General features: G+C 46.0%; 2 protein-coding genes across 2 annotated transcripts; both read right to left on the minus strand.

Moving 5' to 3' along the window:
- Positions 1-8,505: 8,505 nt before the first annotated feature.
- LOC309411529 (ATP-binding cassette sub-family A member 10-like) lies at positions 8,506-29,944 on the minus strand. The gene is given in 41 exon segments (XM_082008190.1): positions 8,506-8,736; positions 9,312-9,367; positions 9,440-9,519; positions 9,800-9,940; positions 10,174-10,293; positions 10,736-10,830; positions 11,110-11,185; positions 11,781-11,959; positions 12,320-12,411; positions 12,867-12,948; positions 12,952-12,984; positions 13,333-13,453; positions 13,961-14,052; positions 14,498-14,566; positions 15,406-15,534; positions 16,163-16,273; positions 16,620-16,790; positions 17,071-17,184; positions 17,715-17,852; positions 18,220-18,347; positions 19,070-19,223; positions 19,227-19,236; positions 19,977-20,172; positions 20,344-20,374; positions 20,378-20,463; positions 21,084-21,223; positions 21,533-21,623; positions 21,759-21,891; positions 22,257-22,376; positions 22,763-22,938; positions 23,036-23,146; positions 23,548-23,606; positions 24,179-24,350; positions 24,849-24,996; positions 26,112-26,297; positions 26,671-26,809; positions 27,133-27,359; positions 28,172-28,272; positions 28,520-28,672; positions 29,085-29,295; positions 29,682-29,944. Coding segments are annotated over 41 exon segments (4,890 nt in total). The 5' UTR covers positions 29,802-29,944; the 3' UTR covers positions 8,506-8,637.
- Positions 29,945-34,644: 4,700 nt separating this feature from the next.
- On the minus strand, positions 34,645-57,854 carry LOC309411612 (ATP-binding cassette sub-family A member 9-like; the record flags this gene model as incomplete). Its single annotated transcript, XM_082008284.1, has 37 exons — positions 34,645-34,734; positions 34,860-34,915; positions 35,008-35,087; positions 35,258-35,398; positions 35,683-35,802; positions 36,414-36,508; positions 37,236-37,311; positions 37,800-37,978; positions 38,688-38,779; positions 39,042-39,156; positions 39,492-39,612; positions 40,818-40,909; positions 41,453-41,521; positions 42,412-42,525; positions 42,686-42,856; positions 43,245-43,358; positions 43,902-44,039; positions 44,451-44,578; positions 44,903-45,069; positions 45,365-45,524; positions 46,078-46,197; positions 46,666-46,805; positions 47,370-47,460; positions 48,007-48,145; positions 48,495-48,614; positions 48,939-49,114; positions 49,584-49,694; positions 50,678-50,736; positions 51,489-51,660; positions 52,315-52,447; positions 53,027-53,212; positions 53,719-53,857; positions 54,643-54,869; positions 55,553-55,653; positions 56,596-56,751; positions 56,959-57,169; positions 57,696-57,854. 37 exons carry the CDS (start codon positions 57,852-57,854, stop codon positions 34,645-34,647), a joined length of 4,758 nt encoding a protein of 1,585 aa, XP_081864410.1.
- Positions 57,855-64,964: the final 7,110 nt, after the last annotated feature.

Raw genomic sequence — 64,964 nt, forward strand, 5'->3', positions numbered from 1 at the left:
CCATCCGCAAATCCTCAGCGTGCATCCGGAGTCGCTGGACGGCAGCGCAGAGCTGCAGAACAAGGCTCTCGCTCGTAAGAGAGGCAGTGGTGCCACCTTCAGCACAGAGCGGCCGGGCCTGGGGGGCTGAGCCCCTCTCCCAGGGGCTGCGGCTCTCCCGGCCAGGCAGCATTCGCTTGGGAACCAGGGCTTGGATGGATGCCTTGAAAAAGAAACTGCACAGAAAATTGGAAATATTCTGATAGAAGATTCTGCTGTTGTTCTAAGTTTTCCCTAAGAAAGGAGAAACTCTGAGCAGCTTTTTTTTGGCGTGATACAGCATTACCTGATGGGTTTTCCTCAGATTCAGCCCAGTCCTTTACAACCCTCTTCACCTCCCACGTTTCTGCCTCTGGAGCCTGTGGTCCCATGCGGTGAGTGTTCCTTCCTTGCTGATGCTCGAAAACCACGGCTCTGGGACGAGGGTACCACTGGCATCCTGGTACTTGCTCTGGCTGGGAAATGAAGGTATAAACTGGTCTTGCACCGGAGTCCTAAATCTCTTCCAGGCTGTACGTGATTCAGTCTTCATTGCCCTCATTTCTCACGAACGCTGTCTCTCTAACGCAGCCATCATACAGCGACAACGCAGCGGGAGCCGCGCTCCTTTGGGGTTAGGGAAGTCTTTGAGTGAAAAAGCGATCCTGAAAGAGGCAGGCTGGACGCTCCCGCTGCCCGCAGTGCCGGGCCGGGCCGGGAGCATCCCCTGGCAGGTCACGGGAATGATCTTGGAAGTTCTTTTTTACGCGGCCCTTGCTCGGGCCCAAGTCCCTGTGATCCCAGCAGTTATTTTGCTCACACCCTTGCTCCAGGACTTCAGCTCACTCCCACCCACCCCTGTACGCACCTCCCTTGGCGCACAGCAGCACGGGGGGCTCAGTCCCAGCCACCCCCTCCCGTCCGACCTGCCTCAGCCTGCGAAGGGTCAGCGAAGGGTGACCGCGATGCGGGAGCGAGACTCACCGCGCACAGCCGGCGAGGGATGCCACGGGGCAGCCTGTGACCTGACGGAGATGCTCCGGGGCGGGGGCACAGCTGGCTTCAGCCCCCCCGTCTTGGCTGGTCCAGCACCTTAAGAGGTGGGAGCAGGATAACTGAGCGGCAAAAAAAATCCTGCGGACGCAAACCTGCCACTGCCTGGGGATGGCAGGGGCGTCCCGCCCTGTTTCGGGGGTGTTGAGGAGCAGCAGCCCCGGCCGTGCACCGCTGCGCTGTCACCGGGAGGTGGCACAGCACGAATGGAGATGCTCGGGGGCGGGGGGGGCCGGGCGGGTCCCGCGGAGCCGCCGCACCCCCCGAGGGGGAGCGAAGTGATTCATGAGGGCAGTTCCAGGAAAGAGAAGAAAAAGTCTCGCATCTTCTTTCTCGGAAATCCATTGTGCAAAATCCTTTCACATGGTGGTGGTGGGAGAAAAGGCACAAACCCCACATTTTATTTGCAGAGAAGGGAAAAAATGAGCACATTTCCCCGCCGTTGAAAACCCGCAGCTGTCAGGACATCCACTGTCTTGTGTCCCCACGGCCTTTCCACATGAGCGGGGCCTCCGCTGAGCCTGTTCCTCGCTCTGGTGCCCCTCGGTCAGTACCTTCCTTCAGGAAGCTTCCTTCTCGGCTTCTCTCGCGTTAGTCGCCAGCAGCTTGCAGAGGGTTCTCCCGCAAAAGCAGGCCCGGCGGCGGTGCGACGGCCGGCGGTCAGCGCGGCGGCCGGCGGTCAGCGCGGCGGCGAGGATGGCTGGCGGGCCCTGAGGGGCCTCGAGCTGCTGCTTCCCAGGCGGGACCAAACGCATTTTCCCCGTAGGACGCATCTTCCCTCATGGGAGCATTCTTCAGGCACCTCAGACACAGGTGATACAGCTGGAAACGGCAAACCAGCGTTTTCTGAACGTTAGCAATTTTCCCTTTCTAGCAAAGGCGGAACAGAGGCTGTAGAAGGAAGAGCTCAGCCATTACAGGCCAGAAGAAGAGAGTTGCTTCCCACAAACACTGACCTCCCGCGCTTCTGCCAGGAACATCGCATTTCAGGGAAATGATTGTCTAGATTTCACTTGAGCAGATGATTTTGCAATGCACCGCTATTGTTTGTAAACCATATGCCATACTCTACATACCATACATACTTAGCCCATGCCCAGTTTATAACCCAAAAAAAAAAAAAAAAAAAAGGTGATTTCTTCCCAGAACAGAGTTCCTCCTCTCCCAATTTTCCCTTCGTGGGTTTACATGTCAAAAGTTGACTGAAACAGTTAACAGTGACTTAATGGGGTCCCAAGAGAACAGGGACCAGCACCTCCTTTCGCCTCTTTTTGGGGTCCTTTGGGTGCAGGAGCACAAGGACAGGGCAAGCGGCTGCTGCCCAGCTCAGGGGTCCTTAAGCTGGAGGGGCTCTAGCAGCTCCCCACTGGTGGCAGCTTCTTGCATGAATTTTTCCAGGCATTTTCTAAAGCCAGCACGCCTTTTACCTTTCACAACGTCCTCATGGATGCCACTAACGTCACGTCATGCCCTCCGATCTCAGGCTGGAAGAGTCCGTGCAGGACGGCCCCCAGAGGGCACGTGGCGGGGGACATGGAGACGCTGTGCTCTGTTCCTCCCACCCAGAGAGTCCCCATCGGTTTGCCTCTGTAACTGCTACAGCCAGTCTTCCAGGAAAGCCCTAGGACAGTAGATAGATGTTCTGCAAATGCAAGAAATCAGATGCAGATGATGTTGTGCAATCATTTGCTCACCGGAGCCCAATTCTCGCTTTTCAGTCCCTTGTGAGAGGCAATTAAAAATCCTCATGTGAAAAGTGGTATGGCCCTGCTATATAATGTTGGCAGGAGTCTTCTCTCCTATCCTGAGAGGCAAAAAATCATAGCAGTTTCAAGGCAAGTTATTTTTCAAATTAAAGCAAAAAAAAAAATCTTGCTTCTTTTTGTTGTTTTTTTCTGAATTCCTACTTAGCATCCTGAAAACCCTTTAGAGGATTTGTATTTATAACATGAAATGAATTTCTTACAGTGAGGCCAAAGAAAACCAAAGTGCGTGGGTGGAGGAAGCTGTGTCCCATGCCAGCAGCCAGTGCCAGCAAGATGTCCTCAGCTGCCCCAGGTGAGGCGGAACACTTGCCTCAAATCCTCCTTGCATCCTACAGCACTTGCTTTAAAATCAAATAGTAAAGGTTTGCTGGGACTGGGAACATAGGGAATACTTCCAGTAGCCCAGTGGAAACCTTGCCTCTTAGTCCATCTGTGGACACAGTACTTAAATAGCTGAAGAAACCTAAACCAGACCGTTTACAACTCAATCCTGACTGTCCTAACCTCCCTCCATGGCAGTGCTCCAGCTGCTGAATTGCTGCTATCGATTACCTCCGCGGCGGCCTGCTGAGCATGATGTGTGGTTGTTGGAGGCTGGGACCCCACCGGGGTCTGGCGCAGGTGAGGGTGGGCAAAACCAGCTTCGTTCACATGCCTGGATGAGAAGGAAGATGTCTTAGGTCATCTTGGCAGGTTTTGCAGTTGGAGGAGCTGCTGGCTGGGCTGGCTCCTGGCCTCGGGATGTTGGGACACGCAAGCAAGACCACTGCAGAGAAGGAAGTTGCTCAAAGGAGAGTCAGGCTGGTGTGGCCACCTGCAAGAGAGCTGATGATTTATAGGCATTATAGGTTCCTATAGCTGCATCCATTTACCTGGGAGAGACAAGGTTGTTGATGGCAGTGACAATTCTTCCAGCAAACCCATGACATTTTACTGCCACAAGGACACAGAAGGACCTGTCCCAGTGTGCCCCAAATCCATGGGAAGGATTTGCCTTCGGCGTCTGGGCTCCCACTGACATCCATCGAACATCTCTGACCCACACCAAGACCTCTGTAGGACATTAACTAGTTGACTAGATGACTTCTGGGATTTTCAAATAGCCATTTTGAAAAGCATAAGACCCCGCAGGAGGGATGTATTCAGTGCTCGTGCTGGTGGCACCCACCGTGACCGCAGACACACAGGCATGTTTCTGGCTCAGCCGCTGCACAGCCCTTGTCCTTCCTTACCTGTCCATAAAACACCATCTGATGTCTGTGGCAGGATGAAGATGCACAGGGACAAACCGGACATCTCCGTTTTGCCTAGAACATAAGTTCATGAACTTCTGCTATCATTCAGGCATGATCTAATTGAAACATCATGACTTACACAATCATCTCCTTCTCTGTCCCCCTCTTCCACTCTTTTAAAAAACGTTTCCTGCTTTTTCCAGCTGGACAAGCTATCCTTGCTATGCCTGCTTTGAAGTAAATGTTTTGTTGGGTTTGGCTGCTGTCACAGCCGCACATAGTCTTCTGCCTGATATTTTATCCATCTGCTGCTAAAGGACTAGAGAATATTTTGAGCTGAGAGTCTCAAAAGGGTTTTGAGGTGCTGAGTAGAATTAGGGAGAAGCAACGCAGGAGAAAAATCTTCTTCTCAGCTTTCATGTGCATAGTAATTCCAGCCGAAATGCCTTAAAAATTAAATACTCTGAGAGATGCTTGCTACAACACCCCGGTACTCACATGCTGCAAACCGGAGAGCGTACGCTGGTTTGCGTTAGCTGAGGACCTGATACACCCTGTTCACCCCCTCTGTGGTTCACATGCCGAGATGCAATCCAACACCGATTTCCTCTTTTGTCTCAAGCGAATGGAAAAAGAGAATTGGACTCCCGCGCTGTCGAGGTTGCCAACATCTGCCTTGCCTCATTTCTTCTGCTTGAGGAACATCTGGCTCTGCTCTGGGACGGCCACGTGTGGCCGGTTGTGTTGCACGGGAACGGCTGCGCTCGCTGTGATAAAGCCTCTCACGGGTCCGCCGGCCGGAGCGCGGTGTCTGCCCGGCTGGAGATGCTCCCTGCCCTCGCAGCATCGCCGCAAGCCAGGCGTGGGAGACCGCCTGCTCACGGTGCCTTTTCTTCCGGGGCAGACACAGATAACTTCCTGTTCGGTGCTGGGTTTGTCTCCTATGTTTTTTTTCCAGGGCTGCTCTGAAGAAAGGAAATTTTTAGTTCAGTCGAGCTACGAGATCTGGAGGTACCTGCCTGGGAGAAAGCGTATGTGTCGGTGGCACTGCCGCTGCGAAGGGGGGATACAGGAGGGGCTGTGCAGGGCTGGCGTACGCTGCCTTCACCCCGCGGGGTGCCTGCGGGCAGGACACACGCTTTGTGGGCAACTGCAGGCAGCCCTGCTACGGGTTTCCTGCAGGACAGCAGCCCATTGCTTAACATCTCTTAGCTTTACCCTCCTCCTACTCTGCAGATGTGTCTCTCAGCTATTTTGGAGCTTGCATCACTGCTTTTTGAGAAGGTCCTTGCAGTTCTCAGAAATACCCCTTTTTGTTGTTATTGCTTACTTCCACTAAAGGGGAGTTTCTTAACTAGCACTTGATCTAGGCAACGTTCATAACTCTATCAATCACAGTTGTGAGGGGAGAGATTCCTGTCCAGGCATTTTTCAAATACCCCTTTGCTCCCCAAAGCAGGGGGAAATGCTGTCCCCAAGCTCCCAAACTTTAAGCACACACGACACCTTGCTCCCCAGCACTCAAAAACTACTTGCTGGCACTGTTTTGCTCACCTAACCTGAAAGGCACGGGCTGCTCTTTGCCGTCGCTCTGGGCTGCCCATTCCCAAACGGTGCTGGGGGACCGGCGCTGGAGGCGGCTGGCGGTGAATGGCCCTTCGCGTGCTTTGTCGCTTTGCTGCATAAAGAGGGCCTTATTAAAGCTAATAGATAAGAATCTCCCTGTTCATAAGACTAAATTGTTGCATGAGTTACCACGGGGAACATGCAGCATCCACAGCAGGGAGCTGCCTCACCCGCTCTGCGCCGGGACGATGGACGGACGCTGCAGCACGGCCAACACGCCCTGGTTCAGGTTTACCAGCAAAGACACCGTGTGTGGAGGGCTTGTGCCGTGCGGGAAAACAAGGAGAATAACCACAACGTTAGGCCAGTTTTGGAGCTGGTTTGCCTGCTGGAGCAGGGTGCTCCCCGCCGGGCTGCTGTCAGCCCCGGCGCTCCGGGAGCGGGTAGAGCAACTGCAGCCGCCGGCGGATGGTTCTGCCCCGCAGCCCTCCAGCTCCGGGCAGGGGGAAGGAGAGAGGCAGAGGCGACCTCCGAGGGGAATATTTAAGAAGCCGGTTCATTTCCAGGAAATCTCTTGCTTGTTCTTTCCCTCCCCCCACTCCAATGGAAAAGCTAAGTCCTCGTGAACTTTTTGAGAACTTTTGTTCATTCCCTCTTGCCAGCTAAGCTCTGCTCTGTGCTGGTGACAGAACCCCTTTCTCCAAGCACTGGCCATGGGCCAGGACCTGGAAGTCTCGACTGTGTGCTGGCAATGCCACGAGCCCAGTCCCCCTTCCCTCTGAGCTGATGCAAAGCCCCAGCTCCAACCCACTCACCTTTGGGGGACTTTCTGTGGGTATTCTTCCTTCTTCTCCTTATGCAGGAGATGATGGAGCCAGCTCTGCTTGCTTCATCCTCCCGTGCAACAGAAAGCCCCAAATATCACGGAGAATAATCTGTCAAACCTGTGGTAGCGGAGGGTGAGGTGGGTTGGTGGTAGTTACTTAGAAGAAACAACTGTGCAAGCGGTGTTGGAAGGAATAGCCAGGCAGGAGATGCTCTTCACCCCAGAGAAGGAAATGCAATCGCCCCAAGAAGGTTTCACAGCTCAGTCCTGCTCTCCCCTTTCTTGTCTTCCCGGTACCCCAGTGCACTCCTCTTCCCCTCTCCAGCTCTGAGAGATGCCCTCTCTGGGAAGGACTTGTTTGCTGGGGCTTTTATTACCGTTTGTATCTTTACATAGTTGAAAGACCAAAGGGACCTGGTCCCCTTGCGCTGTGTGGCAGAAAAGAGATTTCCTGGTTAACGAAGTGCGGGTCTGCGTGCAAGAGCAGAGATACGGAGGGCAGAGGAGAGGAAAGCCAGTGTATTTTACAAGTCCACTCAAACCAGCCGCCACCGTAGCAGAGGGGGTCCTCTCACCAGCAGCATCTCCAGAGGCACAAAACACGAAATGCTGATGATAAAAACCCAACAGGAATGGATCATATAAACCGTCACTATATCAGGAGGCTCGTGGCTTGAGTTCTCCACTGTCACCGATATCCCCAGGGCACTAAATAAAACTCTTCCCTTTCACAAAGTGCCCATTTCCCGGCCTTGAGTGTATGAACAGGTGACTGAAATGTTCGGTGATTTCACTTACCCGTTTCCCAGGGGTGGGGAACAGAAACCGAGCTGTTGTGCAACCAGGAGGGAAATAATCATGATCTCTCTAAAAATGTGTTCTTCAACTGCCAAAATATGTTTTGAAGCTGAGTGGGGAACGTACACAAGCAGTGATTGCAACACAGCCACCGCTGCAGATTATATAACAAGAATTGGACTTAATATTTTCTGTGAGAGTTTAAACCTTTGCAAATGAGCTGGCACAGGGATAATGTGTGCCTGAGTTGTCAGGAGGAAAATCATAGAATAGTTTGGGTTGGAAGGGACCTTTAAAGGCCATCTAGTCCAACCCCCTGCAGTGAGCAGGGACGTCTTCAACCAGAGCAGGTTGCTCAGAGCCCCGTCCAACCCGATCTGGGATGTTCCCAGGGATGGAGCATCCACCACCTCTCTGGGCAACCTGGGCCAGGGTTCCAGTACCCTCATTATGAAAATTTTTTTCCTTATATCTAGTCTAAATCTGCCCTCTTTTAGTTTAAAACCATTACCCCTTGTCCTATCACTACAGGCCCTACTAAAAAGTCTGTCCTCATCTTACAGGCCCTCTTTAAGTACTGAAAGGCCACAATAAGGTCTCCTCAGAGCCTCTGCTTCTCCAGGTTGAACAACCCAGGCTGGTTTCCAGAGGGAGGAGTGACAACCACTCACCCCAGCATGGAGGGAGGGCAGGGGTGAGCGCGCACGCCAAGTCAGGCTGCCAGAGATGGTAAACACGAGGGACTGCAACCGCCTGGCCAGCAGCCCTGGGCCCTCTGTAGCCACCTCCATCCCCAGAGGAAGGAGTTTGAGCGGCTCAGCTGTTCCTGATGGACCACAGCAATGATGACATATGAGGGTGTAACCACAGTTTCTATAGAGACATTTATTGGAAGGGTATAAAAATAGAGTGCAAATTTCAGTAAGATGTATTTAAACGTGTCGTAGGCAAATAGTCCCACACATTGGTGGGAGAGGAGCCCAGAAGGCTGGCAGCATGTCCATATTCCCTAATAGCACCCAGATCCACAGAGCAAAGCAGAGCCTTGATCCCCAGAGATGGGTTATAACCTTTCTTTCTGCAAACCTTTCCGTCCTTCTGCTGCACGCCGCTCTGCTTGACAAGAGCCCTCGCCAGTGCAGGCATTGTTTCGTCAACCAGCCATGGAAATGCAACTTGGGGTAGGGCTCGGTGTGGACACCTACAGAGTCCAGGTGACGTGTCTTCTGCACAGGAGAGGAGCCCTCAGCCCATGCTCGCTGGAGAGGCAGAGCCTGTTCCTCCTCTTCATGGTACACTGATAATAGTAGTAAATATGTGCAATATCACATTGGTTAGATTAATAGAGTAATGCGTAAATGAGAGTCTTAGATCTTTAACAGTCCTTCTGCTGAAGTTGTTTCCATTCGAAAGTCCCATCCAAAGTCAGATCAAAATTATCCTTTTCCTGCTCTCGGGAGAGTTCCAAAAACACCTGAAATGGGCAAGACAAAACTCTGATTATTTCTCTGACTTTCTCCAGACGCTGTGATGCTCCTTTACAGCTCTGCAAGCCCTATGAGGGACACGTGAAGTAGCTTTATGTGGGGAGCGCGTATGCAGTAGCTGAGACTCCTGTGCTCTCTGCTGAGAGGCACTGGCTGCCCATGGGTGTACCCCCTGGTAGGTTTTACCCACCAATGGACTGACGTAAGCATTCCTCATCTTTGCCACCAGCCTTGCACAAGCAGCAATAACCTGCTGCTTCAGGAGCAACCATAGAGACTGGGCATGGGAATCTGCCAAGGGCATCCATCCCTTGGACGTGCTGGGTGCCTGTCTTGAGTGAGTTGAATCAGGCAGCACCACTGTGCCTAGGCATGTTCCCACCATGCGAAATCCCAGCAGTGAAAACAACCAAACCATTTTTCACCACTTTCCCATTAGAGGACCCCTCGCCCACCACTCCCAGGCAGTTTTTTGGTGGAGCCACTGCACTGGCCCAGGTCTGGCTGCAGCTTTTGCTCCTGCTCGTGTGTTTACAGCGTGTCTAGCCTTGAAATCACATGCCTGAGCCAAAGTATTCAAAGAGAAACTGTATTCCTCGAGGTTGAAGTTTCGTTTGGCTGTGGAGATATGGAAGAGAGTTGAAAATCAGCAGTCTGTGTTCCACCTTTTCAAAAAGTTTTTGCTCTTACCTTCCTCTAGCTTGGAGAAAGACTGAGACAGGGGCAGGGCATCTTCCATTGGGACCTTGTAGACTAGCAAAGAGGGGAACCTTGAAGAAAAAGAAGAAAAGGTTATTTTTGCTCTGCATTGAGGTTCTGGGATCAAAACTTTACGTCACTCTATGAGCTGGATGTATGGACATTTTGCTGCAGGGATCGCAGCAGGGTTGGATGGGTGACATTATCAAATCAGTGTCCCACACAGGGACTCTGAGCTGTTCATCCCTCTCCAGCTGAGATCCTGTGTCTGGCCATCAGATGTGCCACTGGGCACATTTTTAGGGATGAGGTAGTGTTGAAACCACCGTTCATCCCATATTTTATAGTTACCGCTCCTGACGGGCTGCACTTAGGAAAATCCTCAAAATTTCAGCATGGAGAAGATCAGCGTACTCTGGATCCTTGACCTTAATTTCCAGTAGATAGCCTTTGCCAAACTTGTTCTTCAGGTACTGAATGGAGCCAATGCACCTGCAGGGGAGGGAGGAAAATAAAAAGGGGTACCAGAGTGAACCATCGGTGCCCCGCCATCTGCTCTTTCCCAAATCATACTGCTGGTGAAATCACGGGGAGCGTTTCGCAAAGCCCGTGGTGATGGACTCAGGTAGGTGAGGCCAGAGGAGAAGCCCGGTCACTGCATGGACCGAGGAGGGGCCAGGAGGCCTTTCCCAGCTCAGCGGTCTGCTGGCCGTGCTGCTGCCCACCGTAGCTGCCCGGACGCCATGATGGCCACGCGGTTGCACACCGCCTCCACCTCCTCCATGTAGCGTGTTGTCAGGATGGCTCCTGTCTCCTTGGTTTTCAGGGCTGCACGAATCATTTTCCTGAGGACCAGAGGGGGAAAAAAGAAAAAGCTAACACTCCCTAGGAATATCAGATACTTTTTTCTTATATCTTTGTCCCTCCAAATGCCTCTCCCCTAAAACAAGTGTAAAAACTTTACATACAGCAACTCTAGGCTGACGTGCGCATGGTAATACTTTGAAATAAAGACAAAAATATATTTTCGACTCAGGTCCCTTTATGAATGCTTCCAAAGCCCACATATGACTGTCTTAAATTTTGCAACAAGGACGAACGTAAAACGTTTTTCCTCTCTCCTTGCTCATGCTTTAGCTAGAGAGAACGATGAAAACGGAGTTTCCAATAAAGCCATAGGCACCAACCGCAGATGGGGTACAACACTCTTTACCTAACCTTAGGCTCCTACTCTGGGCTTCCAGCCCTTAACTGCCGTGGTGGCACAGTGCCTGGGGTCCCGCTCACCAGGCACAGCGCTGCCCGCTGGGGTCCATGCCAGTTGATGGCTCTTCCAGGAGCAGGAGCTGGGGGTTGCCCAGCACGCACACTGCGAAGCACAGCTACAACACGGAAAGGGCTTCGAGTCAAAGCTTTTGCGGTCCCTGGTGCTCCGTCTACAAAGGGCTGTGGACAGCGTAGCCTTGCTCATAGGAATCAAGGTTCTGATTTATAGGAAATGTGGTTTTGGAAAAGGCTAATTTCCATCACCCCACCACGGGAGACAACACGATGCTCTCTCGGGTAGCTCAGGGCACAGGTAGGTTCCTCTGCTCACGGAGGGGACTTCTGATTTGTGCTATGAGCATTGCAGTGCTCATTATAGGTAAAACAAAACACACCTTTCTGGTTATCCCAGCAGATAATTTCCTGTTTTTTTTCTTTAAATAGTCTTGAAGCTGCAGAGCATTCGCTATTCTGTGGGGAAAGGGAACAAGTGAAACAAAGAACATATTTGTTATTCCTAACTCAATACTCTCATCAGGGATTCCCCAAATGATAAGAAAAAGGAACTTTCTTCCCCTTGCTTTTGACTGCTTCTTTTTTACATTAAACATTTATTGTGTTATTAAAATGTAAGTGACTATTTGAAGCAAAGTGTACTGAATAAGTCACAAGCTCTTTTCTAAACCCATCATTAGTGTCAACAGCATTATAAATCCATTCCACCTTGCCAGTGTCAGTTGAGCAGGCAGTACTTAAGCACCCTTTCTTGTAGTGCCAAACTATAACATCAGAGATTTTAGAAATGCTTCCTAAAGATAACATACTTAAAAGGACATTACTGGTAAATTTATCCCCACTAAATGCACTTAGGCAAATTGGAGATATCTTAACACAGTCGCTTAATCACGGCATTTAGCACAAAATCACTTTTGCAGCTCCATTTCCTGAGTTTCTTTCAAGGTTGATTCTGGCTCACAATGAATTTTGACTTTCTGGTCCCTTCCCCATGCCCTAGGACTAGTGGATAAAACATTGACCAACCCCTGGAAACACCCTCCATCCATACCGGTTGACAGCAGCAGCCGTATCCTCCTTGCACACTCCTTTCACAGCCGCATAGACCCACAGGTGCTCGTGCACGGTGAGGTCCGGCCAGAGCGGGTCCTCCTGCGGGCAGTGCAGGTGGAAGGTGGGCGCGTGGTCCTGGAGGTGGGAGGTGGCTCCATCTCCCCTCTTCATTAGCACCTGCACAACCAGGCTGGTGGTTTTGCTCTCAGATACAAGGGTAGGGTTCAGAGGAAGACTATGGGCTTCACTGGGATTTAGGCAAGGAAAATCAAGGAGCAAGGGATTGATTTTGCACCTCTCATTTACATGGTTTCCATATATAAACATGGCCAATTAGGGTAGATGCAACTGCTTGCCGAAGTTAGAAGTAGCTCACAATGTTTTTTATTAATATATTATTTAATTTAATAGCACGATTAATTCAGTTAAAATTAATTGCTAATAATGCTTTGAAAAAAATTATAGCTTAGCCTAGGTGCGAGGTTTGCCCTCGCGCTTCCATCACGGATCTATCCCTTTTCTCCAGACTGCTCCTACCTGCCCAGCAGTCGGTGTCGTCTCTCCAGTCATCATTTTGATAGCTGTGCTTTTACCAGCTCCGTTGGGCCCCAGAAGTCCTAGTACTTCTCCTGTAATCAATACATATAATTACTTAGTAATACACCCCGATGGACAAATATATCGGTCACCGTCCCACGAAAGAAAAAATATAAAAGAGAGCATGCTAATACCAGAGATCATATAAAAGTAAATACTACAAATATGTGCTCTGAGAGCCCATAATGTTTCAACTCTAACTGATGCTGCGAGTCTGAGAATTGCTCCCAGGTCTCTCAGAAGTGGATCCTGGAGAGAGGGAGCTACGTTGTTTTAGATAACGGAGAGTCAAAGGTAACTAATAGGTTGTATCCATGTCACCTTCTTCATTAACACATCAACCACAGACCGAACATGCCTTAGCCACAGAACAATTAGATTTGACCTTTATGCCCTTGCTCAGATAACTGAGAATCTGCAGAGAATTAACTCTCCGGGTATGATCAGGGGACCAAAACAGGTCAAGGAGAACAGCCCCAGTTCTCACCTTTTTTAACACAGAAGGAAACATTTTTGGTGGCCATCTTCTTCTTCTTCTTAAAAACTGAACCAGCTTGCTTTATTTTATATCACTTGCACAGATTGCTGACAATAATGACTGATTTCTGAAAGCGAGGAGGAAGAAGAAAGATTAGTCTATTATATTGGATAGCATTAATCCTTCAGTAATATTTTTCCATTTAAAAAGGCAGAAAACCATCTAAAGATCTTTGAATTTGTGTTATCGTTCACTGAGTCTATGAGGTGCAACAGGACACTTCATTGTCCATGTTCCTCTTAGCTTTCTTCTCTATCCTGATGGGACCCACATCGTACATTTGGGACTTCAATTTGCCCAGTGAGAATAATATAGCCAGAGCACTGACCTGCACTTATTGATACTTGGTGGTTTGTTTTTTACTACTGGGCTTCTTACTAGTATAAAATAAAATGAGGACAACACTTAGTCATACCTCCTCCTGACTTGCAGATGCTATGGCATTTCTCACTGCTGCCCTTTCAGCTTTAACGTCTTCATCATCTTCTTCGAGCTCCTCGGGGTGCTGGTGGCTGCTTTGTCTTCTTGGGGAAACCCTACAAACCCATCAGATTAATCTTAGCATTTTGTTCTTTACTCTTGTTCTACACCAATGCATTTTGGATGGACCAAGAGTGATTGTCCCTCTGGTTCATTGTGGGTTTTTATTATTATTAATATTATTATTAGTAGTAATATTATTATAATTAATAATATTATTAATGATATTAATTATTATATTTATAATCTCTCTGTGTTGTAAAATAATAAAGCCGGTTATTTTACATATTTAATAACATTATAAAATAATGTATATTTATCCACACAGCACAGGCAACACTGTGTGGAGGTGCTAACAAGCTTGAGAGCTGTTTTATATTATCATAGCACTGTAATATTTAAGGGGTTATTTTAGTTGTAAAAATCACCAGTATTAAAAAAGTATTTAAAAATATGGACACAAAGGCAACGATATCTGATTAAAATGTTGTCTTCAAGGAAAAACAGTGTGATAGGAGTTTGGAGCTTGCACACGCCTGTTGTGCATGTGCATTTATACAAACCTAAATACTGGGTCCTTTCTCAGAACTGCTCCTCCATATTTTATCTCCAAATATCGAAGAAGAAAAATGAAGACCACAGAATGGATATAAGGCTGAAAAGAAGAGGTTGCCACATTAACAGCCTTGCCTTCCACCCTACTACAGCTGAAACTGAGAAGATGGTGGCAGTGTTATAAAATACGTGGGGGAAAAACACAGTATGCGAAAATTAAGTCCATTAACATCTAAACTCGGGGCAAACCTGAAGGCTGTGAACTCTACTATCACTACCAGTACTGCAGAAAATACCAAAGGTAGGAGAAAAACACAATTCCTAAAATTACACGGCAGCATTAAGTGATCGGGGCTTATTTCATTTTCCCGTCCCTATTTCAAAGGAGTGAGCTTATTTTTGTGCAGAGGGGTAATCCGTCATCCAGACCCACCGAGATCTTCCTCCTGCATGAAATGAACTCTGGGTTCTTGCCTGCTTCCTCATAACTGAGGACGGGGTTTAGGAGACACACGTTATAAAAGTAATCTTAAATATATTCTTACGGCAAAGACAGCTATTAGTACATCATTCCTTGGAGTCACACCAAATAGATATTTGTCTTCTATAAAGATCTGTAAGAATAAAATAACCCCAAACAAACACAATGAAAACCTGTAATTCTTTAGTATAATGCTGGCTGATTTTTGAAGGGTTAAAAGCAAACAACAAATACTTTGAAAATGTACAAAAGCTTTTGATTTACCCCAAATATTCACCATACAGATGAACAAATACAGGTGTTTGTCTTTGGGCATGCCAGTCAATGGCAAATGTCACGGCACTCAGTACACGTATCAGACTCTCCTCCTGGGGGTAATGGCCTATCACAGGGAAACATCTGGTCTCCTCTCCTTTGGGGTCCCAGCGGAGAAGAGGTGGAGGTGAGTGGGACAGGATGCAGGAGGAGTCTCTTCTATTTGGACTTCACTCCTAAGTCATTTATGGCTCATAAGCGGTTTTGCAGGAAGCTGGAGGGTTTTGTTAAATTCTTCGCTGACTTTCCACGACCACCCTCAGCTGACATGGAGTAAAGTGCCTTGTGAGTATTCTTAATTCTGACTCGGTTTCCATGCAAAGTCAGATGTGTAACTTCAAATTTTGTCTTACGATTTTTCAAGCCAAGTTGTTTGACTCTGCATGGAAAGAATCAAGAGTGCTTACCTAATCTACAGTCACAGCTCAACTGCACAAGAAGTAGCCCCTAGCCATAATGAACAGCTGGAAAAATTAAATCTGATCTGAAACGGTCATCTAACGGTGCACTCTGGCAATTTGGAAAATCTCACCCATAAGAGGAAACTAATGAGCCTTCCTAGAATGCAGTATGTGGTTACCACCAGACTTTGCTCACAAGGACATGTAGTTGTGTTTTGTGGTGGGGTCCCTCTCCTCGCCCAGCGCCGCCGCTTACCTGCTGGCAGTTGATCGTCAAACCCAGCAGCGGGTACACAGGAATCAAGAGAGGTTCGGCGTAGAGGGAGACTCTACTATCAGTTAAGAAATCCATGACTCTGCTGATGATGTAAGAAACAAAGCACACCTAAAAATAAAACAAGAGGGTTACTTAGATGATGGGAAGGGTTACACTCCTCACTGGTCTTAAAAATTGTGTGGGTCTACCTTTTCAATTCCCCATTGAATTTCTAAAAATGGACAAGAAATATAAAGACGAGAAACAGTGAGGGTTCAGGAGGTCCTCAGCAGTCTCTGGCTGAGGGTAGGCTCCTGGTTTGGGTCAGCCAGCGAAACTTCTTCCCAGACACAGGGCTACTTCAGGCAAAAGCACGGGATCCTGTCCTGTTCTGTCCCATCCAGTTCATGCCGAATAACCCATCTCCTTCCAGGCTTGGGCTATCTGCGTCTAACCTGATGGCTCATGTCTCAACAGCTTACATGTCTTGGATGTGAGGTGTCGAACAGAGCGATAAATAACTATTTTGCCTCCATTCCTGCACCAGCTCAGGGTAGATCCAAGCATTTCCCCATGCCACAGCAGGATTGTGGGAACAGAACATGGTGCCATGAATTTAATCTAGAACTGACTGCTGTGAAACACATGCCTGTATTTATAATCTACATCTATAGGTGTTTTGACCTCTAGTTCATCTTTCAGATCTCAAAACACACTTTTGTAAGCCCTACAGCACATTATCTAGCCATATGCTTACCACTATCAGGATAAAAGACCAAAAATCACAGTTCCATCCTTTGCGAAAGACGAAAGAGATCAAGTAGATGAAGAGGACAATAGAAATTCCATAGCCAAAAGTACCTGTGATCTACAGAAAAAAAAGGCTTTTGCTGGAGAAAATGGACTGATCTAAACAACCAGAAAGCTATATATAGTGGTTCAGTTTAGATGATCACATGTTAAGAGCAGGGCATTCAGAAATTACCACAATTTTACTGCTAAGTGTAAAGGAGTATATTAAGGCAAGATTTACTGCCTTTTATTTCCAGCTGGGGAAACCCAAATGATAGGAGGTGAAGCAAGGAGAAGCCCAGTAAACCCAGAGGTGTGCCAGCACCGTCTGCACCCACGGTGTCTCAGCAACCCCTACACGTGCTCAAAATATTACCCCAATCCTTCCCCAGTGAACCAGCAATCACCAGAACGGGAGGTACCAGCAAGAAGAAGCTGCCAATGCTCCCAGAAATCTCGTTGCTCATTGTGAACTGAAGGCCAAACGTTGAGAAGAGAAGGAGCCAGCACAACAGGACGTCTACCAGCGCCTGGCCGCACCAGTACGCTGAGGGCAAGAGCCCCGAGATCTGCAACTGGGCACGAGCTCCCACCTGGGAAGGCACAATGCCAAAGGCAGTTTATTGTCGGTGTCGGTTTGGCCAACTGCACCCATGAGAAGGGCTCCAGGAAATAAAAAGCTAACAAAAAGCTGCTACCATTGCGATACTGGGGTAAAATTCCACCTCTTTTTGACTTTTAGCATTTTGTGCTGGCTGCAAAGCTGCTCGTGGCAATACAGAGAAAAAAACCTCAAGCTGCCCATCACATTCAAACGTCCTTGTTGTAATACTGTCTGCCAACCCCAAATCTGCTCCATTGCAAGGAATTTACCTTGTAATCTTGCATGTAGCCCATTGCAAAGTGAGGAGGAAAACCAGGGAATAACAACAGCATATAAACGAGGTAAAAAAACCCAAAATAATCCCAGAATTCTGGATCATCTATCTGAAAACAGAAGAACAAAGCATTCGTAGAAAACAGCCGCAATGTAGTGGTGAAGATGCTGCAATTCATCTTACTGCATTTCTGATGAAGTATGGGACAGTATGAACACAAAGCGGGATTTCAAACCAAATACTGGCAGGGGGAAGGTTTTTCCCCAAACCACAGCCCTGCAAAGTGCTTGCCACTGGTGAGGAGAGATGGGTGGTCCCAGACTTGTGGTGCGCTCTCTCTTCTGCCAATTGATGGGCCACGGCCTGAGTAACATGATGTAGAGAATAAGAAACCTCCTGAAGAAACCCTCCCAGACACCCTCTCCATTCATCAGCCCTCAAGACCCACAAGGGAAAAATCAGCTTCAGTTTTCCTGAAGTCAAATGTGATGGTTCCAGAGCCACCACCAAGAAAGGTGGGTTTACAGGTACAGACAGCCCCACATGGCTTCCCATTAAAATCCGATGACTTACTGAGACTCTAAGCAGATTTAAGAACTATTTGCTGATGCCTTCTGGCTGCCAGGCTCTGACGCTTACAGAGAAAAATGGGTGATTCCAGATCCGAATGTGCACGGTGGAATTGAGGGCTCTCAGCAGAGCGTTACTAATCACATTCACAAGCACCGGGAAGCAGTTGACGGCCTCCATGTGGCATAACACAGTAAATCTGTAGCTCTTGAAAGAGCAAGAAAACAAGATGAAAACTCTTGACTTTTATCATCTAGAGGGAAGCAGTAGAAAAGGAGCACACCAGGAGAATCCAGGACTGAAATAATTTTGCTTATGCCTTGTTTGCTAAAAAACAAATTATGAGGTATTTGAAGTCTGTATAGTTGTGCTACAAAAATGTAAAGTTTGAGGTGGAAGGTGAGGGAGATAAAGTCTCCTCTAGCATGTATCTTGCTGGTTAAAATACTTTCAAATCTTTGTAGCTGTGGGTCTTATTCAATAGGACCATCCCACAGGTAGAGCTAATGGAGGCATCTGGCTTAATTATTCCATTGTTGGGAAGACACTGGAGGAGGAGAACAAAAATCCTTACCTGACCTTTGCGAGACACTTTTATAGCCCCATTGTGTTTTAGTTCCTCTGTGGTGTTTTCCTCACTTGTTATTTCCACTGTGAGATCTTGGCTCTCCAGCATTTGGATGAAGTGTTCAATGCCTGTGCCTGGTGTGAAAGCCAAAAGCAGAGTCGTCATAATACTGAACAACAAGAGAGTCTTTGATTATTTGTTTTTTTAAAAAAATCCACATCCCCCAAGCAAAACCAGAGAAAGTCTAATAACCGTGGACATCAGACAACACGTGTGTGGTGGATAGTTGCACATTAGTTTTTGTGAAGTTAATGAATTTCAGTCTCATTGACAGAATTTTTGCATTGTCTTTTTTTTTCTGCCGTTGCTAAGTTGCTACAAAATGTACTCTCCTTTGTAATGGTCCGATGAAGCCAGCAGTATCATACTCTGGCCAAATAACATAAAATAGCACCCACTCATAGGAATGTTGAAGGTAAAACTCTGAAGAACAACATTAATTTGACTCAGCATTAGCGAGCCCTCAGTGCAATACAGTGCCTGGTTTGAGACTCCCATGCTTTGAAAATGCAGAAATTGTTTGGATAGAGCTCTGGATTTGGGGCAGGTAAAGAACTGGGTCCCTTCTAATCTCATCCCTTTCCACATCATTGCATCAGGATCTCACCAGATGCTGAAGCCAAAGTGGGCTTCGTTCACGACCCTTTAAAAATGACAGTACCTATGCTCTTCTGTCACGACAACCTTCATCACCCCTTAGAACCCCTCAACCCTACAACCTCTTTTACTCATTATCCTTTGCAACAGCAAGAAGCCCCACGATAGGAAAAGACGAGGAAAGCCTTGTTCCCCTCACCCGTGTTGTTGTGGACCAGGAGGCTGGTTGTCCCCGAGCGAGCCCTCTTCCCCAGGGGCAAGAAGTACCGTGCGGACGAGAGCTCCCACGCACTCACGCTCTGCCAGGCAGCAACCAGGGTCAGTTGCAAAACCAGAGGAAGCAGAAAAACCACTTAGAGCAGCAAACTATGTTAAGAAAGAGATGAATAAACACTCTGAAAAGAGATATTCAGCAGAAGGCATTTGCATATTGGGAATGGTATACTATATTCAGGTTAGCCAATGCTTTTTCTGTTAAAAATGTTTGGCAACTTTATTTTCAGAAGCCTCAAACGTTGATCGTTCACAAAAGGCCCTCAAAATTTAGCAAGGAGGGGGCATTAGATCTGGAATGCTCAATTTTTTAGGGCCATGAAATGCCTCTCAGACTCCCTTATGGTATAAGTCATTTTTCATAAATCGGCATCTCTCTTCTGTTTCTTGTGCCCCACTGGGAAATGCCAGCTTGAAGACCAATGGGGCCAAAGAGTTCAGACACTGGCAACATGAGAGAAGTTTAAAAAAAATTAAAGAGGATGTCTGAAAGTAGTATTTTTTTCCTCTCTCTGTACACACTAGTTTATTTTAAAACTTCCTCCTCCATCTGAAAGAAGTATTTCTAAATGATTCTTTTCTTCAGAAAGAAGGTGCATTTCCCTTGCATAAATCACTCAGTGAAAATGCACAAAAGGGAGATTTTGTATTACTGGCACTGGAAAGGAAGAAGCTTTCTTCTCCTCTGAGTGCAGATTACCAGGACCATTCATAGCCAAGACCTGATATCAATTAATCCAAATGCTCATCCAAACAGGGGTGTGGAAGATTCCCCCCGTGCTGTGACTGTGTCCAGCTCCAGATGTGCAAGAGAGAATCGCTTTGGTACTTACATTGACCGCAGGTTTTTCACCGAACTCTTAAGCTTTAGGAAGTGCACCAGTGCCATGGCAGAGACCTGCTGCCTCCAGAGATCCAAGCCGCCGACTGCCGCCTTCCCCGCGTCCAAGAGCCGCAGGGAGCCCGGCTCCGTCTCGTCAGGGCATCGTGGTCCCGCTTCTGCCCGCTCCTCCCCAGGGATGTGCTCATCTGCAGAGAGTTTTCCATGTGCACATTTATATCTGAGACCAGCTTCTGTGTTGTAACGTGTGAAAAATTAAAAGCCACCTCGTAATCAACTGTTGGAGGCATGCCCAGGGGTTATTGCAAGGTAACGGTTCCCTTCGGCTGCGGATTGTATATTTGCAGCCATAACTGTACCTTCTCGGTCCACTGCGGCTTCTTCCTCCGGTCACAGGAAAACATCCTCCAGGGTTGTCATGCTAACTCCGTAACTGATAATTCCCTGGCCAGAGCAGCTGTCGAGGCCACTGAACAGATCTGCAGCACAGAGATAATACAAGTGCTTCCAAGGTTTCACACGGGAGCACTTATCTCCAGCCCAGGCTTTGGTCAACCTGACTGGAGCATCTCCAGGCACAGGGAGAACGATAAAGCAGCGAGCTGCCAGGATGCAAAGGCTCTGGAGGAACGCAAAAGTGCCAGGTCCATAGCTCGGTGACGGTATTTTTCTGTTTAGCACCAGCATTGCAGACTGGGCATCCTCTGGGGCAGAAGGCTATGGGGCTGTCGGACCACGCGTGACGGACACGGCGAGCGAGCGTCTCCCTGTGCCACCGCAGGCGTGGAGCATCACCGGTTGCGTGGGGTTTTCTCTTGTTACTATCTTCTCTTTTAACAGAAAGAAAAATAAACTCTCAGTAACACACGTAGCCCAGTTTAGCCTGCGAGGTTTTTCATTACAAACACTAGAAAAGCGTTTGTTGTACACTTTGATCTTAAACGTATGGGTGTTCAAATTGTGGGGGAAAACAAAAATGCAACAGTTCTAAAGTCCTTATGTGACTCCCGTAGGAAATCTCCCTCTTTATTTCCCTTTCCTCACATTAGTGATTATTTTTTCTCTACAGACAATTCTCAATTATTTTAATATACGTTACCTGGGAATTTATTCACGTTTTCTAGTGGCAGTTTATATCTCAGCTTGTATTGACCGTGTCCTGAGAATATGACGTTGGGGATGTATCGTTTAACCAGAGGCGTCACGTTCTCTAAGTCACAAGACTCACTGACATGGATCCTGTTCAGTTGAAAAAAACCAGATGTTTATTTTTTTGGGGGAAAAAAAAAAACAACCAAACACAAAACCCCAAACAAACAACCACTACCATAGTATTTTCTCGGACGCATAAAAATAAAACTCCAGCATCCTTCATTCATTCTCTACTCTGGAGTAAAGTGCTTCTTCAGTTAATTTAACTGAATATTAATTCAGTTAATTTTCTTTTTTCGATGACATCTGCTCTATAGTTTCCTCATTACAGTCGTTCTGATGGCTCCTTGTACAGGCGTGTTCCTGGTTACCAGTTGTTGGGGCTGAAGTAGATACCTTAAATGATAGCCAACCCCCCATTTTTTCTTCAAGAACAGAGAAGAACCGACACACTTCAGCCTCCCGTGCGAGATAAAAGCCTTGCGGTCTGAAGGGGAAAAAAAGGCAAAGGAATTTATACTGGAGAGCAGTTGTTCAAAACTTTTCTTGCCACTGAACCTCACAGGGGCTTTCTGCTCCAGGGCTGTTCTGCAGAGACGCTACAGGCTGAGCCTGTGCTTACCTGCGAGGCTATCGGCCTCGTCCGCGAGCTGGGTACTGAACACCCGCCCAGCTCCGTGCTCCTTCAGGAGGCTCCACACCCGCTGCCTGGAAAGGGGATCCAGCCCAGCCGTTGGCTCATCCAGGAGCAAAACCTGCAGAAAGGATGAAATCAGCCATTCCTCATTGCCGGAGCAATTGCACGTCTTTTGGGTTCGGCGTTCCCCTGAAAGGCTCAGGTTCCGACAGCAAGAGACCCAGGCCACCTTTTATGCAAGAGCAGCTATTCCGGGAGCTGTGCACAAGGCAGGGAACTCTCTATCTGCTTTAAAACTAGACTAGCAAGATGAGTTATGAATTTAATGAAATGAAATTATTACATTTATTAATTTCAATAATGACAAGCACTTTAGAGAGGTCTGAAATCACGCACGAAGTTGTAGCCAAGTACATGCATAACGTTTTAGTTATGTTGGACCTGAATATTCCCTGTATTACAGAGCTGTGCCTGCTGCTTTACCTGAGGGTTTCCAAGCATGGCAATTCCAATGGATAACTTGCGTTTTTGCCCGCCAGTCAGTTTCTCAGCTTGAGTGTCTTGAATGTTACCGATATCCAGCAGTTCCAAAATGTTTTTCACCTAAAACAGCACAAGGATGTCCATTCTCAGCACCAGTTGTCCTTCCATCCTGTATTAGCCATGAAGGAGACCTGTCTGGGACTGAAGGTACAGTTTCTAAGAGCATGTACCGTGGTCTACCACCACCAGCAGGAGCAGCCTCTGCAGGGGCTGCTACATTCCCTCATCTCCTTGGGCTGAGCAGAGGAATCGCTGTGGTTGCATCAAGCCCACAAGCTTGCCTGCTAACCTGGTTGAAGCTTGACACCAGCTTCGATTTTCAGAAGACACAGCCAGGCGGACCCCTTGAGCTTCCCAGCGCAAAAGGAGCCTTTACTGAAACGTGGGGTTTGCCTACAGCATCATGTCGCTGCACAGCGATGCGTTTCAGGGGAACACACACTTACCTCTCGCTCTACCTCTTTGGACTTGATGCCCTTGATTTCTGCAAAAGTTTTCAAGTTTTCTTTCACTGTTAAGACTTCAAACTGTATGTTGAATTGTGGGCAAATGCCAATCATCTCTCTAATCTCTTCCCTATCTCCTGTTTCAGAGAGTTTGTAGTTGTATATGGTTGCAGAGCCTGTTCACAGGAATAAACGTGATGAGGTGGAACGAACTACTCTTTACAGCTTTAGAATCAAGCCCACCCCATCCCATCTCACCGTTTGCCATCCTACCTTCCGAAGGCAAAGCGAGTCTGCTGACCATGTGTAACAGCGTTGTCTTTCCAGCCCCACTGTGTCCGAGTAAGGCAGTGATTTGACCCTCATAAATATTTAAAGAAAAACCTAAAATGAAAATACATCAAGTTGGTGAAGAAATGAGGTTTTACTTGCTCATTGTTGAAGGCAAGTCAAGAAGTATAAGAACGAAGTAGTAATAATTAGTCAGAAGTGCATTAAGCAAGTTGGGGCAACGTTCTACCAATCTTGAACTAAAGGTAGAAGAAGCTGCTCTGTATTCAGCAGAAAAGACAGAAATACAACAGCAGAAAAAAACCTTTCTTCTCTTTACTGTTATTAAGAGTGGAAAATCTATAAAACCTCTACAAAATAGTAATCAGTTGCATCAATATTTTACATAAATTTTCAAGCAATGCAAGTGCTGTTTTATTTCTCTGATTGACCGACAAGTTTGCTCAAGTGTTTTTTCTCATCTTTAACAGGAATCAGTATCACAGCTTTCGTACCTCTTAAAGCTTCTGTCTTCTCGTCTTTCTTTTTATATGCTTTTTTAACATTGTTGAGTCTAAAAGGAATGCAATGAGGATATTATTTCAGGATTCCTGTAAATGCATTTCCCTGGTATCCTTTTTCATTCTTAGGGCTTTAAATTCAAGCGGCAGAAATGACATGAAAAGTAAGAGCTACTGGGAAGCAACCCTGAGATTCAGCAGGGTTTGGCATGCTCTGTACACAGACGAGAACCTGGCACTCAGTGAGGGAGCACCAAGCCTTGCAAAGACAAGGTCAAGCCCATTGCAACAGGCGGCTGTTTTACAACGGGCTGCCCTCTGCGTGCTCCTTGTTGTCCCTAATGGACATGTAACAAAGTCCACAGCAAAAAAAAATGTTTTTTTAAAAAATGTGAATTTATCTGAATTTAACCGTTAGTGCCAGCTTGAATTCTCTCTCTCTCACATCTGTATTTTATCTCTACTCTTTCTCTGTGAAACGGAGTGTTTTGTAAGAATTTCACAAGCAAGAAAGCTGCCTGGGTACTTCAAAACAAAGCTGATGGCAGCAGCAGTGGTCTGGAGGAGCATTAAACCCAAGCTACCCAACTCAAATAGCATGAATAGAAATTCCTTCTCTCTTAACCTGATGGCCTCCTTCCCCATGAATTCAGGGGGAACCAGCTCTACGACATCACTGAGGAGCTCCGAGGAGCTCGCTGCAGTTCTGGACATCTCCCTGGTGGAGCCTCTCCTACTGCGCAACCAGTATGAGGGCTTCAGGCAGAAAAAAGGGGGATCTGGGATGCCGTATTTGCCTGACAGGAAAACAAAGATGATGACCTGTCATTAACCAAAGCCACAACCAAGACATCATCCTAGACTAAACATTTAGGAGGTTCTAATAAGTACTTGGCTGTCTCAAAATTGGTACGTTGTCCAGTTAAAAAAAGTTTAGAGCTGGGGTAGATGAGACAAGTAGGTTGGCTTCAGGGCTATATCTAATGAATTTGACATTTTATTTAATGAATTAAAATATTGTGCCACACATTATTTTCTCATAAACAGTTCAACTGCAGTATAATTAGAAAGAAAAAACACTACCTACTTTGTTGTCTCTGATTTGGGAATTACCAGTGTGTGTGCCTGAGGTAGAAAAGTCACTCAGTGGTATAATACATTTTTTTAGTCCAAAATCTGTTTTGGTTGACTCAGAGATTGGAGCAACTCATCATTTCCTTGAGGAGCTATTACATGCAATCCATATAGATCAAAAGTATAAAAGAAGAAAGTATGATAATAAGCATAAATCATACCTGGCAGAACTTTGTCGAAATACATAGCTAACAGCATGTACGAGACTGAATCAAAGACCAGCATAACGCAAGTTGAAAATAAAAAGTATGACTCCTCCATAAGGTTAGAAAAAGACAAATCCACTCCATATTTTTCTAAATTGAAATCCTGAAATAAAGGACAAAGAAGAAGAATTTTCAGGCTGGGAAACTATGCCCATGTCATCAAACCATGGATGCAATTGACTTTGTTAACTCAGAAATCATCTGCAGTACTGACCAATTTTTCTTCCTTTCTTTCGAGTGAGGAAGGGAACTAGATTTACTCCATGCAGATATCTTATGTTTTCATTCAGAATTTTCCAGAACAATCCAGAAGCAGAGTTTTACAGAACGTCGTTCAAGAAACACGATATTCGCACCGTTGACATGAGAGAGTCATGACAAAGTATAATTTTACATAGTGATTGATTTAACCACATGGTAAATCATCAGTAAACTCTGCTTCTTTTTCTGCTAGTGCAGAAATCTCCTCTCCCAGTGTTGTGGTTTAGCCGAAACAAGGACACCCAGGCAGATTTTTATATATATGAGGAAATAAAATATTAAATAACTGGAGCTACAAAGCATCGCTCAGAGCTATGCGATATGACTAGTAGGAAAGTGGGAAACTGCGTAGAATTATGCAACGCGGGAATGGAGGAAGGTTGGCCACACCAGAAAACTCAAATTCTGTTTTCACGGTTTCTGTTGTCAGGAAGAGTCGCTGCAGCGAGAGGGGAATGACTGGGCAGCAAAGAGCTGATGTCCCCAAGTCAACTCCCGTCTGCCCAGGGTCCAGCCCCGGAGGATAATGGTGCTGTTGTGTGTGGCGATGGGCTCGCTGGGGCTTCCTCGGGTTTCATGGGGACGCTGCAGGAGAGCACAATGGCAGCTTATTTGTGACGAGGGCCGTGATTTTCTTTGCATTTGTGGTTTCTTTAAATGGGGGAATGGGACGGGGGCACTGGTGTCCCTCTGTGCTGCCCGACAGCAGCTCAGCTCGCATGGAAGTTTCAAAATAGGACACGGATATTACTGAAAAGTACCTGAAGGTTTTACAGGTGTGGAAAAGCCGATCTTTTGAAATGGGGACTACGACTTCCTATGCCTTTCTCTATCCGTGAAGTACAGCACGGTCTTTTATTGCCGCTCTCTGCGGCTGAACGTACGCTGTGCCGCCCTGAGGGGGCCCTGGACGGCAAGCTGGCGGGGAGGTGCAGCTGCAGACATGATGCCCCGTACCTTTGCAATGCCGGCATTAAATGCAAAAGGACAGAAGAGACCAAGAAACCGCTTCAATGGTTCTGGAAGATTTTCTATCAGCACTGTGAGGCTCAGGCATCCGAAGAGAAAGGTGATGAGGAACCCCATGGAGCCGGCAAGTTTGGAGGTCCTTAAGAGGGAGCAGAGCGTGAAAACCAGGTGGATCTGCAAGAACAGATATTTCCTTCCATCACGGAAGGAAATAAATACCCTTAAAAATAGCACTTTCACTTGCCAGGCAAACAGATCTCTGGTGAGCTGGGTCTGTGTAATAAAATACACTAAGGTCCTTCTCAGTGGGTTTATCTGAGTTTCAGATGAGTTCTTCTGTAGCCAACCTACTGCCTGTCAGACCTTCAGGCTGTAATTCCGATCACCGCTGCCGAGCCGGAGAATCCACTCGGCTCTTTCAGTTGGTATGACCACGCGAAGGATACAGCCCCGAGCACTGTGCAAAAGGCTCCGGAGTGATGCTTAGGCTCAGCAACATAGTGATAAGTCATGTGGTGAGAAAACAGGGCTTTAAAACCTGACTTACACAAGCTAGGCCATACAGGAAAAACAGCAGGAAGACCGCAAGGAAGCTGCTGAGGTAGAAAACGTGCTGCACCACGAGAGCCGTCAGCAGGCAGGAGAGGACCATCACATAGACAACGTACAGCAGACGCCAGGAGAGCCTGGAGAGGGAGAGGTGACGTTACACCTTCTTTCAATTAGGCACTGCTGTTACAGCTTCATCTCCATGGCAGAACCACTTAAAATTAAAATACTAAGTGTTTCCCAGGGCCAACTCATTCACATCTTCTGCAGAACAGACAGCATGACCCACCTGAGGAGGAAATACCCAAGGAAGAAGAATACGCTGCTGCCATGCTCAACCCTTCTGGTTTGTCCTTACAGTACTGGAGAAAAACTCATTTAACCTCTTATCTGACAGTGCAAGCGCCCAGGAGCATACTGTTCTTTTGCAAACAGATACTTTAGTTAAAAAAGAACTCACCAAAATGCAATATCCTGCAGCCCCATCGTCTTCATCAATACTTTGAGCTGCTTCTTTTCTCTTACAACATTCATTGATAAGAAATACATGAACGGAGAGAAACACATCACGATTGTAATCATGAAATAACTGTACTCTAATGTAATTGAAGAGATGACACTCTGGGACTTCATACGGACACCAGCAATTGATTTCATCTCTTCCCAAACAGAATGATTTGCCACCACCTAAAGGAATTAAAGGTCAGCATCTCAGTATTTAATTGCTTTATGCAGTGAGAGGTCATTATATAAGAAACTTTCTGATACATCAGCACTAGATTTTCTTTTTAATGCAGCTTTGTGGAACACATCAACAAGTAATGCAATAAAGCCCTACGGAAGGGGCTCATCTGGCTCCCTTGTGTGTCTGCACCTCAGCTAGAACCCCCTCCTTGTCCACTGAGAGACATAAATCCTTCAGCTCACCCAGAGGTAAGGATCCAGACACACAAATGTCTCACACTCCCCAAGGTCCTGTTTCTCTCCCCGGGTGTGAAAGCAGCCTGGAGAGCTGGAGGGGCACAACCGGGTGGAATGACCCCTACTCTGGTACGCTTTTGAGGAACAACTTGGAAAGGAAGGACACGAAATGACAGACGTGCCGACTTCGAAACCAAGTGATCCAGCAGGCGTGCACACCGCCCCAGCCTCCGGCAAGAATCACCTTTTCCTTGGAATCTGAGAAGTACTTTAAATCAAATAGTGGCATTACTCTTAGCTCCCAGGTGTTAAGAAAAATTGCCATTTTGAAGAGAAACAAAAGTAAGTACAAATCTTCAAAATTAAATCGAAAGCAGGCATTTTCTGCAGGAACTGCGATTGCGTTCAAGTTCTCACTGTCACTGCCAGTAGTGCTCAGCTGAGTATTTTAAGATATTTGTTTTTCTGCAGAATTTTCTGACAAGCCCGACCCCTGCTATTGTCACAGAACAATTTGTTTTTCCTGGACCAAGTTTAAAATAGCAGGTGACCTACAGCAATTCATAAATTCCGTTTACCTCTCTAATAGCAGCATCGATGCTGGACTGCAGGGACAGGAAGCCTTTGTACCAATACCTCGGGCTGTAGCAGTGCCGCGATGAGAAGTTGTAACTGTTGTCTGCAAGGATGAAAGGTGAAGGGCATCACAGTCAAGAGCAGTGAAACGTAATTGGTTTTCACTACAAAGGCTAATGATAAGCAGACTTATGCACTGTGGGGAACTCCTCCAATGGACCAGTGGTCCACTGACAAAAAGAAATAATGAACGATTTGTTAAACCACTTAACGTATATAGGTTATTCCAACAAAGCCATGCCGGTCCATGCCAGGCAATCATCCACCCATAAATATTCATTGTGTATTACCTATGTATCCCAAGTTGTCATTTGGAATAGCCAAAGTAGGAAACCTGAGGTGATAGGAGAAGTTGTCTTTAAATACAATCCCTATAATTTCATTATTCGAAATCCAGGCTTCCTCCAGGGCTCTCTCGTTGTCCAGCACCTCTAGTTCTATACCTGTAGTTTGTAAGAAAAATACTGCAATGAGTTTCTGTAGGTGTGGAAACGTGTGCCCAGGCACTGGGTATATATTCTGCTTTTTTAGCATTGCAACTTCTCCTTTCCAGTTCTTGCTCGACTGGGGGGCACCTTTAAATACTTCATACTTTACCAGTTGTGAAGAAGTGTACCGGAAAAGAATGAATCAATGTCGTAATGGTATCATTCCAAAAAGGCAGAGCTTTACAGCTCAGAAGCACACACTGACCTCACTAGGAATTTAAAGACTAGAGAAGAAATACTTGCCGCAATGGAGGATTTGGGGTGAATTTTCTCTGCTGACCGAAGATACTGGAGAACCACTACAACACAATGCATGTTTAATAGGTTAAATAATGACAAAGGTAAATATTTAAAAGGCAAGACATACCCATCATTACAGAGTTCAAGGCCACTTTGTTCATTATCTGCCTTGTGGTCACAGTGATGGGTGTAAAAGCGACGGTGACGCCAGTGGCATCATAGGCAGGATCATCTAACTGCCCAAGGTAGCTGTAGGGCACTTCGGGGCAGCGGATGTTCATCATGAACGTGCACACTATGAACATCAGCGGCAGAAGGAGCAGAGACAGCATCCACTCCTAGGTGGGGGGAGAGCAGAGGAGAAAATTTAATAATATGACAGTATAAGAGCATATTCTCTGTGGGATTAAAATATCAACAAGAGACACTCAGTCACACAGGTTTCTTAGATGTTGACTAACTAACAAGGTCTTTGCATATGTGCACATCACCTCAGTAAATTACTCTGCTTAAAGAGCCCATCTGTACTCTCATATGTCACATGAAAGACAGAAATAATATCAGTTAAGAAAGTAAAGTCGCATAAAATGTTCGTTACCAGTTGGGCTTTTCAAAAATACTTTAACTTTTAATTTTACAAGAAGAAATTGGGGTATAGGGACAGGCAGGGATTGGCTGCTCTCAACGGTTAGCTACTCACTTTTTTCCTTTTTTTTTAGCTTACCTGAAAGCTCTGCATCTTCATCCTCCACTTGATAAGTACATTTTTCCACAAGAGAATTTTAGTTTGCTGGAATACACTCATATTTCTCTGAAGTGTCTTCATCTTTGAACCTACAAGCATTTTTTTTGTAATTACTTTCAAATACAACAAAAGCTAGAACAGCTGTGACTGCTTTTATTTGCACAGTCCTTGCACGTGTGCCCAGAAATACTTTCTTTCCCTTTTTATTACAAGGGAGAGTGAGCTGTAGCAACTCAGGCCTCGTGCTGAGCACAAGCCAACCCTGCAGCATAGCTTCTAGCAGCGAGGGAGAGACCTTGTTGTCCTCAACACACTCCCAATCCTTGCAGCTCAGCAGTAAGACACTGATTATAACCACAATTTCACGCTTCTGTGCTGTAGCATGGTGAGTCTGGGAGGAGTTATTTATGAAATAAAAAAAGGGAAAATCGTACTCATGACCTAATTGGCTCGAGCGGCCTTAATATCCAACAAATAGTGACATCAACATGCTTTATTAAAATCACCAAAATCTTTTTGCATGTAATTTTAATGTTCTGTAGGCGTCACACCGAGAAGTGTTGAGCAAGTCCTGGCTGTGGTGTGAGCTGAGCTCACATGTAAAGCAGCGTTGATTGAAGGCAACTCGGAGCTACGAGAGAACAAATTCTTGGAAGTGCGTTCAGAGTGCTGTCATTGTGGGGGATGTTCACGGAAAATGAGAGGAAACGGATAGCTGCAAGCATGCGTTGGCGTGCTATGCCAGAAGATGTGGCAGCATCCTTAGAAAGATGTGGTCAAAGCAAAACAAGGATTTGGTGCCCGGATTAATGCCGGTGGTGGGAACTTAAAGGAGTAGGCATAAAGTGAGCTGGCAGAGTAACTGTTGCAGATGAGATATGTCCATACTAATGTCAGGAAAATAAGAATTAATAACTCCAATGAGCAAAAGAACTAAGAACCCAAATGCAAAAGGGTTACACTGAGATAGCCAAACTGCTCTGTTGTCACATATGTAGCTAAAATATGCTTGCAAACAAGATCTTGATCTTTTGTCAGTGAAGTCTCAGGTAGAAATACCAGAGCGTTTGTCGATCTAATCCTTTCACACCTTCCCGTCATACGGGAGGAAGATTTACATTGTCCCGTTCCCTTTGGGGAATGATGCCTCACAGCGCTGACAGGCAAGACGGAGTTCATCTTCTTCCAAATATTTATATTCATGGTTCTCCCCTCCCTTATTATTCTCCACTTGACCCACACGAATGTTTCGATTTCAGGTACACCAGGGCCAGATTTTCAGTTTCTCCTCCACGTGCCCATCAAGCCAGGCCAGCCCCATGCAACACCTCGAGTCGCCCGGGGTTTCAACGGGGTCTAGGTCTTGACAGTGGGGTTGCCTTAGGCAAGCATCAACACGAACCTTGAACCTTCAGCCCTGCCACCAGCCAGGCAAACCCAGCGCCCAGCGAGGCAGCAGGCACCAAAACGCTGGAAAAGCAGCTGCAATAAATAGTCTTCCCTGGGAACAGGCTGGAAATGCGTGTGCCGGCGTGGCATGTCGGGAAGATGGGGCAGGAACATTGGTTCAGCGACAGAAATCTAATATTTTGCTATCACTCTTTGAATAGATTTTTCTCTTCCAGATGATCTCACTAAATCCAGGCATATAAAAATTTGAATTTAGCCTGTGCTAATGATCTCCAGACTTCATTGAGGAAACCGTGAGGTTAAATTGTTTGGTCACTTTTTCACCTAACAGAAGCAAGGTGCAGGACAGCGTATATCACCCGTACACATTTCCACAACTGAAACGGGATTTGTTTCGCGGCTTTCTAGTTTCTCTTTCATTTTAATAGGCACATAGAGTAACCTCAACAAGTTGACACACCGCTGGAGTTCCAGCTTCACACCCAGGAGTTCCCAGGTGGGGTAGAGTGCTGGTGCACCAGGTACCCATCATGGGCGTCACACGTGGCCTCCCTCCTCATCAGCCCTCAGCATTGCCTGACCCCCAGCCGTGCTGCCGCAAAGCTTGGGCAGTTGGGGAAAACGTGGCAGAATTGATTTCATTATTCCTTCGGTATTTCAGGGGGAATTTTTAACAGTGTAAGATGGACAGAAGACTTTCAAAATTCAGTCTTTAACTTACACTGCACATAGGGAAAGAAATCTGCTCCTCACGTGGGCTGGATTACTTACAATACTGAGATGAACCTACCACATCCTCTTAGCGCTGAGAAACACAGGAAATACACCTCCACCATAACCTGAGCTCCATTTGCGTGTTATTTCATATCAAAGTAAGGTTAAAAAGACTCTATTGCCTTTAAATAGTCACTAAGCTCGGTCACAAGCTTAACTCAGCCTGTTAGAAAGATGCCCAGTGTCCCACCCTACACATTCATATTCTCATCCAGCGTTATTAATGGTGTTACTAAGTGCTAGATGTTTTCATACCTTTTAAATAACAATTTTTATTTGTTTTAAGAAGAACGTTTAAGCCTTACCTTAACGGGAAGGTTTGAAAGGAATCCAGAGCTTGTCCTTTGCGGAGTGTCTGTAAAAGCAGAGATGCTGACCCTCCCTGGGAGGGACTTACCGGGTGTCACAGCGGCTTTGTCCACGCACTTGTTTTTTTTTTCACTCGGGCACTCCTGCCAAAAAGGCATTCCTCACACCATCACTTCGCTTTTCCTTGGCTGCCTCCCCCCTTCCTCCTTGGCAGATTTTCAGATTTATTTATGTTGTAAAAGGCAAACAGAGCATATTGTTGTTGAGTTGCTGGAGCGGATTCTCTGAAAAGTTACTCAGGAAATTCTTGAGCCTTGGCCAAGAGAAGAAAAATGAGCCCAAAACCAAATCACACAAAAATCCTTTCTCTGGCAAACGCTGTTATGTTTCTCGGTGCAGCAAGAGAGCCTGCAGTCAACACGGTATCTCGGCACGCTGCTGAGGGCGGAGGAGCAAACGGTGACCCTCGCGCATCGCCGAACGGCAAAGGTTGCCTTTGCAAACTGGTTCAGTGCCACCAGCCCCGGTGTCGGAAGAGCGGTGAAGCACTGCCTCCCGGATAGCAACAGCTCTCCGGAGTGGAAAAAAAAGGGATTGTAAACATTAAAATAAACTTCTCCTGACTAACTTTGTGCTTCTAGAGGGATCGGGTTCGATTTCACCCCCAGGCTGAGCACAAGGAGCACGCCTGCCCCTCCGTCGGCCACCACAGCATCCCTGCCGTGGCATGGCTGAGCGACCAGCGGTGGGAGGGAGCAGCGACCAGCGGGGACAGAGGCTGGGCTTGTGAACGCGCAGGAGCTGGATCGTCTTCTCTTTGCTCTGCCTAGTGGGAAAAAACACCCCTAAGATTCAAATAACGTTCAGATGTTTCGGTAAGGCACATTGCAGAGGCGTAACGAGTCAGGACACAGGATCAAGACCTGTCCCCAGGACATCTCTGTGGTGTACAAACCTTCTCCTCCCCTTTCAGCCCCTCTTTGCATACGGGAAAAAAACCCACCTTAAGTGGAGAAGTGGATATGCCAGGTCCCAGCGAGTGAATCTCAAGCAAAGACACCTCCCTGCCCGCCTCCGACAGAGGCACTGATGTCTGGAGCTCCTACGGGAAGCAGCTCTCTGGCTGTGTGGGGCGGCTGCTCCGGGGGCTTCTCCTGGCAGGAGCAGCCCATCGCTTGAGCCACGGCAGCCACCGGCTGGGACCTGCTTGCCCGCATCCCTGCCTGCATTGCCTGGACACGCATCTGTGCCTGCGTAATCCACCTGCATCATCCTTGCCTGCATTGCCCGTACCTGCGTCATCCAGACCTGCACTGCCAGCATCATCCACATGAAGCCGGGGAGACCGTGGCGTGGGTGAGGGTCTTGCTGCTGTGTCTGTCTCATGGGACGGCACTGCCCCTGTCTTCCAGTGGGTCCCCAGCTCAGCCTTTCCCAGAGACTGGGGGGGTGCTGGGGGGACAGGGCGACAAGGCACAAGGGGAGATACCTGGCTGCCTCAACGTAGGGACTTTCTACTTTTTTTTAACTTTTATTATTATTATTTAAAGCTAGCCCTGGCAGGCAGATGTCTAAGAAGAGATGCTGCTCTGCTCAGACAGGGCTAGGGTGCTGGTGCTTGCCCCCATCTCCCCACCAGTGCCCCCATGCCTCCCAAGCACCCACAGAGGGTGGGTGCTAGCGAGGAGCCCACCCCATCTTCCTGACCACCAAAGCAAGTCAGACACACATCCTGCGGCCAGAAGACCTGTTCAACCTACTGTCCTGCCCCAGCTTTACTTTGGGCCAAAGCACATCTTATTTTCACTCCAGCTAATAATTGGGTTTTTTTTAAAGATGGTGATCTAAGAGCTGCCAGTTTTCATTACACTTTTCCAGGGACTGCTGAGTCCTTTCCTCTCTCTGTGTCCCCAGTGGTGGGGAGCAGAGATGGGCCAAGGTGGCCTGAGCCGGAACACACAGCGACAGCAGCTTTTTGGGTCAAAGCGCAGCCCTGCACCCCTCCGTCAGAAAACACCAGCCGTGTTGGCAGCGTGACACCAGCCAGAAGGTGCTTCCCAGGACTGAGCGAGCCAAAGCTCTGCTGTCCTCCTGCCGTGGACGAGTGAGGGTTTAAGAGCCTCCTCTGAGTTTGCACGAGTCCCCCCAGCGCCCAAGCCCCCACGCGCAGTGCCTGCCTTGGGACCAGCAATTCATTCTGGCAGGGTTATTCCTCAGCACGGCAAATCTTCACGAGTCGCTCCGAGCAGGGCTATGGATGAATGGCGGGATTCAGAGGATAAAGGCTTTATTTATTAAAATAATCATTCTTTTTTTCTTTGTGAGGCAGGAAGCTTGCAGGGCTGTATGTGATGTGACACAGATAACCAAGTCCTAAGGCTGCATCTGATCACGTGTATTAGTAACACTGATGAACTATGCTGAATATTTTCTTTGGAGGCTGCAGGGTTCAGGGGTGAAGTGGTCTCTGCTCCACAGCCCCGCTGGATGCCACATCCAGGTCGTGCTCCTCCAGGTCCTGGGTGAGGTCTACAAACGCCTACAACGCAACGCAGCAGAAACACCCCTATTATTGCCAAGGTCTGCTGGTATCCACACCGGTCACAAGCTACTTTTTCTTTTTATACAGGCAGTTTCTAGCCCGTAACTTCTACATTAACATACCTGTTGCAAAGTGTTCAATGACAAGCTGTACTCCTCAAGCCTGAAATTCTGTTTAGCTGCGGAGGGATGGAGAAAGCATCCTTAAAAAACAAATATATATGAACAACTTGAAAGCCATCTTCTTACTTAACTGATTGTTTCTTTTTACCTGCTTCTAGCTTGGAGAAAGACTGGGACAGAGGTAGTGCATCTTCCATTGGTATCTTGTAGATGAGCAAAGAAGAAGTTCTGAAAAAGTAATAAAAAAATTAATTCATCTTTTCGTGACTCAGCGCCAAGGTTTAGGGGTGCTTGTAGGGTCACTGTACTCCCAGGTAAATTATTGAGCAAGCTCAGTAGGAGCAACAGAGCATCCCAGCACAAGTCCAAGCTGGGTGTGCAGCCCACGGGACAGTGACCTTTCTTGCCGAGCCGCGTGGGGGAAGAAGCGCAGAATTTCAGCGTGGAGAGCATCACTTTGCCCCATGTCCGTCATTTTGACTTCTAGGTGGTAAGTTGTGCCAAACTTCCTTTTCAGATCCTCAAGGGAGCCAATGTAACTGCAGAGGAGGGAAAACAGTGCTCAAATCATCATAAACAGCAAATAAAGCAATCACTGGATATGAGCAGCTGAAATATATATCCTCTTATTCATCAGCGGTTTATACCGTGCTGCTAAAACAACTTACCTCCTCCCAAAACTACATTCATTACACACTTGGGACAAAACAAACCAACATTTTCTATTAATTAGATTAAAAAGAAAAACCAAACAAAGAAAACCCCGAAGCCCAGGCTAAAAATCAGGTGGCATCCCGGTGAGCGACGTGATGCCGGTGCCCACCGTAGCTGCCCTGACACCAGGATGGCCACTCGGTCGCACGTCGCCGCCGCCTCCTCCAGGTACCGCGTGCTGAGGATTCCTGCCCGCTCCTTGCTTTTCATGGTGGTCTGAATCACCTTCCTAGGAACAGAGGGGTCACAGTTACTTCACAGGAGTAGCCAAAGAAAAATCTCCCATTTTGCATCTCCCTCCCAAAAAACAACTGAAACGATAAAATTATAGAAAAGTGGATGACTATTTAAAAGACTTCAGTTATCTTGCTTAAAGATGACATGTGGATGCCTATGCTATGTTGCAATTTGTCACGTCAGCATCCCTCCAGATTTTACACTTCCAGGGTAAACTGTTGATGAAAAGCTAGAGCAAGCACTAGGGCTGAGTGATGAAAAGAACGAACTACCTGTACTTTCATCTCGTGCTCTGAGGAAAACAGGAGTTTTGTCTTTCGTACCAAGTGCACGGGCTCCGCTGGAGTCCGCTCAGATTTTTTGGGTGCACTACCATTAAGATTAAACCTGATGGTTAGCAAGGACTTACTGCCTGCTGAGCAATGAGTTTAGCAAGTGGCACCCGGTGCCCTGTGCATTAGGAAAAAGGGAAAACAGGGATGTACTCTGGCACCGGGGCAGAACCTCTTTGCTTGGCCAGCGGTTACTAGAATTGTGAGGGTAAGACACACCCTGTTAAATCTGTTCCACACGTCCCGGTTCCGCTAAAACGGGGCTGCTCACCGCATGCGGCGCTGCCCTTTCAGGTCCATGCCCGCTGACGGCTCGTCCCAAAGCATTACCCTCAGGTCTCCCAGGACGCTCAGCGCGAAACACAGCTGAAACGGGAAAGACAAGAAGGGCAGGGCAGATCTGCTTTTACTTTACCCGCAAAACTGGTCAGTTGTCCTGGTACGTCTTCACCCCTGTGAATCTTGTAGAAGCTGAAGCTTCATTTTTTTTTTTTAATCTTGATTCCAAAATGCAGGAGCAACAGGTATTAAAAAAAAACAAAACACCACCTCAGGTGTTCTTAGTTAACTTTTTAATCTCCCAGAATCATCTTTCCTCAAAACCCCCAAGCCTGCCAAAGACCTGAAAGTGGTTTTCCATCCCATTTACTGGCAGATGCACATGGCGGGGCATGAAAAGGTGATTAGCTTGTAAATCCAATTTGTGGTTAGCATTTCTTAAACACACAATGTGGGAGAGGGGGGTGTCCTGCCAAGCTGGACAAAAACTATTGATGAAAACAAATCACGCCAGGAACCTACTTTGCCCTATCTGCTTCTGTGTTATAAGGAAGTAATTCCCTTTGAAACGATAAGGATCTGAAATTTTTTTTTTTCTATTTGACTTTAATTTTAGGCTTCAGTCCAAGAAGAAAATTTCTACTTTGTGCAACAAAAAATCCCCAAACTTTTACAACATCAAGCACCATATTCTACTCTCACTGACACCAGGGCAAGGAACCCAACACATCCTCAAGCTTGAATGAAGGTTTTCTGTGCACCACGTTCAAGGGAGAAAGAGCAGGATTTGCTCAAACACAAATCTAACACGTACCTTTCTGGCTTCTCCAGCAGATAACCTCCTCGCTGGGGTTTTTAAATGCTTCTGGAGATCCAAGGCCTTTGCTATGCTGTGGGGAATAGAAAGGAAAAATACTGAAATGACCATCTCTCTCTGCTAACGCCGTGGTCAGGGGTACTGAGGAACCGGAGGCTAACATACATGTTCTGGCTGATATGCATCACCTTGTGTCACTTGGTGATTTTAGTCCTAGCTCACATGGTAAAATTAAGGCATTTTTGCAGAAACTCGAGAGCGTAAGCACAACTAATGAGAGAAGGGAGCTACTCATGTAACTAGCCATGAACTGGAGCAAGTTTAATTTTTTCCTGAAGTTTTCTAGATAAACTAGGGTTAAGATCTTCACAGCCAAGGGGTTGAGAACAGTATAAAGTAGCAGGTCTCATCAGAAGGAGACCCAGTTTCTCTAAGGTAAAGAGGCACCGAAGGTGCTGCCTCTTACTTGCACTAGCCAGGTTTGTCCGCACAAAAACCCTTCCCTGCCCCGTGCCTCCGGAGGGGGAAAGAACCGAAAGCTCGGAGCATTTGTCTCTGTACCGGCTGATGGCAGCAGCTGCATCCTCTCTCCTCATCCCTCTCACGGCCGCGTACGCCTCCAGATGCTGGCGCACCGCGAGGTCTGGCCAGAGCGGGTCCCGCTGCGGGCAGCAGCCCAGGCGCCCCGGGCCGCCCTGCCCCGCGGAGGCGGCCGCGGCGTGGCGGCCCTGGAGCAGCACCTGCACAAACACACGCACGCTTGCGTCGCCGTAGAGCGTTATTCCGGGGTGAAGCAGCGAACCCCTTGGAAACGCAGTAATGTTCCCCCCCGCGTGGCGAGGCACACCGTGGGAACGGAAGAGCAGCATCACGGGAGCGACCATCTCCATCTGCCACCGCTCCTGCTCCCCTGAACCCAAAGGGCGTTCTCTGCCGTAAAACTTGGGGTAGTAGTACCGATGGGAGACTATCTTTTCCTAGTAACACTTTTCTGTTTCAGTCCCAAATCTGTAACAGCAATGGCATTTCCCCTCCCCCAGCACAGATCATTAATCATCCTGGACTTAATTAAGTGATGGATTGTTACTGGCCCAACCCTGTTCACATTCGTTTTCAATTTCCTGGTTTTGCAAGGCTGTTTATGAAGAGCGTTGTTTTTTTTTAGACATCAACATTTTTTTACGGGGCTTGTGAAACTTCACGATGGGTTTCAAACGCGCACTGAAGATTTTGCGTAGCTCAAACCCTTAAATCTGTAACATCGATTTTGATGAAAACTAGAACATGCTTTGAGTAAATCAACACTTTCTTCTTACTTCTGTAACTATCCAGGGCTGCACGTACATAAATTCCCCGACTTAAGGGCTGCACTGCCAGCTTGCCTTATCACATCTTTCATTTAGAAAGGCATCAAGATCAACCCCCAAACACGCCAAAGGAATCACCTACCTCGCCGGCAGTCACCGTTGTGTCTCCAGAAATCATGCTTATAGTTGTGCTTTTTCCAGCTCCGTTGGGTCCTAACAAACCTAATACTTCTCCTGGAACAAATATGCAAGAACTGTTAATAATAATTATTGTTAATAAGACCTTCTTCCCTGTGCGCTAGGTAATATCTAAAAGTGCAGTAAGAGAAAGGGTTGTTCATTAACCTATCCCAATAAATTAAAACTGTGAATGCAGGAGCCCAGGTGCATTGGGTCTGGTTGCACACAAGAAAGTTCTAACAAAAATATGGTCTCCAAATGTGACCTTCACATTGGATTTTAGTCATTTATAGGAGGTTAGGCAAAATACTTGAACCTTTTTTAACACTAAAAGAGAGATTTTTGACAGCAACTTTCTTCTTTTTCTTAAAGATGGAACTGGCTTTCTTGTCTTCATATTCCTTGCGCAAACTGTTGACAACGATAACTGGCTCCTGTGAAGAGACGAAGTGGGAAATAAAAACTCTCATCCTATCCCATGACACAGCTCATCTGTTCTTACCATTAAGTATGACTCTTTAAAGAGAAACTTGCTAAATTAAGAGTCCAAGAAACAGAGCAACAGAAAAAAAGGAGAAAAAGCAGGATAGGAATAAAGATATAGTGTCAGCTAAATTCCTTCTGGTGCCAGGGCAGCCGTGGGCTGGATGGCGAGATGTGCGCTTGGACATCAGATCAGTAAATAGTAAGCGCATGAGCTAAGAAAGAGGAGACAGGTCTGAAGATGGAGAATGAAAAAGAAAAGAAGCCAGAAGGCTGGTTTCACCTCGTCCTGCTGCAGGGAGGCCATCGCGCTCCTCACCCTCTCCCTCTCTGCCTGGACTTCTGGGGGTTCCTCCCCAGGGTGGTCCCTGTTCTGGCGGGCGACCGCTCTCCTCTGCTGGATCCTATGACCGGAGGAGGAGAGATGGTGTCACCAGGAATCACTTCCAAAAAGTCTCGGATTTACAAGTTTGTTCCCAGGGCAGCGCCAATGTAGCGCCCCACAATATTTATTTGAATTCAGAGAGCTGTTCCACAGACAGCGTTTGCTCAAATATTTGTTCATGGGGAGAAGAAAAACATCCCACTGGCATGCATGAGAAAATAAAGGCCAACTTTAGCTTTTCTTTCATCATTAAGTATTGACTGGTCCCCCGCTCGACACATGCCCACGATCTGTTCAAGGAGAATTAAAATACACGGGGCAGGTTTTCAAAGCTATTTGGGCGTTTAACTCCTAGCTGAGTCACATTTGTTAACGTTTGACAATTTAATATTTTCTACAGATGTTTTCCCCCCATGGCTTAGGTGGTCACTCGCATGCTGTTGGCAACAGGTAAGAGAGCAGGTAGCAGACGACCCCAGCCTGACGAAGCTTTAGGGGAAGTCTCTGTCCTGCAGAGAGCAGTTCTGACACATTTGAAAAGGAGTTAAAATGTTGGATTTAAATTTGTAACTATTAATTTAGCCAGCTGTAGTGAAATGTCCTGAAACCTCAGCTATGAAGCTTAATTTAAAAAAAAAGCTTCAATCACATTTATTATTCTGTCTAGGACATTGCAGTTCAACTGACCTTCTATTGCAACACACTGGGTGGGAATTTACCTCCAGACACATTCAGGGAAACTCCAGTAAGTAAAGCTGGAAACTGTAATGACCCAAAGGAATAAAAAAATCCCTCCCTTCATTCTCAATTTCCTCCTCTCCAGATAAACTGATTAAGACTAAAAATATGAGCTTTATCCACACTTTGCAAAATGTTTTTAAGTTCATTCCTCCTCTCCTCCTGCTGTCAGGGGTGAGCCACAGAATCATTAAGGACCTTTAAGATCATCAAGTCCAACCATCAGCCCAACCCCACCGTGCCCACTGAACCATGTCCCGAAGTGCCACGTTCACGTGTTTTTTGAACACCTCCAGTGATGGTGACTCCACCATCTCCCTGGGCAGCCTGTGCCAATGCTTGACCACTCTCTCAGTGAAGAAATTTTTCCTAATATCTAGCCTAAATAGGAGGGTCCTGCCTGACTGTGCAGCACTGAGCCCACCCTACAGACTGGGATAACCGTGGCTCACAAGGCACCCTGGCACCCGGCTGCTCGGGACGCACCTGAAGACGGGATCAAGTCTTGTAACTGCTTCTCCGTATCTCATCTCCAAACAGCGCAGGAGAAAAGCAAAAATCACACAATGGATGTAAGGCTAAAAAGAAATAAGGAATTAGGTTTGTATGGAGACAAGGTAACAACACACTCAATTAATTTTTATTATAAGGGCATGCAGGGACCGAGCTCATTTACTTCAGCTATTGAAAAGGTCCAAAAGGGGAAGAGGCTAAATCGATGCTTTGCATACATGTCCATCTCATATGCAGATCATTTGCAAAGCCTTGACTTGATACTGCAGTTTTGGCTCGGATAATCTGCATCACAACAGACATCCTACAGGATCAGAGACTACATCTTTCTTTTGCAGAAGCAGCGTTAGACTGATTACGAATATCTCTGCCTTATACATGAGCTCCGCTTAATCCTCTCACCATTTTTGCACATATGGTACAGCACCCAGGGGTCACGAGAGACACAAGCCCATGATTACTTGCATGTACCTCCCCTGCCAGCATTTAATGTGAAACTTTGACCACATAACCCATGCTTTATTTGTGGGGAGAGTTATACAAGCCCAGTGCAAGTCCATTAGAACGGTCATCCTTTCCAAAACAACCATCATCAAACTGCTCCTTACTGCAAAGACAGCTACGAAGACGTGATTCCATGACTCAAGAGGACCGATACTGTGAAACAATGAGAAACGCTACAAGAAAAGAAAATATCAGTTGATTAGAAAAATTCCTTAGCGCGGTGTGCCTCAGTGCAGGGTCGGAGCAAGTGTGGGACGTAGGGATGCTTAGCTTTTCTCCAGGAGGGGGTTGAGGAACTTTGATCTGTACTTTTTTTTGGTTCCTATTGCCTCAAAGAACTGCAGCTTCCTTGGCTACAGCTAATTCAGAGGTGCTTCAAATCAGCCAGGTTAGCTCGACCTTTTCCACTGTTGCATCTCTCTTCCCAGTCCTGTCATCTCCTTCTGCCAGATCACTTCATCCCTCCAAGTCTTCCCACTCCACCGCCTTCCCCTCCCATGCTACCCTGGCTGCCAAGGTACAGTCACGGTAACAGCCTTTTGTAACGAAACAAACTAAGAAGATCCCAATCAAACAGCGATTAACAAGTCAAATCTTGGTCCTTTCTCTCACTCCAGAGCCTGGACCTTTTCTTCTCCTGTTGTCTTTTCTCACTCTGTCTTTTTGACACTTTGTCAGACTTTTTGTCTTTTGGCACTTTGAGACAGGGAATTTGGAAAGTGCCTCTTGCTTTTCCAGTTTGCACCACTAGGACCATTACTGAATTTAGTAGGACGTGTTTACTTACTGGTGCAGAGAAAATCAACCAGCCCAGCAGTGGAAACACAGGAATCAAAGTAGAGAAGGTGAAGTAAAGTGCTTCATGTAGGTCACTGAGCATATAGAGAGTGAAATTCACCTGGAATAAAGCAGAAAATGTATTTTCAATATTCATGTTGTTAAAAACTAGGCTATTTGTCACTGATTTGGGTCATTCTGCTGAGTATCAGTATATTTGAAGTGAGAACTCAAATGGCAAGGTGTGTACATCAGACACTTCAGGGCGAAGGTTCACTTCACTTACCAGAATGAAGATGAAAGACCAAATGTAACGATTGCTCCGTCCCGTGCGAAATTTAAAGGCAATTAAATAGACGAGGAGGACAAGAGATACTCCGTAACCAATGGCACAAATGATCTAGAGAGAGACTGATGTCAGCGACGAGGAGATGGACGTGGGTGTATGAAGGCCTGCCTGAAGCAGTCCATTTCAATTCAAATATTTAATGCAAAAACTCACTGCGAAATGAGGGAGGGGGATTTGTGGCTGCTCATTTTCCCGTACGTAAAGAGCTCACCAGGGGCAGGATGGTGACAGCCTGCAAGGGGCAGACGGGGTTGAAGAGCAGCACGACCCCGAACATGAGGCACACCAGGGTCCAGAAGAGTGGGACGTCCACCAGCGCCTGCCCGCACCAGTATGCTGAGGGGAAGAGCCCCGCGAGCCGCAGCTGGGCACGAGCCTGGAGCTGCAAAAGCAAATGGGGAAAGGGAGCTGATTCAGAAGAGCCCGGAACACCGTTCCTGCTCTTCCTCCTCCTTCTCCATTACTCTCACTCCTCCCTTCCCTGGATGAGCTTTCCTCTCCTTTCCAAGCTCTTTCAATTCTTTCTTAGTTCTACTATTGTTTAAAAACACATCGTTCTTAAAAAGAAAAAAAAAAAAAAAGTTAAATCCTCCTGACCCCAAAATCTTTAGTAATGCCCAAGTTGTTCTGAGCTTCACCGATTCCCTGAGGTGCAGGGTACCAAAGCGTGTTACCAGGGTACCAGCCCACCGGCACAAGAGCTGCTCTCCAGAGACATCACATTTGCATTCGCTTCTTGTGTGAGACCACTTTCCACACATGCTTTTTACCTTGTAATCCTCCATGCTGCTCACCGCAAAGTGAGGAGGCAAACCGGCAGCCAAAATCAGCATGTAGCTGAGACAGATGAAAAAAAAATGACTCTTTACTTCTGGGTTTCGCGTCTGCAGAAGAGAAATTCGGAAGTCATCAGTAATCAACAGCTGCCCAGGGAATTTCTGGCTGGGTCAATGCTCACAGGATGACTAAAGCTACAAGCGAGTGCTAACACTTACGGTAAATAATCTGCGTTGAAGAATACAAAGCAATTTTAAAACAGCATTTAGGCTAAAAGTATTTGAATTACTGTAAATTGTTGAGGGTAGAGACCATCTTTTGGTGCTGATTAGCGTCAAATAGATGCTGAAGCAAGGTAGGGCTTGCAAGTGTTGCGGTTGTATTCCTAACATACTGCCACATAGCACAAGCTTGAATGTCCTGTGGCACTGAAACCCCTATAGAGCTCTTAAACACTGCAGAAGAAATGATCATTAAATAGCACCGGTGTTGACTGCTGAGCAATGCCCCCAGCAACTGGCCAGCAGCTGGACCACTGACCCCAACCCTTGCAGGTTGCTCATCCAACCACTTTTCCAACCCATCCAGTTCTTACCACCTCAGCGTGGCTTTTTTTAATTAATTTTCACCAAGAAAGGCAGGACACTCACGTTATAAAAGGGCTCGCTCCAGACGCGGATACGTGCAGTGCAATTGAAGAGCCTTAGGAAGGTGTTGCTGAGGATGTTCACAAGCATGGGGAAACAGTTGATGGGTTCTGCACTGCACATGACTGTGAATCGGTAGCTCTGAAGACGTAAGAGCAAAAGATGTTACCTTCGTGCCCATGAGAGGTGTGTGGAGGAGCTGACCACAGCGAGGGGTTTAGAGAAAAGCAATGACAAAAGACAGACAGGTTTATTGGTGGGACTGCAGAGACCTGGAAGCGTGCTCACAGGCACCGCGAGCAAAGCGATCGATAAAAACAACAATTTCTGGAGAAAAGCACAAAAGACTTGAATTAATGCTTTTCTCTAAAGATCACTGTAAAAAAGCCTGCAGTGGAAAGAACCAAATATAATCCTGGTTTCCCACAAACAGGATTACTGATACTATTTAATATGTCAGATAAATATTTTCCCTTTTGCTGTGCCTCGTTTAAACAAATTTCAGAAAATCATGTTGACATACAGGATGAAAGAAGAGAAAATATCACTCACCTTGTCTTCCAGGGATATTTTTATAGCTCCATTATGTAGTGGAATGCTTGGGATGTTTTTCTCAAGAGTAATTTCTGGCATTATGTTTTGAGACTTCAAAGCCACAATGAAATCCTCAATTTCTGATCCTGAAATCAAGTCAAAAACAGAAATTAGAATAATTATGTTTTTTTTCCTTTAAATATAAAGTTTCTTATAGACAAGTTCCCACTTACAAAGCAGAGGAATGTTAACAAAAAAAAAATCATTCAGAATCTAAGCAAACTTACATTGTCTATATTTTTTTCCTATTTTAGTTAAAAGGGATTTGCTTTTGCTCAGAAGAAAACACTTCCTAAGGCCAGAAATATATAAAGGAACATACAGAAAGAGTAAGGCAAGGCTGATCTATCAACTCTAAGAGGACTCAGAGTGGTGCAGAAAGTGAATCAACATCACATGTTCTTTTTCACCTGTATCATTGAAGATGAGAAGATTTGTAGACTTATTCTGAATTTTCTCTTCAGTGGGAAGAAAATACGAGCTAGCTGTGATTTCCCAGTTGCCAGAGCCGTCCCACAGTTGAAATCCAATGAAAAGCATAAGCATTGGAAGGATAAATATTCCAAAGAACAACAATCTAGATGGAAAAACAGACCATAAGTCTCGGGGAACTCCACCTTTGACTAATTGTGTGATTTATGTTGAGAAAGGCAAGGGGAAATTTAAAACTTTAGCAATTCAGGGCTCTACCAGTAAATTCTAACTGTCCTTATTACTGCAGCTTTTAACCATTTCCCATCTAATTCTTAGCTTCCAAACATCTCCACCAGTATTTAAGCCTTCCCTCAGCCACTCAAGAGAATGATTAAATCCTTTGAAAAGCACCAAGCCAGCACAAGGGCTGCAGAGTAGCCGAGAGTTCCCGTACTTACATGGACCTGAGAAACTTTCCTTCGTGCTTTAGTTTTAAGAAGCGAACTCTCATCACGGCACACACTTGCTGCCTCCAGAGTGCCATCCCGCTCACTGCCGCGATCCCCTGTTCAGAAAACACCAGGAGGCTTTGGTCCTTCTCCTCAAGGTCTCCGTCTTCTGCGTGTTCACCACAAGAAACATCATTATCCACAAAGAGCGTGCAAAGGACGAGTTTTAAGTGCAAACAATCAACAAGGATCTTCTTTTCTGAATAGAGGAACACTTTTAATTTTTTAGCCAGAAAACAAACAAGGGCAGAGAAAAGGGGACATAATTATCTGGAATATAATTTACATTGGTGAATTCAGACTGGCTGATCCTGGGCTCATACGACAACACATCCAGTATCTTCACTGGCCTTGTGAAATGCCTTCTGGCTAGTTTACCTCTTCCCACCTCCTGGTCTGGGCAACATACCCTTCAAAGGCAAATACCCTTCCAACATCAGTCTTAATTCATGTGCTTAAAAGCCCATGGGAGGTTGAGACTGAATCATCTAGACTTCTCCAAGAAGATATTCTTCACTAAAAGAAGGCTCAATACAACTGCAACTCTTGACCTACCAAAAGCTACCAAAATTCACATTTAACAGAAGTTTATTAGATATTTAATTAAAACATATGTATATATGTAACCTTAATCACACCACACTTGCAAACTGGAGTTTTACCTTCTTGATCAACGGCTTCCTCGCCCTCCAGCTTCAGGAAAACATCTTCCAGGGTTGTCCTGCTAACCTCATAATTAACAACCCCCTGCAAAAGACTGTTCTCCAGATGGCTGAACAGATCTGCATGACAGAAACAGCCAGACTCAGCCCAACGACCAAGGCTAGCATTGAGCAGAAACTCAGACTGGCATGATTAACGTTGTACGTTCTAATGTTCACATAATTAATCTCCGTAACTTAAAAGCCACGGCAAAATTATTGTGCTCTTTAGAGGTAAGCGGAAACTTCAGAGTTCTTGATTACCACGGGCCTTCCTGGTGGGACAACTCTCATCCTGAAACCAGAGGAGACTCAGTGGGTTTTATTTCGTAGATTAATTGGTGGGTTTTCTTTTGTTCATCCACAGTATTAATATTAGCATGTACTTTAGAGGCTTGCTTTAAGGCTGGTGTTTATGCAGCTCCGGGTTTCCAAATCCCATGCAGTACGGACAAGGAAATATATTCCCTTCGCAGCAACTTTGCTTTCTGCTTTTCCCACCACTTAGTTTCCCTTTACAACCCTGATGCAACGACAGGCTTTTCTTACCTGGGAAGCTGTCGGTGTTTTCCAGAGGCAGCATATAACACAGCTCGCCCCGCTTCTGTCCTTTGAGCACGGCATTGGGGATGTACTGTCTGACCAGGGATGATGTAAGCTCGGGGTCACACAGGTCATTTATGCGCATTCTGTTTGTATTAAAAAGCAATTGCTATAATATTAAATGAGAAAAACGTGCATGCGTCATCCGTTTAAAATATAAAGCCAGAGGTTGTTCTTCAAGCCATAGGGAAACCTATGTGGGAACTTTTATAGATGTCTGCAGTGCCCCTGGTTTTGCCATGCAGCGAGAAATAGTTGAGGTTAAGAATAATGATCCTGGCCAACACTGCTAAACCAAGAACACAGACATTAAAATCCAAAGAAAAACAACTTTACATTAAAGTCATCACTGGCACCACAGAGCATGTGGAAATTGCAATTCATCTTACTCTGGTCCCCTTTTGGCTGCGAAGGAGGTTGCAAAGTCATTTTAGCTACATACTCAGAGCTTTCAAGATTGGGTTCCAAGGAAAAGCAGCTTGCTATCCAAAGCAAGATATTTTTGGCAGCCTCAAAAGTCTTCTAAAATGAACTGTTGAGATTTCTATTACTCTATATAGAAACTCCATAGGGACACAGACTCTACAAGAAAATACATCAACGAGAAGCTTTTCATAAAAAGAGTGATGACCAAAAAGAAAAGGATTTACCTTAAGTGATAGCCAATTCCCCATTTTCTCTTCAGGTACAGAGATGAGCCAACACACTGTAATCTCCCATTTGAGAGAAACGCTTTCCGATCTAAGGAGATACGAATACAAAGGATTTAGGGGGAATTTACAACAGTGCAGTAGACTGACCTCACTCTGCTCCTTCTGAACTCAACAGACATTTTTATAATGAAGTCGAGAGGAGTAAAACCAGGCCACTGTTGAAGTTTTTTTTTCTTTTTGAACTGCTGCCTTTCTCCTAAGCACCAAGGGTAATCTTTTAATTACGTATTCTTGTGTATAGGCTTGTGGAAAATTTCCCATGCAGCCCGGAAGCAATAAGAAAATAGGAAAGATATTACTTCAAACAATATCACTAATTTGTGTGGGTGCTGCTAGTGGTACATCCAGATAATATGCCTCTGCTTCATCCTGAAGCAGAGCATGAGCAAGGTCTTGGTAGGGCAGGTCAGTCCAGTTTTAGCCTTTGCTCAGCCTGGGTTGGGTGGTCGCTATCAGACAAAATGTGTCCAGCAAGCAGAGACTGCACCATGGCAGGACCCATACATGGGCTCTGCAATGGGAAATCCTCGTTTTCAAGCTGCAGGTCAGCCGCAGCGTGAAAATCTGAGCTCACCAGCATGAGCATCAGCCTCCTCCATGGACTGGGTTGCGAAGAGCGTCACGCGTCCAGCCTGGCGTTCCTTCAGAAGGTTCCACACATGGTGCCTGGAGCAGGGATCCAACCCAGCCGTCGGCTCATCTAAAAGCAACACCTGCAAAAGCGAGCAAGATCAGACCTCCACATGCCCAAGCCAGCATGTCCATGTTTACATCGTTTCATTTCATGCTTTTGATGATCTAACTCTTAACAATAAAAAGCATCCTCAAATATCAGCCATTTTTATTGTTTTTTCTCCTGTGACAATATTATTACCCTTTTCATTTAAAACACGGTTCTCATTGACCTAGATTCCTTGATCCTTCAGCAGCCTAGTGAATTAGTAGGTCAGCAGACTTGGAGTGCCAGGGCAAAAGTACAAATGTCCGCACGCCAAATCAAAATGCAAAACTATGTGCTAAAGCGGTATGCATTGTGTGTGTGTAAATATGACTGGTACCTACCTGGGGATTTCCTAAAATTGCAATTCCAAGAGACAATTTTCTTTTTTGTCCCCCACTCAGATCATTGGCATGGACATCCTGAAGGTCGGCGAGGTCCAACATCGCGAGAACTTTCTGCACCTTGGCAATATACAAAGACAAGAGCCAGATTCCCAAAGTACTTGTCACGTTTTAATTCATACATGGCTACACACAGTACAGGAGAGTATAACTTCAAGATTTTAAAATTATCTACTTTAAATGGCTTGGCTTAGAGATAAGTACTGCAAGTCTGAATTCTAAGTCCTATGACATGAGGATAAGAAAGAACTGAAAAAATGTTTCTCCCCTAAATTAGAGTTGTTCTCATTTCCACAGAACAAGATGCTGTTGATAATCTTTTACAAAGAAAGCTCAAGGTGTCCAAGATGCTGTAAAACAGAGGTCAGACAAGCACATACCAACCTCTTGCTCTACTTCCTTCCACTGAATCCCCTTGATGTGAGCAAAAGTTCTCAGGTTTTCCTTCACCGTTAAGGCTTCAAAATGCAAATTAAATTGGGGGCAAATCCCAACCATTCCCTGAATTCCTTCCATATCTTGTACTTCAGACACTTTGTAGTTGTATATCATTGCAGAACCTGCCCACAGGAATGAATGAAACAAATTTCATACTGTACAGTATTTCCCAGTTATAAGGGGAAAGCCGACTGCTGTGTGTTCTTACCTCCGACATTAATTCCAGCACTGAGGGTGTTTCTCAAGTGTTTATATAGCAAGGTAAAATAACTTCGTTTTGCCCAAAGCTTTAATACCATTCAAAATATTTTAGAGCACCAAATCTCTCCCTTAAGAACTAAAACATATTTCCTATAGGTATGCAGCTCATGGAAAACATCAGGCCATCCAGATGGAGAAATAACCATCTGTGTGGACACATGAGCGTATCCACAAGGGATGTATTAGCCCTGAAGCTCACGTTGAAGGAGAAAGCTGCACTGACAATGAGCCAGACTGAATAACCGATGGAAAACTTGTTTTTTTGCATCTTTAGCCCCTTACACTTGAAAAAACAAAGAGCTTCTTGTCTTCAGCGTTCCATCATCTTACCTGCTGAAGGCTTGGAAAATCCGCTGAGAACATTTAAGAGAGCAGTTTTTCCAGATCCACTGTGACCAAGTAATGCAGTGATCTGGCCTTCATATATATTTAAGGAAAAACCTAGAACAGAAACAGGAAAACATTAGGACGGAGGTTTGTGAGAAACAGACTTGTACCCATAGCTTGCTCCCAAGTATAGCGGTGGAGTGACACTTCTTTTGAAGCCGAGAGTCAAAAACACAGATCCAAAAGCATGGGTTGCATCTTTGGAAGTTAGGACTAAACTTAGTAAGGAACTTGCCATCATGAAATTGATTGAATTGAGGGAACAAGTGTATTAGCTTCAGTATTTAAAGAATTTTGACTTCTGTTTTCTGTGAGGTTCATAACTTTTTGATTTAGCATGGCTCAAAAGAGAGCCCACAGAAAGAGAAAAGCCCATAGCCTTTCCAACACATGAGATTTCAAGAGTTATTTCAAAGCAGCCAGACTTTCCTACCTCATTTCCTTTTTAAAAAAAAAAAAGACTTATTTTGTATTTTTGTGGGTTCTTTGTGTTGAGGGTTTTTTTACTCAATACAAACCTTTGAGACCATATTGATATTTTCACTGTCACTTGGTGTTCTTGTTAAACAAAGGCATTTAACTAATATCCCACAACGATGCCATGACTATGCCACCTACTTGCGTACCTGTGGTTGGCAGATGTGCAAGTGCTTGTTGAACACTGGTCAGCCAGTGACAGCAGACTTGGCTCTAGCCAGCGACCAAAAATAAAAAGTTTTGTTTGCCCAGAAGAGTTTACTTTTTGAGAGGGAGGGTTGGGAAGTGGTTTTTGTAGTGGTTCATAGCTGCAAAACCCACAGCTTTTAAGGAAACTTCTGCTCTTGCAAAAAAATAATAAATAGTAATTTTCCTGGAGTGAACAGGAAGGTAACAACCTGGTAGAAATTTGCCAGTAATTTACCCCAGCAGAAATAACCATTGCATAATGCATTTTAATAGTGCTGGAGGCAGAATTAAAAACACCCAGTACATTTCATAACAGTTTGGGTTCACATCTGGTGAAAAATGAAATTAAAGTATTCCAAAACCTCTCTTACCCCTTAAAGCTTCGGTTCTCTTGTCCTTCTTCTTGTATGTTTTTTTTATATTGTTTAGTCTAAAGGAAAGGTAAGCAAGCCATTACTATTGAATCTCACAATTTTGGCATGTTTCCTCTGCCTCGAAGTAACCTTTGAAAATTATTGGAAGAACATATCTCAACCTTCTCCTCAAACTGGTCCTGCGCATTACCCTCAGGGGTTAGTGTAATTCCATCTGAAGGAATTGTTTTATATAATTCATTTCTTGTACCCTTAAAAGCAGAATTAACTAATGTACTTTTCTAAAAGATGTTTAAAAGATTTCGAAGTCAAACTCAGTGAATAAAACAGGAGGCCATAGAGAATGAGAAAACACGTGGTTATATAATTAAAAGTGATGACCTAGCTATTATTTTAGCAGATTTAGATTTGCTTTCTAGTAATAGGCAACGGGCAGCAACAGCAATGGGCCAAACTAGCCCCGTAAGGTTGTAAATAAGAGCACCTTACGCAGCACACTCCAGCAGCAGTGTTCTTAAAGACGGTGGTGGAGGGGAACAGACTCGCTGCTGCTGCTCTGCAAAGAGGAAATTGCTGGGTAGCAAGTCGGTCCCTGGCACCGAAGATGCACCATGTCCAATAAATGTTCAAATCCGGCTCTGGAGCAGAACGCAACACTGAACAAACCCTTCCTTTCACGTGTTTGCCATTGACCGTATCTGTATACGTTAGGCGGCTCAGTCTAACGTCCACCGGCGCAATACAGCTACGCTGTCTAGAGTCAAATATAACATATAGGGTTATGTTTTTTATGCCTACGTGTCTTTACCTGATTGCTTCCTTCCCATCGAAGCCTGGAGGCATCGGCTCGGCATTACTGCTGAGGACAGGATCACGGCGGCTCTCGCCGCCAGCTCTCACCCCCATATATCCGCTCCTGGGCTTGAACCAGTATGACGGTCTCAGGAAGAACATAGGTGGATATGGTACTCCATATTTGCCTAATTCAGAGACAAAGAAGGTGAAATATCAACAAAAAACTACTATGTGCCCACTCAACCTTGATAAATGCCATGTCCAGCCATCTCCTCCTCTACAACAGTAGCAGCCAGCCTTTAGGATTGGTAAGTTCTGCAAAGTGATCCACCCACCCGTATCTGTACATGCAGGTGGGGAACCATCACAGCAAAGACCTCGTTGACCACCTCTTTGGCCCAGAGGCTGTAGGAAAATCAGGTCAAGTCCTACAACATCCTTTTAAACGCAGTGGTTAGGGCTGCTGGAGCAGATGTAGAGGATCTCAGTTCCTTGCTGCAAGATTTAGTGTTCCTTTTGGAGCCTGTTTTTGAAGCAGGGCCAATTGAGGTAGCTACATGCACCCAGCTTCTGGAAAACAGGATTCCTCCCAACCATTTTTTCACAAGCAATAGAACAAATGCAGTTTTCAACCCCTCGTATTATAAGGCATGGCTCATAGCTGTTAAGATGCCATTCCACAACCCAACCAGCTCTCTGCCAGGACAACTTTTTTGTTGCTCCACATAGTTTACAGCTTTCTCGGCTCTCTCCCACCGCTTCTTTTCCCTGTGAGGGGAAAGGATTATAGAAGAAAAATGCAAAGAAATCTGTATTCTTTCCCTCACGTTTCTACTTACCAGGTAAAACCTTGTCAAAGTAGATGGCCAACAGCAAATACAAGACACTGTCAAGGGGCAGGACGATGTATAGGTTAAAGAAAGGGTACAATTCTGGTGTAAGGACTGGTCCATATTTTTCTAATTTTACCATCTAGGGGGGAAAAAAGTGCAAGTCAGATGGAACAATTCCTTTAGCCAGAAATAATACATGCAAGCCATTGCTGTGTCATCATGACCATTTTCACCAGAAACCCATGCCCACACGTGATCGTGACACCGTTTCCAGGGCAACACTTTATTATGACCACAAGTATCCGAAGTGCTTCAGTAAGCTGAATTCAAAGTTGTGCAGAAGAAGTTTCTACACCAGAAGAGTGAGGTTCACAGTATTTGCCGAGGCAGCACTTCAAGACCTCATGGTTCTTGCAGATCTTGGTAGCCACCAAGCATCCCACTGCTGCAATAATTTTCCAGAGACTGACATTTATTGTATATACAGAGCTGGTAAAACTCGTGATGCAGTTGGGAGTCTAACTACATTTGTTATGAAATAGCACGTACTTCTTGGCGTCAAGTTTTCTTTTTACAAAACATCCAGGGCAGAGGGGCGTGATTGGGTCGTTATGGCAATGCAAATTATGTACAGCAGCTACTGTTACCTGGCAGAAGTCTGCAGCGTGTTTGCTGTGGGCTGAACTTTTATCACGTGCTGGCTTTATTTGGAACATACCTTTGAGATGCCAGCTGTAAAGGCAAAAGGACTGAAGAGATTAAAAATCCATTCTGAAGATGGCGGTAGTTTTTCAAACAGTGTCAGAAAGCCCAGCAATCCAAAGACGATGTGAAGGACAAATCCCACGAAGCTGGCAATATTTGGCTGCTTTAACAACGAGCTGAGCATGAAACAGAAGTGAATCTGCAGCAGAGAAAACCAGTACTTAGCAGGATGCATTTCTGCTGGTGATGAAAAAAAACCAACGGGAAAATTCAACAAGCAAGACCAGGGACGCAGTGAGTTTCAGTTGTCCCCTACAGATGTACATGGCACATCACAAGGCTTGCACCATTTAGCAGACAGCTCTGATATTTAGGGCAGGTCTATAGGGACGGACAGATCAGACCCCCCTCGGCCTCCCGAGGAGGCTGGATGCGAGGAGGAAGCCCTGGCCCCAGGGGCACACGGCATCAGCCTTCCCACTAGTGCTGGTGTTAGCACCTCTCCTTACTCTGATTTCAAGTCAGAATCTCCCAAAATGTTGTAATATATTAGCCTACAAATTGTAACAATAAATCCCAGTAGCGGAGAAGTTTTTATTACTTTCTCACATAATGCCCAACCCCAGACTAGTCTTTGAGTTTTAGAAGTTTTAATTAGGAAATGAAAAAATTGTGCATCGTTTAACAACGCAAAAGCAGACTTACGGATGCTATGCCATAAGAGAAATAAAAAAAATATATTTCAAGAAAGTTGTGATCGTAGATGACTCCTCTAATCGTGATCAGTGTCAGCAGGCTTGCCGTTACGGAAACATAGATGGTGTACAGCAAGCTCCAGGATAACCTACGAATGAAGGCACGGTTATTGTTGCCTCAGGACGTGACAGCACATGCCACTCCACGGCCACCACAAGACATACCCTTTTTAATCCAAATACACTTCCATTTACAGTTTCCAGACTGGAAAGGTGCAATATCCGTGTCTTGCACCTACCCAAATCTCTGCAGATGCAAAGAGCCACAGGGCATCTAAGCAGAGGCTCTGTGGCCGGGACCACTTACGTCCATGCTTTTCCTAATGATGTGAAATATTCATGCTCAGAAGGCTCGGAAGCCTGTTTTGATAGACCCTAAGTCCCTCCTGTGCTTCATCGTTTGCAGTTTTCTCCAAAATCTGTTGTTTCTTCACTTTTTGTGTTCTTCGTGTATATCCACCCATTTCCAGGAGGCAAACAACACCTCAACACAAGAACCTTGCTACACTCAGAGTGCCCTTTCTCTTTTTTTTTTTGGGGTAGAGTGCCGAGCTAAGCATAACAAACAACAACAAAACCATGTTTTCAGAGCAACGTGCTTGGAAACTGAGGTCCTCCAGCAAATGGTAGGTTACAGATAAAAGCAGCAAAGGTTTTGCTTCCCCAAGGGGCGAAACGCGGCTTCAGAGCGCCCGGCTGCGTGGTTGAGCAATTGTCAACGACTGCTGCTGGGGTCTGGGGAATTAACACCGCGCTGAGCGGTGCTACCGGAGCCGCATCCACCCTCCGAGCGAGCGTGCACCTCGTATAATAGAGATAACACAGAAGAGAAGCTAATTCCTGTAATTACACCGTTTATTTCTCCGAGACTTACCAGAACGCGATATCTTGCAAACCCATTGCTCTCATTAAGACCTTGAGCTGCTTCTTCTCTCTTATAACTTTCACTGATAAAAAGTACATATATGGGGAGAAGCACAGTATAATGTAAATAATGAACCAAATATAATCCAGTTTATACACAGGTTTGACGGGGGGTGATTTCAGACGAACGCCACTAATTGACTTCATCTCTTCCCAGACAGAATGGTTTGTTTTCATCTGAAGAAAATAAATTCACCGTTAATTTGATTTTCTGTAATGAAACAGCCAACATCAGAACAAACAGGTTTTCACAAGCATTAACGTTACTAGTTTGTCAATAACATTATTACATTAATAAGTGGCAAATAACCTCAATATTTACATCTGGATAGTAAATATTGAGATAGATGGAAGAGTTTGTCACTGAATAATACAGTTTTGTCCCTATTGAATAGTTCACTTCTGTTTTTCAAAACCGACCAGTCTAATAAAATAAAACCTCAAAGACAGGACAAAAATTTTGGTAATAGTGTTTCTATTGATTTTACTTTAATTTTTCCTGTAGACTTATAAATAAAAAATGAAAGAGAAAAAAAAAAGAAAAAAGGAAGTGTGGCAACACATGGGCACAAACGGACTGTCAACCTCTAAGTCAGCCACTGCCCAGTGTTATTCCACGGGTGGGTTTTGGCTGCTAATTTTCAACATAAGATAGGAAACCTCTTGCACCCAAGGAAAAGATGGAATTTGCCAAGACGATCTATCATTCTTTTAACTTTTGAATCACACTATGCATTTAAAAAATGAATGATCACAGAAAATGAACTGGTTGGGGATTTTTAATTTTATTTGGGTTTTTTCAGCGCACAGGTAACTCTAGAAGGAACAGAAAGCATGTTTTCCATCATAATCATACTTACTTCTATGACTGCTGCATCAATGCTGGACTGCACTGATAGGAAACCAGCATACCAGTACAAAGGGACTTTGCAGTTACTTGATGAAAAATTGGAGCAGGTATCTGTGAGGAAAAAAAAAAAAAAAAAAAGATTTTTATCTATATATTTCCATAGATGTCTATATAAATGCTTATGTATATGTGTGGGGTTGAAAATGTATTTGACATAAGAGATAGGAAATCAGGATTTAGTTTTACTCATCCTTTTTCCCGGAGCAGCCACTTTTCTCCAAGAATAATGTGGTATTGGGAGTTGGTGGCTTTGGCTCCATGGACCACCTGAGGTGGCACCAAGCCCGTCGTCACAGCGCAGGACAGCGGCCACGCTCAGCTCTCCCGCTTCGGCCGGAGCCTGGGCTCAAAGTGCAGCAACCACAAGTGTGCCCAGCACCGGGGGCAGGAGAGGAGCATGGCTAGTGAACCCAGGGCACGCTGGCCGGGGGTCATGTCGGAGAGGAGCTACTGACTTGTGTAGACAGGATAAATAGCCTCTCCATCACCTCCATTCTCCAAGACCTGCTCTTAGAAAAATACCTTTCCCCCCCATCAACTGAGGAACTCACTTGAATTTTATCTGTTAATAAGCCTACTTTTTGTTTCGGCTCGTTTACTACTCTTAGTAAATAGGAGCACATTTGGTCAAAGCAGCAGCAACGTGGACAAACGCGTGCGCAGGTTTATGTTTTAATGTATTAAACAAGTGTCTGTGCACTGCATGTTAGAAGTACATTAGTGCACGCATGATGCTCATTTTCAGGGCATGATAAGACATAGAAGGGAGGGGGACAACAAGGACTGTGGATAACGTGTATGTGTTCTTAAAATTTTTTTCTCTGCCATTTGTTTCCTTCTAAGTGAACAAAACCTCAGATTCTAATTAATATCCTTCTTGAAGCAGTTAGCACACACAGCCTTGATCCCTTCCAAGCGGCATGGCAGCACAGAGATCCACCTAAGCATTTTAAAGCGTACAACCAAGTTCTCTGGTTTCATTTATTTTGTTACCGATGTGTTCAAAGGCATCATTTGGAGATACCACACTGTAGCTTTGAAATCTGAGACTGTAGGAGAAGTCATCCTTAAAAACAACACCAATAATGTCTTCAAAAACTCCTCTTGTTTCCAATTTTTTCTCATTTTCCACCTCTTCTATAATTACACCTGTTATTTAAAGAAAAAAAAGAGACAAGACTAAAACCACCACAGCTGAAATTTTGATTACTCGTGCAACAACATGAAAATGGGCATCAGGCACAATCTGTACCCTCAAAAATTGTGACGTCCAAGTCCTTCTCTCCCCCCAGCACAATGAGGACTGTGTCAGGGTGGGTTCGGGCAGCTGTAACAAGGGTTTAAGAGCAGCGTTACCCGTCAGTGCAGAATCCGAAGCCACTTTGCTCATTATTCGCCTGGTGGTGTTTGTTGTAGGTGTGTATGCGAGTGTGACTCCCACAGCGTTGAAGGCTGGATCATTTAACCGTCCGAGGAAGTCGTAAGGGATTTCTTGCCGCGGGTAGTGGAATATCATAGTTGACGATGTTTGTATTACTAAGAGAAAAACCACCAGTGTAATCCATTCCTAGACGAAGGGAAGGAAATGCAAAAGTGAGTGGCAGCTCAGTGACTTGGAGGTTGGGTGGCATGGAAGGTGTCTTCAAGGACCCTTCTCCTCCAGCGCTGATCTGGCTGCACGATCCGGCTCCTCCGGCCGTGAATGCCGCCTTTCTGTAGATGAGGAATTGCTGTTTCACCGGTGTAATAATTTTAAAATATGAGGAATGTTTCAAGCGAAAAACATGTTTTCTTAGTAGCGGAGCCAACAAGGTCCGTTGACAATTTCACATCCGTAATGGTGAATTGGACATTGTGTTCCTCTGGGCAGCGCAGAAATGGGGTCAACAACCAAAAGCAACCAGCAAGGTCTGTAACAAGCCCTTATTATGCCGTGATATTGCAGCGTCACGGGAAGAAGTGTAACTGCTGACATTTTGCAGAGAAGCACGTTACCAGCTAGGGCTTCTCATGTATCACCAAGCATAAAAACCGCATGTGCAAATACATCGTAGTGGAAATCCTAACGTCCCTTTGGAAGAACCGATACTTGCCTGAAAACTTTCTGTCTTCATCCTCCACATGAGAAGAATATTTTTCCAGAGGAGAGCACGGGTTTGCTGAAATATTTTTGAGGCTTTCTTGAATATCCCCTGCATTTTCCCAGCTCGGATGAGAAAGGAAATAATATAATTTAGAATAAAACAGCTCATGAAGTTAATACATTTACTCGGGTAAAGGCCGCCTCAGAGGAAGCTAATGACATGCCAAAGGTTAAGAGCTTTTCTCCATTTTACAATTTGGACAACCAAGGGGAAGTTTGAAGGAAATGGTCCATGATCGCACAAGGGAACAGAGAGCTGGCTTGGACTCAGCTGCCTCTTCCACATGCACAGATTCATCCTTCTTCATCCCAAAGAAAAGAGGCTTTGTAGAAAGAGGCATTCAACCGGTTATAGTTCGATCCTTCATCTACATAAAATTAACAACAGAAAAGCCAGTCTGTACTGTACTAAAAACGCGAGGGGGTTGAATGGCATGTAGAAGAAAGAAGATTAAAATTTTAATTTTCTTCTTTTATTCAAAATACTTAAAACACACATAATCTGCAGCAGCATTGTCAAGTCCAGCTCCTGGGTGCAGGAGCTCTGGTTTTACGTCTCACATACCCCTGAGCCTCAGACCCTGCATTTCCCACAGCGAATTTATGTCCTGCTTTAAACACGCGGTCTGTTGGCAAACCACTGCTCGCCTGCCCTAGATATTGGAACTAGACCCTCAAACAACCCCATTGCTTACACGCCTTCCCCCCACATCGTCTTCAGGGGGAAGGCAGCTGCTGCCCAGGAGGTGGTTAGATGCTAAAAGTAGCCTAAAATAGATGCTGCCACCATCTCCCTTAAGCAGGCTGGTGAGACCCATTTGTCATGTTTTCACCCAGACGCTAATATAATGAATTATAAATCTAGTATAGCTAGAGCAGGGCAACATTAAGAAAACACCAGGGTGTTTCTTCATACCCTTCTAAATACTGAGCAGGGAGTATTTACTGGGGGATATTTTCATGGGGAATATTTATTTCAACTCCAACTTTGATCATGTGGCCAAACAGCAAATACCCCGTGCAAGAACAACAGCAATTTCAGAGTGGCCGGTTTCACGACCTTCCCAGAAAGGGAGCAGGGGAGGGAACCTCAGAACATATTTTTGTATTTTAATCCTTTAAAATGGCTGAAACCAAAAATCAAAGCAACCTCAAACGCATTGTGCTCTTTTCCCCTTGGACATAATTTTCTGATTTCACAGATCGGGCAGCTGGAGCTAATAAATGGTTCTACTACTCTGTTCCCTTCATTGTTTATTTTTGGAAGAATTAAATATTTGCGTACTCCAGGGGTGATGGATCCAGAATCCCTGTTTACCCGCTGACTGTTAGCACAAGGCTTATTTCCTCGGCACTCTGCTTTCCCTGCCTGGAGCTTTCTCCCGTGCTTCCCCATCACATAACGAAGGTTAAAGGCAAGTAGGAAGGGATTTCTAGGAAGTGCTACTTTTTTTGCCCAGGTCTAGATTTCAGTCATTGTGAACTGGAAGCAGCAGCTGGGATGTTGGGGCAGTAAACAAAAGCTTCACGCTGGAGGATTTGGATAACGTGGAAAACGTGGTGGTCTTGTAAAAACTGCACTGAATCTCCACAGATATAACACTTCATTAAAAAAATAATGGAGCAAATCTAAGACTTTTTAGAAAATTCCAACTAAATTTCCACCAGTTTTAATCTTATTTTTGCCTTTGGACCGAGAAGCAAATACCCCTGAAAGCTGAAACGTGAAGCCAGAAAGTCAAACAAACGATGCTGCCTACAAATGCCGCACGGACTTCATCAGGAAAAGTTTAACTTTCAATTAGATATAAAAGACACAAAATGTAAGCAGGAGACACGCCTTGACAAGACCCCAGTTTCAAAACTTCAGATTCAGAAGGCAAAACCAAACATCAGAAATGTATGTGAAGGCAAGGGTGTTTGAGACGCCTTGAACCAGTACGAGCATCACTTGTGAAACCGGATGCCTCTGGAAGCGTTTCCCTCCAAGGGCTCAGTAAACGCACCCGAACTTCTCGCTCTCCAGGAACGCGCTCCCCAGGCACCGCGGTAACTTTTGGTGGGAGCTCGTGTCTAGCTCTGCCGTACCAGCGGCCGTCCCGGGAAGACACGTCCCATACAACCACTTCGCTTCGCTTATTTACCGTCTCGGGGATTTCCTATTTGGCACCTCCTCAGACTTTCCCCCCCCCCCCCCAATAAAAACTTAACAGAGCGTATCGCGGCCGACTGCTACAAGCAAGCTGCTCTTCAGGAGTACTGGCAGGAACTCTCGATGCTGGCTGCGAAGAGAGCGGCGTACGATGCATCTCGTGCTTGCGGAGGAGCCAATGATTAATCCCTGCACGTGGGGAGTGCAGAGGTGAACGTGCTCCCTCCGTGCCCTCCTGTTTGCCAATTACTGCAAACACAAAATCCTGCGTCTGGCCCCTCCGCAGCCCTGTCTTTACCTGATAAATACGAGACCCGTTTGCAGTGACTCCGCTCTTTAACACACAGGTTTTGAAACTGGGTTTTTTTTTTTTCCTACTCTCAACTCGCAAAAAATAGCTCTAAGACTGCCCTGTCTCAAAATTCAACACTTCAGTTCATAGAGAGAAGTGAAAATTGGGGCTCCACGTTTTCAGCAGCCTTTCTTGGTGATAGCAAGGCTGGAGGAGGGGGAGCGGAGGGAGGGATCGTGGGCTGGGAGGACCCAGCGTTCAACCTGTGGCTCTTCGCTAGAGCCGAAGTACATCAGCACTGAGAGTCAAAACCCACACACCCCCAGGAAAGCAGGAGAGTTTTGCTCCTTTGCCTTTTAAACGTTTTGATAAGAAGCTCAGCGTCTGTCAGAGAGCAGAGCTGGAAAGTACACTTCTTAAGCATTCAGCATAGCACTGTATTAAAATAATAAGGAAAAAATTAATCACCAAACACAATCCTTGCGTGAAAACGCCCTCGGTATAATTTTTCCCTTAACAAAAGAGAAGAATGGAACCCCTTACCTGATAATGTGTTTTCCATTAGAACTATGTCTCCTTCAGCTCCGAGATGTCTGGGCTCTTCGTCTCTTTGTAGTCCTGGAGAGGGTTCAACGCTGTAGCACAGCCCGATGGCCAAGCCCCTCTCCAGCCTGACGTCAGAGCCCGGTCCCGGCGGTGCAAACGCTCTCAACGCTTCTGGAGCGACGACCCAAGCGGGGAGCAACCTACTCCCTAAATTCTAAAGCGAATCAGAGAATTCTAAAATTTCTAAATTCATTTAGCTGGCCTACAGCCAGCTGGCCTAGAACCTGCAGGCAGCAACCCTACGTTCTGCGGTGTTTAATACGAGACGCGCGTCGTGTGCGCTACAACGGCGCGTTTCTACCGGGCTTGCGTGTCCCGGGGAGAGCCTCAGCAGGAGAGCTGCGTGCCCCGAGACGGGGCGAACGTCAGCTCCCCGTCGGTGGCAAAGCAGCCTCGTCCCTGCCCGAGCTTCTCCGGAGGGTAAAATTCACCACCTTCCCCCCAGCTTGCTCAGCGCCCGAGTCCGCAAGCACTCCTTGCTCTGCAGTGGCGAGTCCCGCATCTGAGGACCACAGGATTTTTATTTCTTGTTTCTCTTTTCCCCTTTGCTTTTATTTATTTTTTTTTTTTTTTTGGTTTCCATTCCTTTTAATTGCTTTTGCAGCAGCTGTTGCACAGCTGGAATTGGGATGGAGTTTGTTGTGGGTGGGGTTTTTTTGTTTGTTTGTTTTTTTAAATAGCTTCCCAGTGGATCTGCATTCAAAACAGGGAGGTGAGGACATCAGGTAAGCCAGAAAATCCAGATGACTTGCAAGGGTGTAGAGCCACACGACAATTCAAGTAAAGGAATTTGACTGTCCTGGAACTTCAACAGCTTGAGGACTCTGCATCTGATTTGCAGAGCTGACTAAAACCACAAAAGCCGTCTGGTTGTTGCTTAACAAAAGGCTGTGGCCCCTCTGCAGCTGCCGATCTACTCATTTTCAAGGAATAAACTCATTTAGGAGAGGAGCAGAACGTTTTCCTGCAACCCTTCCTATTGCACAAGCAGTAAGAAATGGGGAAAGCTACTCATATCTGCCCAAAAGCACAGCCGAGATGCACTTCACCAGCAAAATACCACGTTTCTGACACATACCCTGCTGCAGCACAGAGCCCTGGCACGCCTGCACGTTAGCTACAGAAAATGCATTTTAACATAAAAACGACACCTGCTCCGAGCGCTCCCCGGGGCTTCCCGCCCCGTGGGCTGGATGCGGCTCCAGGCGCTGCCACTGGAGCGGGACCCCAGCCCAAGGCGAGCCGAAAAGCAGCTAGAGAGCACGTAGCATCTCACCATACCGTGAATTAAATCCCCAAGCAGATGCTCCACAGGGTTTCTGAGGAGGGGACTCGGGACCAGCCTCGGACCAGGAGGAGGAGAGGGGCTGAGGACGGAGCCAGCATCCTCCGAGGGGGACACTCGAAGCAACGCATTTCAGGAAAAAGGAGAACTGAAAGCTCCAGGACACTCTTACCAAGGAGAAATTCAGCTTGCTAAATTAGGGACTTTCTGAAGATCTCTTAAAGGAGGCATTACAAGGGAATTGATTAATTTTACAGCTTTAAAAAAAAATGAAACGGCACGCTGCCCCGAACACACCGTTAAAGAAAAACTAGTATGAAAACCTGGGAACTTTCAGCACGTTCAGATTAAATGTCTTTGGGGTTATTTTCCTCCCCACTGAGGGTTCAGTGGGGACTGAGACACAACGCCCTTTCATTTTGCTGGGGCTGGAGGTGGACCTCCTCCTCCTCGGCAGCAGCTCACGCCGGGAGCCGGCAGCGTAGTTCATCCCCGCAGACCACGGTTTCGCCCCTTGCGCCGGAGCGAGCACCCAGCCAGCGAGCTCGTCTTGCGCACGGATCCAACTGGAAAAGTGAAATTTTTTTTCGGTGGGGTTAATTTTCAAGTGAACGAACATGATTCATCGCGGCAGATGCACGACGCAGCGCGCCAGGAGCGCGCAGCTGCCGCGGGGTCACTCCTAGCCCGAAGTTGGGCTGAATTAATCCGGCTACAAGACGTGACACAACTGCGGGCGGTCGAATCCCAAGTGTTGCAATACTGCAATTCCCTGAATTCAATTGAAAAATATGCAATTACTGCAGCTGACACCCCCAGCCATGCCAAGGTCGGGGCCCCCATGCTCTGCCCAAGTCCACTCACCTGCGTGCCTGGCATGGTCCGGGGAACAGCCAAGGCTACTGAAAACAGTCCCCTCTGACACTGCCACACACGCGCACGATAGCAACACAAGCATTTAAGAGTCCAATCCATCTTTATTTTGCTAGTACTTTCCGCTGGAAAAGGAAAAACCTCGACTTTACAAATACAGCAAAACAGTAAAAGAAAGGTGGGCGTATAAAATAAACGGCAAACGATGGCAACGTCAGGAGGAACGTCACCAACGTGTCACCTTCAGACCCGGTACCTTCTGCTTCCGCTACTGGATGTCAGCGACGTAACAGACTTCACTTGCTATACAGAGAGATTTTTTTAATAAGGGCTTTTTTTGGTGATGTAACCAAAATGAAATTCCTCCATATAAACACACCACCTTGTAACACCACCACAAAGCAAACGCCTCTTCCAAGTTTCGGATATACTAGCGAACTATTTCTCCCAACGGCCCTGCAAGGTATCCAAACCCCCCTGTGCCTGGGGAGGGCGGCACAGCGGCTGCCGCGCCCCGCGCCCAGCCCGAACCCAGCTGCCGCGTCTCCGTTTTACCTCCCAGAGCGCAAACCGGGTGCGCGTATTGTACGGCTGGCACGCGGCTCGTCACCGGCAACGGCCGAACAAAGGGACTTAAAACTGCAGCAGTAAAGCTCTTGCGTTTCCAGGGGAGTCTCTGGTTCAGCTTTGTGTGCGTTTTCCCCTGTTCTGGCAAATACAGACGTTGTCTGGCACTTTGAAAGACCTCCGATACAAACCACGACGGTCACAGCGATGTGGGGTGGCACCTTACGCCACACTGACACGTGATGTCACCACACCAAGAAGATCCCACCCAACTACGCAGTAACCAGCCAAATTCTTCGTACGTGTAGCTGCAGAGACACAGTGCCACCACCCACGGGCTTACTGCAGGGTAGAGACGAACGGCTACCGAACCCCGCAAACCCAGCTGCTCACCAAAGTTCTCCTTTGATCCCTTTGAAACGACAGAAAATAAGAAACTATGTGAAATGGGGCGATGCCACCGAGACAGTACAGAACTATTTTACGGACTATTAACTCTGACTGTACGCTAAACACTAGAATTAAAAGAAGACATCAAGGCTAACAGGTCACAACTGTACTTTCCTAAGTTCACGTTGAAAGAGCGTGCAGTACCTTGCTGGAGATATGTGCGGGTGACACTCGGGTGAAAAGTAAAGTAAGGGTGAGACGAAAGTACGAAATGTGGGATTTGGAGAAGACGCACTTAATTTCTAGTACATACATGGGAAAGTACTGAGGGACAAAATTCTGGGTCCCACCTTTGCTCCAAATAAAGGAAAATGCTCAGATACCGGCCAGCAGCAGGGATGCAGCCGGGAGCTCGGGCTGGGGGTTCCCAGGGGCTAAATCAAAGGCTGCATAAACAAAAGAGCTGAATTTGGGTCATTTTGGTTTTCTCACAGGGAAGCTTCAGCCCTGGCAAGATTGCTACCTGAGCTGGTGCTTTAATCCTGTCCTTTACCTCCGTTTCGTTTCCAGCACAGGAGATGCAGGTACCACGGCTCAGGGCTCATCCGAACTGGCACTTTCATGGTCTTTGCTCCTGAGGGGAAGGGACCTTCCCCTGGGGAAGCAAATGGGACATCCAGGTGTTTATGCAGCTCTTGGGCTCAAATTCTGGCTACAAAAAAAACCCCCTACAAAATCTCTACGTTTATATGCAATCTATAGGTACACCAGAGGAAGCAAAAGTTGTACATAAAGAGTTCACATCTCCCCATAGCAGAGTAAGAAACTAATGAAAAGATTTTGGCTCAAGGCGATGATAAACCGTTATTCAGACGCATTACATACGTTATTGCCTGATAATTACAAACAGTTAGGACACACAACTCCACCTTAACCCACAGGTTTTTTAATTTTCACAAGAAAAACAAAGGTCTTTAACTTTAACGTGAAGATATATAAATGATATGACTTATGAAGCCAATGTTTTGATATAAATGCATCTATTTGTTCATTG

The sequence above is a fragment of the Phaethon aethereus genome (genome assembly GCF_964289735.1).
Source record: "Phaethon aethereus genome assembly, chromosome: 18".
NCBI classification, from domain to species: domain Eukaryota; kingdom Metazoa; phylum Chordata; class Aves; order Phaethontiformes; family Phaethontidae; genus Phaethon; species Phaethon aethereus.